This window comes from Pseudophryne corroboree, chromosome 6, assembly GCF_028390025.1.
Source record: "Pseudophryne corroboree isolate aPseCor3 chromosome 6, aPseCor3.hap2, whole genome shotgun sequence".
Taxonomy (NCBI): domain Eukaryota; kingdom Metazoa; phylum Chordata; class Amphibia; order Anura; family Myobatrachidae; genus Pseudophryne; species Pseudophryne corroboree.
In genome coordinates this window covers 136,335,853-136,407,941 of record NC_086449.1, presented here as the reverse complement: position 1 = coordinate 136,407,941, position 72,089 = coordinate 136,335,853, and the positions used below count along the sequence as shown (strand labels likewise).

Sequence of the window (72,089 nt, the reverse complement as noted above, 5' to 3'; positions counted from 1 at the left end):
GATGAAGTCCCCACTCTCCCGGGTGTAGGTCGTGTCTGCTGAGGAAGTCTGCTTCCCAGTTGTCCACTCCCGGAATGAACACTGCTGACAGTGCTAAGACGTGATTTTCCGCCCATCGGAGAATCCTTGTGGCTTCTGCCATCGCCATCCTGCTTCTTGTGCCGCCCTGTCGGTTTACATGGGCGACTGCCGTGATGTTGTCTGATTGGATCAGTACCGGCTGGTTTTGAAGCAGAGGCCTTGCCAGACTTAGGGCATTGTAAATGGCCCTCAGTTCCAGAATATTTATGTGTAGGGACGACTCCTGACTTGACCAAAGTCCTTGGAAATTTTTTCCCTGTGTGACTGCCCCCCAGACTCGAAGGCTGGCATCCGTGGTTACCAGGACCCAGTCCTGTATGCCGAATCTGCGGCCCTCTTGAAGATGAGCACTCTGCAGCCACCACAGTAGAGATACCCTGGTCCTTGGAGACAGGGTTATCAGCCGATGCATCTGAAGATGCGATCCCGACCACTTGTCCAAGAGGTCCCACAGAAAGGTTCTTGCATGGAACCTGCCGAATGGAATTTTGCTTCGTAAGAAGCTACCATTTTTCCCAGGACTCGTGTGCAGTGATGCACCGATACCTGTTTTGGTTTCAGGAGGTCTCTGACTAGAGATGACAGCTCCTCGGCTTTCTCCTGCGGGAGAAACACTTTTTTCTGTTCTGTGTCCAGAACCATCCCCAGGAACAGTAGGCGTGTGGTAGGAACCAGCTGTGACTTTGGAATGTATAGAATCCATCCGTGCTGTTGTAGCACTTCCCGAGATAGTGCTACTCCGACCAACAACTGCTCCTTGGACCTCGCCTTTATAAGGAGATCGTCCAAGTACGGGATAATTAAAACTCCCTTTTTCGAAGGAGTATCATCATTTCTGCCATTACCTTGGTAAAGACCCTCGGTGCCGTGGACAGTCCAAACGGCAGTGTTTGGAATTGGTGATGGCAATCCTGTACCACAAATCTGAGGTACTCCTGGTGAGGATGGTAAATGGGGACATGTAGGTAAGCCTCCTTGATGTCCAGGGATACCATGTAATCCCCCTCCTCCAGGCTTGCAATAACCGCCCTGAGCGATTCCATCTTGAACTTGAATTTTTTTATGTATGTTTTCAAGGATTTCAAATTTAAAATGGGTCTCACCGAACCGTCCGGTTTCGGTACCACAAACAGTGTGGAATAGTAACCCCGTCCTTGTTGAAGTAGGGGCACCTTGACTATCACCTGCTGGGAATACAGCTTGTGAATTGCCTCTAGCACAGCCTCCCTGCCTGAGGGAGTTGTCGGCAAGGCAGATTTGAAAAAACGGCGGGGGGGGGGAGACGCCTCGAATTCCAGCTTGTACCCCTGAGATATTACTTGAAGAATCCAGGGATCCACCTGTGAGCGAGCCCACTGATCGCTGAAATTTTTGAGGCGGCCCCCCACCGTACCTGGCTACGCCTGTGGAGCCCCCGCGTCATGCGGTAGACTCAGAGGAAGTGGGGGAAGAATTTTGATTCTGGGAACTGGCTGACTGGTGCAGCTTTTTCCCTCTTCCCTCGTCTCTGTGCAGAAAGGAAGCGCCTTTTACCCGCTTGCTTTTCTGAAGCCGAAAGGACTGTACCTGATAATACAGTGCTTTCTTAGGCTGTGAGGAAACCTGAGGTAAAAAAATTTTCTTCCCAGCTGTTGCTGTGGATACGAGGTCCCAGAGACCATCCCCAAACAATTCCTCACCCTTATAAGGCTCTATGTGCCTTTTAAAGTCAGCATCACCTGTCCAGTGTCGGGTCTCTAATACCCTCCTGACAGAATGGACATTGCATTAATTCTGGATGCCAGCCGGCAAAATATCCCTCTGTGCATCCCTCATATATAAGACGACGTCTTATGTTCGCAAAATAGTATCCCTGTTTGACAGGGTTACAGACCACGCTGCAGCAGCACTATCTGCAGGTCTCAGTCTAGTACCTGAGTGTGTAAATACAGACTTCAGGATAGCCTCCTGCTTTTTATCAGCAGGTACCTTCAAAGTGGCCGTATCCTAAGACGGCAGTGCCACCTTTTTTGACAAACGTGTGAGCGCCTTATCCACCCTAGGGGATATCTCCCAGCGTAACTTATCCTCTGGCGGGAAAGGGTACGCCATCAGTAACTTTTTAGAAATTACCAGTTTCTTATCGGGGGAACCCACGCTTTTTCACACTTCATTCACTCATTTGATGGGGGAACAAAACACTGCCTGCTTTTTCTCCCCAAACATAAAACCCTTTTTTAGTGGTACTTGGGTTAATGTCAGAAATGTGTAACACATTTTTTATTGCCGGGATCATGTAACGGATGTTCCTAGTGGATTGTGTATATGTCTCAACCTCGTCGACACTGGAGTCAGACTCCGTGTCGACATCTGTGTCTGCCATCTGAGGGAGCGGGCGTTTTTGAGCCCCTGATGGCCTTTGAGACGCCTGGGCAGGCGCGGGCTGAGAAGCCGGCTGTCCCATAGCTGTTACGTCATCCAGCCTTTTATGTAAGGAGTTGACACTGTCGGTTTATACCTTCCACCTATCCATCCACTCTGGTGTCGGCCCCACAGGGGGCAACATCACATTTATCGGCATCTGCTCTGCCATCACATAAGCCTCCTCATCAAACGTGTCGACACAGCCGTACCGACACACCGCACACACACAGGGAATGCTCTGACTGAGGACAGGACCCCACACAGCCCTTTGGGGGGACAGAGAGAGAGTATGCCAGCACACACCAGAGCGCTATATAATTTAGGGATTAACACTATATTGAGTGAATTTTTCCCAATAGCTGCTTGTATATACAATATTGCGCCTAAATTTAGTGCCCCCCCTCTCTTTTTAACCCTTTGAGCCTTGCAAACTACAGGGGAGAGCCTGGGGAGCTGTCTTCCAGCTGCACTGTGAAGAGAAAATGGCGCCAGTGTGCTGAGGGAGATAGCTCCGCCCCTTTTTCGCGGACTTTTCTCCCGCTTTTTTATGGATTCTGGCAGGGGTATTTATCACATATATAGCCTCTGGGGCTATATATTGTGATATATTTGCCAGCCAAGGTGTTTTTATTGCTGCTCAGGGCGCCCCCCCCCCCAGCGCCCTGCACCCTCAGTGACCGGAGTGTGAAGTGTGCATGAGGAGCAATGGCGCACAGCTGCAGTGCTGTGCGCTACCTTGGTGAAGACTGATGTCTTCTGCCGCCGATTTTCCGGACCTCTTCTTGCTTCTGGCTCTGTAAGGGGGAAGGCGGCGCGGCTCCGGGAACGAACACCAAGGCCAGTTCCATGCGGTCGATCCCTCTGGAGCTAATGGTGTCCAGTAGCCTAAGAAGCCCAAGCTAGCTGCAAGCAGGTAGGTTCGCTTCTTCTCCCCTTAGTCCCTCGATGCAGTGAGCCTGTTGCCAGCAGGTCTCACTGTAAAATAAAAAACCTAAAATAAACTTTCTTTCTAGGAGCTCAGGAGAGCCTTAGTGTGCATCCAGCTCGGCCGGGCACAGAAATCTAACTGGGGCTTGGAGGAGGGTCATAGTGGGAGGAGCCAGTGCACACCAGGTAGTCTAAAAGCTTTCTTTTAGTTGTGCCCAGTCTCCTGCGGAGCCGCTATTCCCCATGGTCCTTTCGGAGTTCCCAGCATCCACTAGGACGTTAGAGAAAAGGATTTACCGGTAGGTATTAAAATCCTATTTTCTCATATTTCCTAGAGGATGCTGGGGACACTTCAAGAACCATGGGGTTTATACCAAAGCTCTAGAACGGGCGGGAGAGTGCGGATGACTCTGCAGCACCTATTGACCAAACATGAGGTACTCAGCGGCCAGGGTATCAAACTTGCAAAACATTTCAAAAGTGCTTGAACCCGACCAAACCGCAGCTCGGCCAAGTTGTAATTGCGAGAACCCCTGGGCAGCAGCCCACGACAAGCCCACCTTTCTAGTAGAATGGGCCTTCACCGATTTCGGTTACGGCAATCCAGCCGTGGAATGAGCATGCTGAATCGCACTACAGATCCAGTGCGCAATGGTCTGCTTGGAAGCAGGACACCCAATGTTGTTGGGACATACAGGACAAACAGAGCCTCTGTTTCCCTAATCCGAGCAGTCCAGGCGACATAACTTTCAAAGCTCTAACCACATCCAGAGACTTAGACTCAGCAAAGACGTCAGTAGCCACAGGCACCTCAATAGGTCGGTTCCTGTAGAAGGAGGACATCCCCTTCGGTAGAAAACACTGACGTGTCCTCAATTCAGTTCTATCTTCATGGAAGATCAAATAAGGGCTCTTGTGAGATAAGGCCCCCAACTCAGACACCCGCCTAGCAGATGCCAAGGCCAACAGGATGACCACTTTTCAAGTGAGAAACAGCAACTTCACCTTCTGTAAAGGTTCAAACCCACGTGATTAAAGGAACTGCAACACCACATTAAGAACCCAAGGTGCCATTAGAGGCACAAATGGAAGGTAGATGCGCAACACACCTTTCACGAAAGACTGAACTTCCGGAAGGGAAGCCAATAGTTTTTCGAAAGAAAATTGCCAATGCAGAAAACTGGACCTTAATGGAGTCCAATTACATGCTGCATTCCCTCCAGCCCGTAGGAAATGGAGAAAACACCCTAACTGAAAACTCTGCCGTCGAAGCTTTCTTGAATTTACGCCAAGACACATATTTTCACAAAAGACGGTGGTAACGCTAGAATCCGGCGCTCAACAGTCATGCCTTCAAACGTAGCCACGGTAAATCCAGGTACACGCACGGCACCTACTGTAGTAGGTCCTCGCGAAGAGGAAGAGGTCCAGGGTCCTCTTTTTTTTTTTTTTTTTTAAATAATCAGGGCACCAAGCCCTCCTTGGCCAGTCTGGGCCATGAAATTTTGCCCGAAACCTCGCTCTTCCTATGATCCCGAGAACTTTTGGGAACAGTGGAAATGGAGGGAATACATATACTGACCGGACTAGCCACTGGGTCACCAGTGCATCTAACGCTATTGTCCAAGGGTCTTTTGACCAGGAACAATAATTCTGAAGCTCCTCGTTGAGACGAGATGACAACATGTCTATTTGAGAATCTCCACAAAGACTTGTCACCTCTGCGAAGCCTTCTTGGTGGAAGTTCCTCTCACGCGGCTGGAGATCGACTCCTGGAATGAAAATTACCGACAGAGCCCTTACATGTTTTTCTGCCCAGCGGAGAACCTTCGTCACCTCTGCCATCTCTGCTCTGCTTTCCATTCCGCCCTGCTATTACATTATCCAACTGGATCTGCACGGGATGATCTTGAAGAAGATGTACCGTTTGTTGAAGACCTTTGTAAATGGCTCTCAATACCAGCATGTTCATCTGAAGGCAGGCTTCCTGATTTAGCATTTTCCATGAAAGTTTTTCCTTGAGTGACAGCTCCTCAGCCTCGGAGACTTGTATCCGTGGTTACCAGGACCCAGTCCTGAATTCCAAACTTGCGTCCCTCTAATAGGTGCGAGTTGTGTAGCCACCACAGGAGTGAACTCCTGGCTTTCGACAACAAGACTATCTTCTGGTGCATGTGTAGGTGGGATCCACTTTACCAACAGGTCCCCCTGGAATACCCTGGCATGGAACCTGCCAACCTGTATGGCCTCGTAGGCCGTCACCATATTTGCACTGATGGATTGACACTGTTGATGGTTTCAAAACTAGTATTACCATTTTCTGGATTTCCAGAGCCTTTTCCACCGGAAGAAAAACTCTGAACTACCCTGTCCATAATCGTCCCGAAAGACAAAATAATGTTTCCTCGAAAATGTATAATCCAACCGTGTTATTGGAGTATGGACAGGGAGAGCGCGATGTTTTGTACCACGCGCTCACTGGATCTCGCCTTTATCAAGAGATCTTCTAGATACGGAATTATATTGACCCCTTCTTGAGGCGGGAGAACATCATCTCCACCAACACCTTGGTGAAAACCCTTGGCGCCGTGGAGAAACCGAAAGGTAACGTCTGGATTGGTAATGGCAATCCAGAACCGCGAATCTTAGATAAGCCTGGTAAGGAGGATAAATGGGAACATGCAGGTAAGCATCCTTTATGTCAACTGACCCCCTGTAATCCCCTCCTCTAGACTGGAAAACACTGCCCCCAGTGATTCCATCTTGAACTTGAAACTTTTCAAGTAGAGATTCAGATTTTAGGTTCAGGATCGGTCAGACTGAGCCGTCCGGTTTCGGAACTACAAAGAGGCTTGAATAAACCCCTCCCTTTGTTGTGACCCAGGCACCAGGACTATGTCCTGGTCCTGACATAAAATGTGAATTACCGTTATAAGTGTTTCTCTCTCTGAAAGAAACGTTGGCAAGGTCAATTTTAAAAATCGGCATGGGGAAACGTTTAGAAACCCCAGTTTGTATTCCTGGGACACTAATTTTAACACCCAGGGATCCAGGTCAGATTGACTCCAATCCTGACTGAGCAGTTTTTAGACGTGCCCCCACCCAAGCTACCTCCCACTGGCGAATCCCCAACGCCCGCCGAGCCGATACTGCTATGGTAGCGGCTTGTGAACTCAGTCCAATATCTGTCATTGCTTCTAGCATATAGGCGGCAGCGTCTTTGATATTCCCTAACTTAAGGAGCATCTCATCTTTATCAATCGTGTCAAATTCCGAGGACACACATTCTGACCATTTTTCAATAGCGCGACTCACCCACGCGCAGGCAATAGTGGGTCTGAGCAGTGTACCATTAGCAACATAAATGGATTTTAATGTAGTTTTCATCTTTCTGTCTGCCGGCTCTTTTAGTGAAGCCGTGCCAGGTGCAGGGAGAATTACCTTCTTTGTCAACCTGAACCGTGCACTGTCTAACACAGGGGGTGACTTCCGGGAAAGAATATATTACGCACGTGGGAGGGAGTTGATCTATTTTCCTGGAGTCCCCATCGTCGTACAGGACTCAGAGACCGTGTCGGTAGCAGTAGCCATAACATTTAAATGGACTTTGTGACCCAGAGAGGGTTTGCCTGCAGATGGAAGAACAGAATGCTGACCAACATATCTTCTACATATTCAGCATGCAGCATTAGATACAGCTTTATCCAATCTCTTATTGATATGATGCATACCACCACGTATTTCATGCACCCATGCAGGCTCTTGGTGTGCCGGTAGCGTCACCACCTTACAACTCTGTGCCCCCAAACGGTTTCCTCCGTGAAGGAACTCCCTGCCTCAGATATGTCACCCACGTGTATCACACACACCTACAGACACACTGGGACTGATAGGGGACAAACCTCTGTCAGAGGGACACAAAAAGGATCAGCCAGCTCACACCCCAGTGTAAACACACAAATCTGCGAAATATAACATAAACAGAACTGCAGCGTTTTATAATATAACATATACCTCCCCCCCCCCCTTTTTATATGTACCCTGATACAAATCAGTAGTGAAGGGAGGACCAGCGTTTCTCTTGAGGAGAAAATGACGCTGAGAAGTGTGCTGGCTTAGTGAGGAAGAAGCCCCGCCCCCATAATGGCGCGCTTCTCCCGCTCTTAATTAAATAATTTATTTCACTGGCGGGGGTAGGACAGAGTTTGTTTATGCCCCTTTTGCCAAAAACAAGTCTATTAACTGCCCAGGGCGCCCCCCCTGCGCCCTGCACCCTGCCTATGTCTAGCAGTGTATTGTGTGGCTGTGAGGAGGAAGCTCCGGTCCCTCAATGGTGCGCTTCATCCCGCTATTTTCTAATGAATATTTATACTGGCGGGGGTTAGGACAGTGCCTTGGCACTTATGTCCCCTCTTGCCAGTGCCTTTTTGAGGATTTATATGCTGCCCAGGGCTCCTCCCCTCCCTCCTCCGCGCCCTGCACTCTACAGTGCCGCTGTGTGTGGGAGCATGGCGCTGTGCGGTACCTTAGAAGCCGTCAATGAAGTCTTCTTTTCTTATTCTACTCACCTGTCTTCTGACTTCTGGCTCTGCAAGGGGGGTGACGGCGGGTTCTGGGAATTAACCCCTAGGCGTACCTAGTGTTCCAAACCCTCAGGAGCTAATGGTGTCCTGTAGCCAAAGAAGCAGAGCCTTTAAACTCACTAGAAGTAGGTCTGACTCCTCTCCCCTAAGTCCCACGAAGCAAGGAGACTGTTGCCAGCAGCCCCCCTGAAAATAAAAAACCTAACAAAGTCTTTTCAGAAAAATTCAGTAGAGCTCCTCAGAGTGCATCCAGTCTGCCTGGGCACAGATCTAAACTGGAGGAGGAGGAGGGGCATAGAGGGAGGAGCCAGGTCACACCATTTGAAAGTCTTAAAGTGCCCATGTCTCCTGCGGATCCTGTCTATACCCCATGGTTCTTGAAGTGTCCCCAGCATCCTCTAGGACGTATGAGAAATATAACTTTTAATATTTTCAATTAAAATGCCTTTCAATGTGAAAAAATATATATGTGACAAAAAATGTATACTAAATAAATTATATATCACAACTTGTTAAAACATGGTTCACTGTGTGTTGTCCTTTATTTTGATTCCAATCGTTTTATTTTGCTTTATGCTTGTAACTGGAACTTTCCTCAAGGGTCTATTAGTAATTTTTAACTATATTGTCGATTAGAATCAATGATGTTTACTTCCGAAATAGCCCATAATATATAGCATTGGTGAGGTTCTCAAAAAGATTTATCTATGAATGGTGCTGTTTTCAATATTCTTCATAAAACACTGAATGGTGAACAATGTATTGGCCTTAGATGGTGTATAAAGATTATTATGTATCCAATATCATAAGATAGACTCCTATTCCCATAAAATAATGCCTACACTGCGTCGCCTAAACTACGTCTATTATGCAGACTAATCCATACTTGCCTACTTTTGAAAACTAGTTTCAGGGAGATTCCAAGTGGGAGCAGATTGTGACGTTGAGGGGTGTGTCATGCTCCGCCCAAAAGGCGTGTCTAGCTCTACGTATGGGCATATTTATTGCCACTCAGGGGAGTGTCCTGCAATAGCAAATGAAAATTATACAGTAGTACTAAAAGCAGCAAAAAAAAAGAAAAAAGAAAAAAAGAGCACTAACATAGGTACACTATATACCGTGTACATTTGTGAGAAGAGACGAGAAATAGAAAATCTATATACACTGGTACAGGATTGTAGTGCCGTAACTAGGCATTTTAGCGCTGTGTGCAAGAAATGGCATTGGCGCCCCCCCCCTTCCACATGCAAGATAGGAGCAGTGCGCGCCGTAGGCGCGTCAAAAATATATAGGGGTGTGGCTTCATGGGGAAGGGGCATGGCCACAAAATAATACCAATTCATACTACGGTGCACAGTAGTCTCCATTATTCAAATTACGCTGCACAGTAGTGCCACTACACCAGGTAGTGCCCCTTTTACACATTACAGCAGACAGCGTCCCCTTTTTACACATTACGGCAGACAGCATCCCCTTTTTTACACATTACGGCAGACAGCGTCCCCTTTTTACACATTACGGCAGACAGCGTCCCCTTTTTTACACATTACGGCAACCAGCGTCCCCTTTTTTACACATTACGGCAAACAGCGTCCCCCTTTTTACACATTACGGCAAATAGCGTCCCCTTTTTTATACATTACGGCAAACAGCATCCCCTTTTTTACACATTACGGCAAATAGCGTCCCCTTTTTTTTTTTACACATTGCGGCAAACAGCATCCCCTTTTTTACACATTGCGGCAAACAGCGTCCCCTTTTTTACACATTGCAGCAAACAGCGTCCCATTTTTTACAGATTGCGGCAAACAGCGTCCCCTTTTTTACACATTACGGCAGACATCGTCCCCCTTTTTACACATTACGGCAAACAGCGTCCCCTTTTTTAAACAATACGGCAGACAGGATAGATAGATAGATAGATAGATAGATAGATAGATAGATAGATAGATAGATATACTTACTGTTTCTGCTGGCTCAGGCTCCTCGTGCAGCTTCTGGCAGGGGGGGAAGGAGGAGGAGGGAGGGGGACTCAGGAGCCGCAGCAGCGCTATGTAATTGGTGGAGGTGCTGCTGCTGCGTTCCCTCTCCTTTACCATAGGCTGCCCTCCGCCGCTGTGAATGTTGGGAAGCGCATCCCAGCATTCACAACGGCGGAAGACAGCCTATGGTAAAGGAGAGGGAACGCAGCAGCAGCACCTCCACCAATTACCAATTACATAGCGCTGCTGCGGCTCCCTCCTCCACCCCCTCCTCCTCCACTGGCATACAGTACGCAGCCCCCCACCCCCATATTACACCCAGTACATTAAATTAAACATAGCAGACACGGATACCCTCCCCCACAGTGGCAAACGCAGGATTTTGAAAGGGGGGTTTCCAAATACTTATACCACTTTTACACCACCAGCTAGTAACACGGGTTATTGCACATGAGCGCGCATAACCCGTGTTGCTGGCTGGTGTAAAAGGGTTGAGTTGGAATAGTCCGGGTCGAGTGACCAGGACATAACGTGCGCTAATACCACTACCTCCGCCATATCGTAGTTTCATACATTTACCCCATAGTGTGGTAAATAAAAGATATCCGTGTTCCCCTTTCTCAGTGGAACATGTCATAAAAAAACGAACACACACACCCAGTGGAACATGACACAAACACACCCCACCCCACCCCCAAAGTAAGTGAAACATGAAGCAGACTCCCAGTGAAACATAGACCCCCCCCCCCCCCCCGTGAACCACATACCCTCCAATATGACCCGCCCCACTAGGTACAAAATGCTCTGTTTCTGGACTTCCGTCTTAATTTATGATTGCTATCACCTGTGAAGAAACAGCTTTCTTATCATTTAACTAGTTCAACACAGGTGATGGAAATCATAAATTAAGAGGAAAGTCCAGGAACAGAGCATTTTGTACCTAGTGGGGCGGGTCATGTTGGAGGGTCTGGAACCATGACAGACGCACACCCTCCCCCCCACAGTGAAACGATACACGCAGATTCCCAGGGAAACATGACACACTCTCCCCCCACCCAGTAAAACATGACAAACACAGACCCCCATGTGAAACATGACACCCCACTCCCCGCCAGTGAGACATGACACAGACCCCAGTGAAACATACACCGCCCCTCTACCAATGAAACATGACAGACCCTCAGTAACCCCCCCCCCCCGTGAAACACACACACCCTCCCCACCAGTGAAACATGACAGACCCCCTCCCCACGAGTGAAGCACACACACACTCCCCACTTGTGAAACATGACAGACCCCGAGTAAAACACACACACACACACACCCTCCACCCCCAGTGAAACATGACAGACCCCTACTGAAACACCCCCACCAGTGAAACATGACAGACCCCCTCCCCACGAGTGAAACACACACATACACTCACACCCTCCCCACCAGTGAAACATGACAGACCCCCTCCCCACGAGTGAAACAATAAGATTTTACTCACCGGTAAATCTATTTCTCGTAGTCCGTAGTGGATGCTGGGAACTCCGAAAGGACCATGGGGAATAGCGGGCTCTGAAGGAGGCTGGGCACTCTAGAAAGATTTATGACCACCTGGTGTGCACTGGCTCCTCCCACTATGACCCTCCTCCAAGCCTCAGTTAGGACACTGTGCCCGGACGAGCTGACATAATAAGGAAGGATTTTGAATCCCGGGTAAGACTCATACCAGCCACACCAATCACACCGTACAACTCGTGATACTATATCCAGTTTGACAGTATGAAAACAACTGAGCCTCTCAACAGATGGCTCAACAATAACCCTTTAGTTAGCAATAACTATTTACAAGTATTGCAGACAATCCGCACTTGGGATGGGCGCCCAGCATCCACTACGGACTACGAGAAATAGATTTACCGGTGAGTAAAATCTTATTTTCTCTAACGTCCTAGTGGATGCTGGGAACTCCGAAAGGACCATGGGGATTATACCAAAGCTCCCAAACGGGCGGGAGAGTGCGGATGACTCTGCAGCACCGAATGAGAGAACTCAAGGTCCTCCTCAGCCAGGGTATCAAATTTGTAGAATTTTGCAAACGTGTTTGCCCCTGACCAAGTAACAGCTCGGCAAAGTTGTAAAGCCGAGACCTCTCGGGCAGCCGCCCAAGATGAGCCCACCTTCCCTGTGGAATGGGCTTTCACTGATTTAGGATGCGGCAGTCCAGCCGCAGAATGCGCCTGCTGAATCGTGTCACAGATCCAGCGAGCGATAGTCTGCTTAGAAGCAGGAGCACCCAGCCTGTTGGGTGCATACAGGATAAATAGCGAGTCAATTTTCTTGACTCTAGCCGTCCTGGAAACATAATTTTTCAAGGCCCTGACTACGTCCAGTAACTTGGAATCCTCCAAGTCCCTAGTAGCCGCAGGCACCACAATAGGTTGGTTCAAGTGAAAAACTGATACCACCTTAGGGAGAAACTGGGGACGAGTCCTCAATTCTGCCCTCTCCATATGGAAAATCAGATAAGGACTTTTATATGACAAATCCGCCAATTCTGATACACGCCTGGCCGAAGCCAAGGTCAATAACATGACCACTTTCCGCGTGAGATATTTTAGATCCACGGTTTTTAGTGGTTCAAACCAATGTGATTTTAAGAAACTCAACACCACGTTGAGATCCCAAGGTGCCACTGGAGGCACAACCGGGGGCTGAATATGCAGCACTCCTTTTAGAATGTCTGAACTTCAGGTACTGAAGTTAATTCTTTCTGGAAGAAAATCGACAGAGCCGAGATCTGTATCTTAATGGAGCCTTATTTTAGGCCCATAGACACTCCTGCTTGTAGGAAATGCAGAAATCGACCTAGTTGAAATTCCTCTGCTGGGGCCTTTTGTGGCCTCACACCAAGCAACATATTTCCGCCATATGCGGTGATAATGTTTTGCAGTTACATCTTTCCTGGCTTGAATCAGCGTAGGAATGACTTCCTCCGGAATGCCCTTTTCCTTTAGGATCCGGCGTTCAACCGCCATGCCATCAAAACGTAGCAGCGGTAAGTCTTGGAACAGACAGGGCCCCTGCTGCAGCAGGTCCTGTCTGAGCGGCAGAGGCCATGGGTCCTCTGATATAATTTTTTGAAGTTCTGGGTACCAGGCTCTCCTTGGCCAATCCGGAACCACAAGTATCGTTCTTACTCCTCGCCTTCTTATTATTCTCAGTACCTTTGGTATGAGAGGCAGAGGGGGGAACACATAAACCGACTGGTACACCCACGGTGTTACCAGAGCGTCCACAGCTATCGCCTGAAGGTCCCTTGACCTGGAGCAATATCTTTTATAGCTTTTTGTTGAGGCGGGACGCCTTCATGTCCACCTGTGGCCTTTCCCAATGGTGTACAATCCTTTGGAAGACTTCTGGATGAAGTCCCCACTCTCTCGGGTGGAAGTCATGTCTGCTGAGAAGATCTGCTTCCCAGTTGTCCACTCCGAGAATGAACACTGCTGACAGTGCTAACACATGATTTTCCGCCCATCGGAGAATCCTTGTGGCTTCTGCCATCGCCATCCTGCTTCTTGTGCCGCCCTGTTGGTTTACATGGGCGACTGCCGTGATGTTGTCTGATTGGATCAGGACCGGCCTTTTGAAGCAGAGGCCTTGCCTGACTCAGGGCATTGTAAATGGCCCTCAGTTCCAGAATATTTATGTAGGGAAGTCACCTGACTTGACCAAAGTCCCTGGAAGCTTCTTCCCTGTGTGACTGCCCCCCAGCCTCAAAGGCTGGCATCCATGGTCACTAGGACCTAGTCCTGTATGTCGAACCTGCGGCCCTCTTGAAGATGGGCACTCTGCAGCCACTACAGTAGAGATACCCTGGTCCTTGGAGACAGGGTTATCAGCCGATGCATCTGAAGATGTGATCTGGACCACTTGTCTAACAGGTCCCCCTGAAAAGTTCTTGCATGGAACCTGCCGAATGGGATTGCTTCGTAGGAAGCTATCATTTTTCCCAGGACTCGCGTGCAATGATGCACCGATAACTGTTTTGGCTTCAGGAGGTCTCTGACTAGAGATGACAGCTCCATGGCTTTCTCCTCCGGGAGAAACACTTATTTCTGGTCTGTGTCCAGAACCATCCCCAGGAACAGTAGACGTGTCGTAGGAAACAGCTGTGTCTTTGGACTGTTTAGAATCCAACCGTGCTGTTGTAGCACTTTCCAAAATAGTGCTACCCCGACTACCAACTGCTCCTTGGACCTCGCCCTTATAAGGAGATTGTCCAAGTACGGGATCATTAAAAACTCCCCTTTTTCGAAGGAGTATCATCATTCCGGCCATTACCTTGGTAACACCCTCGGTGCCATGTACAGTCCAAACGGCAGAGTCTGGACTTGGTAATGGTAATCCTGTACCACAAATCTGAGGTACTCCTGGCGAGGATAGTAAATGGGGACATGCAGGTAAGCATCCTTGATGTCCCGGGATACCATGTAATCCCCCTCGTCCAGGCTTGCAATAACCGCCCTGGGCGATTCCATCTTGAACTTGAATTTTTTTATGTATGTGTTCAAGGATTTTAAATATAAAAAAGGGTCACACCGAACCATGCGGTTTCGGTACCCCAAACCGTGTGGAATAGTAACCCCGTCCTTGTTGAAGTAGGGGCACCTTAAGTATTACCCGATGGGAATACAGCTTATTAATTGCCTCTAGCACAGCCTCCCTGCCTGAGGGAGTTGTCGGCAAGGCATATTTGAGGAAACGGCGAGGGGAAGACATCTCGAATTCCAGCTTGTACCCTTGAAATACTACTTGAATGAAACAGGGATCCACCTGTGAGCCCACTGATCGCTGAAATTTTTGAGACGGCCCCCCCACCGTACCTGGCTACACCTGTGGAGCCCCCGCGTCATGCTGTGGACTCAGAGGAAGCGAGAGAAGAATTATGATTCTGGGAACAGGCTGACTAGTGCAGCTTTTTCCCTCTTCCCTTGTCTCTGTACAGAAAGGAAGCGCCTTTGACCCGCTTGCTTTTCTGAAGCCGAAAGGACTGTACCTGATAATACAGTGCTTTCTTAGGCTGTGAGGAAAACTGAGGTAAAAATATTTCTTCCCAGCTGTTGCTGCGGATACGAGGTCCCAGAGACCATCCCCAAATAATTCCTCACCCTTATAAGGCAGAATCTCTATGCGCCTTTTAAAGTCAGCATCACCTGTCCAGTGACAGGTCTCTAATACCCTCCTGACAGAATGGACATCACATTCATTTTGGATGCCAGCCGGCAAAATATCCCTCTGTGCATCCCTCATATATAAGACGACGTCTTTAATATGTTCTCATGTTAGCAAACTAGTATGTTTGACAGGGTCACCGACCACGCTGCAGCAGCACGCTCTGCAGGTTTCAGTCTAGTACCTGAGTGTGTAAAAACAGACTTCAGGATAGCCTCCTGCTTTTTATCAACAGGTACCTTCAAAGTGGCCGTTCCTAAAACGGTAGTGCCACCTATTTTGACAACCGTGTGAGCGCCTTATCCACCCTAGGGGATATCTCCCAGCGTAACTTATCCTCTGGCGGGAAAAGGTACGCCATCAGTAACTTTTTTGAAATTACCAGTTTCTTATCAGGGGGAACCCACGCTTCTCACACACTTCATTCATTCATCTGATGGGGGAACAAAACCCTGCCTGCTTTTTCTCCCCAAACATAAAAACCCATTTTTAGAGGTTAATGTCAGAAATGTGTAACACATTTTTTATTGCCGGGATCAAGTCACGGATGTTCCTAGTGGATTGTGTATATGTCTCAACCTTGACGACACTGGAGTCAGACTCCGTGTCGACATCTGTGTCTGCCATCTGAATGAGCGGGCGTTTTTGAGCCCCTGATGGCCTTTGAGACGCCTGGGCAGGCGCGGGCTGAGAAGCCGGCTGTCCCACAGCTGTTACGTCATCCACCCTTTATGTAAGGAGTTGACACTGTCGGTTAATACCTTTCACCTAACCATCCACTCTGGTGTCGGCCCCACAGGGGGCGACATCACATTTATCGGCATCTGCTCCGTCACTATATAAGCCTCCTCCTCAAACATGTCGACACAGCTGTACCGACACACCGCACACACACAGGGAATGCTCTGACTGAGGACAGGACCCCACAAAGCCCTTCGGGGAGACAGAGAGAGAGTATGCCAGCACACACCAGAGCGCTATATAATGTGGGGATTAACACTATAACTGAGTGAATTTTCCCCAATAGCTGCTTGTATATACAATATTGCGCCTAAATTTAGTGCCCCCCCTCTCTTTTTAACCCTTTGAGCCTGAAAACTACAGGGGAGAGCCTGGGGAGCTTTCTTCCAGCTGCACTGTGAAGAGAAAATGGCGCCAGTGTGTCTGAGGGAGATAGCTCCGCCCCTTTTCCGCTGCCTATTCTCCCGCTTTTTTATGGATTCTGGCAGGGGTATTTATCACATATATAGCCTCTGGGGCTATATATTGTGATTGTTTTGCCAGCCAAGGTGTTTTTATTGCTGCTCAGGGCGCCCCCCCCCAGCGCCCTGCACCCTCAGTGACCGGAGTGTGAAGTGTGCATGAGGAGCAATGGCGCACAGCTGCAGTGCTGTGCGCTACCTTGGTGAAGACTGATGTCTTCTGCCGCCGATTTTCCGGACCTCTTCTTGCTTCTGGCTCTGTAAGGGGGACGGCGGCGCGGCTCCGGGACCGAACACCAAGGACTGGGCCTGCGGTCGATCCCTCTGGAGCTAATGGTGTCCAGTAGCCTAAGAAGCCCAATCCGGCTGCAAGCAGGCGAGTTCGCTTCTTCTCCCCTTAGTCCCTCGCTGCAGTGAGCCTGTTGCCAGCAGGTCTCACTGAAAATAAAAAACCTATTGCTATACTTTCTTTCTAGAGGCTCAGGAGAGCCCCTAGTGTGCATCCAACCTCGGCCGGGCACAAGATCTAACTGAGGCTTGGAGGAGGGTCATAGTGGGAGGAGCCAGTGCACACCAGGTGGTCATAAATCTTTCTAGAGTGCCCAGCCTCCTTCGGAGCCCGCTATTCCCCATGGTCCTTTCGGAGTTCCCAGCATCCACTAGGACGTTAGAGAAACACACATACACTCACACCCTCCCCACCAGTGAAACATGACAGACCCCCAGTAAAACACACACACACTCCTTCCCCCAGTGAAACATGACAGACCCCCAGTAAAACACACACACTCCTTCCCCCAGTGAAACACAAACACACACCATCCTCCCCTGCGTTAGACATTTCCCACACACACCACACACATCTCTCCCCACCACCAGTTAAACAAACAGCATTAGCACAGAGCCTCACCTGGCCAGCAGGAAAAGAAAGCCACCCGCACCTGACACACACCACGGACTAGGGATGGACATCGATGGTCGATGTTTCCGAACCATCGATGTTTTCGTTTCGATGGTAGTGTTTTTAGCATTTAATGGTGCCCTCCCGATGTTTTTCACCATCGAATGATAGTCATTCGATGTTCTTCCGATGCTGGCTTGTTTTTTTCTAATTCCAAATAGCTATGCCTCCTCTTGCTGCTGTGTCTATCAGGGAAACTTCCTAAGTCCATTGGAGGCTGTCCGTTTCAGACATGAGCCTGCTCAGCCAGACCCCTCACCCCCTCCCCTCTCTAGGCTGCTGCTAGGCAACAGGGCCCACTGCAAGCTCTGATTGGCTCTCACTGACTCAGAGAGCCAATCAGATCCCAGACCTTACCCTGCAGCAGCAGAAGCCACAGACACTCGGAGCTCAGGAGGATTCAGAGGAGACAGAGTGACCTCACTGATATTTATATCACTCCAGCTATACACCACCATTGATCAGATTCAGGGGGAATAATTTAGGAGGGCTATGGACAAAGTCCTTGCTTGAGTATGTTTTGGACTGTGGGAAAAACCAAGAGAAAACACAAAACCATGGAAAGAACATACAAACTCCACACCATAATCATCGGAATTGGTCCCATGTGAGACAGCAAAGCAAACCGTGCACTGAGCAAGTTGCCATCCACATTATTGTAAGAAATTCCCAGCCGGTACGCCGTACCACCGGGTCGTCCACAATACTGCATTCCGCTGGCTTCGTTCTGTGTGAGGGGAGGAGAGCGCAGCGCAGTGCCTCTCCTGCCCCTCAATTCTCTTGGATGCCCAGTCTCACTCTCCAACGGCGGCGGCGCGGTCAATCTGAATAAGGCACCGGTTTACTAGCCAATCAGAGCTTATGGACCGGCAGCCGCGGCTCCTGATTGGCTGCCGGTCCGCGAGCTCTGATTGGCTAACAAACCGGCGCATCATTTCAGATAGACCCCGCCGCCGTTGGAGAGTGAGACCGGGCATCAAAGAGAATTGAGGGGCAAGAGAGACACTATGCTACGCTCTCCTCCCCTCACATAGAAGAAACAGCCAGCGGTAAGGGGTGGGGGGCAATGAGCACACAGTGGGACAATGTATATCTGACACAGTGGGGGCATTGTATATCTGACACAGTGGGGGCAATGTATATCTGGCACTGTGGGGGCATTGCATATCTGGCACTGTGGGGGCATTGTATATCTGGCACTGTGGGGGCATTGTATATCTGGCACTGTGGGGGCATTGTATATCTGGCACTGTGGGGGCAATGTATATCTGGCACTGTGGGGTCATTGTATATCTGGCACTGTGGGGGCAATGTATATCTGGCACAGTGGGGGCATTGCATATCTGGCACAGTGGGGGCATTGTATATCTGGCACAGTGGGGGCAATGTATCTCTGGCACTGTGGGTGCATTGTATATCTGGCACCGTGGGGGCATTGCATATCTGGCACAGTGGGGGCATTGTATATCTGGCACAGTGGGGGCATTGTATCTCTGGCACTGTGGGGGCATTGTATATCTGGCACAGTGGGGGCAATGTATCTCTGGCACTGTGGGGGCATTGTATATCTGGCACAGTGGGGGCATTGTATATTTGGCACTGAGGGGGCAATGTTACTTCATCATTGGGCATTATCTGTGTGTATTATATATGTATATTATACACACAATGTCCAGTGATAAAGTAATATGTTGCTCAGAGTCTGGCCCTGCCCCCGATCCCAATTCCCACATTGCAAACGAAAATACAGGCTTTTGCGCATGAACTAGTCATATAAATAGTTTTCACCATCGAATACTTTTGATGTGATGGTTAGTAACCATTGCATCGAAAGTTTCAATGGTAGAACATTGCCATCATATGATGGTTTGCTTTCGATGTCCATCCCTACCACGGACATTTGTTCACCGGCACATGGTCCGGCCAGCTCTCTTGCAAACTGCAAAGCACCACTGGGAGATCTGCCTGGGAGGAGCTGCATGCTGCTTCTGCAGCTAGCTCCCCCTACTGTACGTTCAGCCAGCCTCTCTGCAATAGGAGGAGGCACTGCTGCTGGATGCTGCCGGCAGCCTCAGAGGCTTCGTGATAACATTTAAAAAAAAAAAATCGATGGATCGGCGGCCATAACATCACATTATTTATAGTATACAGCACATGGACACCCCCCCTCATATTACAGCTAGTACCACACTAACATACCTCCCAACTGTCCCGATTTTCGCAGGACAGTCCAGTTAGGAGGCTCCTGATCACTCACTGCTCTGCTCAGTTGAGAGCAGAGCAGCGTTGAATAGACGCTGTGCGCACGCGCACAGCGTCTATTCCAGTGAGTTAGAGGGAGAGGGGGCATGCCCCCTCAGTGACGAAAACGGGGGCGTGGCTGGCGATTGCGGCCCTCCCATGAAGCCACGCCTTTTATACACAGACCACGCCCCCTTTTCGGTCGCGGGCGCGACACGCGCCAAGATGTCCCTCCTTCCTCTACTTCAATGTTGGGAGGTATGCACTAATGTGAATTATACACAGGTTTCCCTCCTCTCCTCCCCCCAATTGGACCCATTACTAGATTACAGAGTACATCAGATAATAAATCACACAGCCTACATTCCCCCAGGATAACCCCAGCACCCACCTGGTTACCTTGATTCTTCCTGTAAAGGCTGACCCGGGACAGTGTGGGAGGCAGCACATGCAGAGACCCCCAGTGAGAGGCGAGGAGCAGGAAGAGGAAGCTACTGCTGCTGCTGCTGGGCTGATCCTCACACAGACGCTGCAGCCCTGAGAGTGGTGGGAGGGGCAGGCCACAGAGAAGCAGAGGCCTGCTGCAGTGTTCATGACGGCCGCTGCTACACACAACCCTGCGGTGGCCAGCTACTACAGCTAGGTATGAAGTCTCCTGTGCTGGCCCCGCCCCCCGACTGCTCCGGACTCGCGCATGCGCAATCCACATATTTATTCAAAGCCTTTAAAAACCGGGAGGGCTGTCAAGGATTCCGGGGCAGCGGGAGGCTCACCTAAAAATCGGGAGCCTCCCGCTGAATGCGGGAGGGTAGGCAAGCCTGGACTAATCATGGGAATGTGCCTCCATGTGAGGTTTGTTATTGCAGAAAAATGTAATAATATCATATAGTTATATTATTCAGATAATGTAGAGTGACTGCTGACAAATGGCCGCAAGATTCTTAGTTCTATAGCTGATTTCAGCTCTTATATATAATTAGGCCATGTATATTACGCAGGTCCAATCTGTATAGATGATCCAATATAGAGAATCATCTATACAGATTGGACCTGCATAATAGACATGGCCTAATTATATTTAAAAGCAGTAGAAGTCTCAGTCTCTCGCCTTTCTAAAAAGGCGGTGCTCCCTGCTCCGGGCTCTTTTACGGTAAAGGACCCGGGGGATAGAAAAATAGAAACCACTCTAAAATCTACATACACTGCTGCAGGTGTAGCTCAAAGGCTGGTCATTGCTGGTTACTGGATGACGCATGCCATTCATACATGTGCTACTCAGAATGATTCAGGAGGGCCTTTCAGGGGATATGTCCTTGGTTACTACTGTAACTTTCCTAATACACATTCAGGACACGGCAAGAGTCCTCTGTGACTCTCTTAAAGAGATTGGCAATATTAATGCTAGGACCACGGCTATGGCTGTGTCTGCATGCAGAGCCATATTGTTGCATCAGTGGATTGCAGATGCTGACTCCAAACGTAAAGTGTGGAATCTCTTCCCTTCACAGGTAAATGGCTCTTCAGAGGTGAATTGGACACATGGATCTCCAAAGCTACTGCTGGGAAATCCATGTTTCTCCCTTCAGGGGTTCCACCTGCTAGACATACCTACCCAGGATCCTCTACTCAATCCTTTCGGTCCTCCAGATTTCGATCTAGGGCCCCGGGGTGCCTCCAATGCGACTAGAGGCTCCAGGGGTAAGCCTAAGAAACCAGCCGTTGCCGGCTCTCAGGACCAGAGCACCAGTTCAGCTTCGGCTAAGACTTCAGCATGACAATGCCCACCCACCCCGAGGGAATCTCACAATGGGAGCTCGATTACATCACTACAGCCACATCTGGGATGGTTCCTGCCAAGATGCCTGGGTAATTCACCTTATCTCTCAGGGTTACAAGCTGGAGTTCGACAGTGCTCCTCCCCAACGATTTTTCAAATCAGGCTTGCCAGCTTTGGAAAATATGCATGTTACACTACTACTGGCCATCGACAAGTTCGTCCAGTCCCAAGTCATTGTTCCAGTACCCCTGCTACAACAAGGACAAGTCTGTTTGTAGTGCCAAAACCAGATGGGTCTGTGAGACCCATTTTGAATCTGAAGTCCTTGATTCCTTACCTGAAGGTTTTCAAATTCAAGATGGAATCTTTGAGAGTGGTGATCGCGGGCCTGGACAACAGGAATTCCTTGTGTCCCTGGATATCAAGGACGCCTACCTACATATCCCGATTTGGCCTCCTCATCAGGCCTATCTACGATTCGCCCTACTGAACGATCACTACCAGTTTCAGGTGTTGCCCTTCGGCCTGCCTACAGCTCCGAGGGTGTTCACGAAGGTGATGGCGGAAATGATGTTCCAGCTCAGAGTCCAGGGGGTCAACATTGTCCCTTACCTGGATGATCTCCTCATAAAAGCAAGTTCCAGGGAGCTTCTATTGCTTCATATAGATCGCACTATCCAACTTCTGTCTCACCACAGGTGGATCCTCAATCTACAGAAGTCTCAACTGGAACCGTCTCAACGGCTCATGTTTCTGGGTATGATATTGGAAACTGTAGCTCAAAGAGTGTTTCTCCCAGAAGACAAGGTGAGAACACTTCAATAGATGGTTCGCATGGTTCTCCGTCCTGCTCGAGTTTCCATTCATTTTTCCATAAAGTTGTTGGGAAAAATGGTGGCCTCGTATGAGGTGATACAGTTCGGCAGGTTCCATGCCAGATCTTTCTATTTAGACATCCTGAACAAGTGGTCCGGTTCACATCTCCAGATGCACCGAATGATTCATCTGTCACCGCAGGCCAGGATTTCACTCCTGTGGTGGTTGCAGTCTTCCAACCTGCTGAAAGGTCGAAGTTTCGGGATTCAGGATTGGACCCTCCTCACGACGGATGCCAGTCTATGAGGATGGGGAGCTGTCAACCAGCGCAGTTCCAGGGCAGGTGGTCTGCCCAAGAGGCCCTACTCCCAATCAACATTCTGGAACTACGGGTGATATACAGTGCTCTACTTCAGGCCTCCTCTCTGCTCAGGGATCGGGCGATCCAGGTTCAGTCGGAAAACGCCACGGCAGTGGCATACATCAATCGACAAGGAGGAACAAAAAGCAAGGCCTGCATGCGAGAAGTGTCAAAAATACTTCTCTGGGAGGAAAGAAATGCAAGAGCACTGTCCGCAATTTTCATTCCAGGAGTGGACAACTGGGAAGCAGACTTCCTGAGTCGAGATGGCCTCCTCCCGGGGGAGTGGGGATTACATCCTCAGGTGTTTCAAGAGATTGTCGACACATGGGGATATGATGACTGCGTCTCGCCTCAACAAGAAGCTTTGTTGCTACTGTTCGCGAGCCAGGGACCCTCGGGCGAGTGCAGTGGATGCACTGACGTCACCTTGGCCTTACCGGATGTTCTACCTATTCCCTCCGATCCTGTTGATCCCAAGGGTCCTCCAACGGATCAGACATCACAGAATCCAAGCAATCCTGATTGCGCCGGATTGGCCCCGAAGGGCGTGGTACACAACTCTTCTGGATATGTCCATAGAAGACCCTTGGCCTCTGCAGCTAAGAAAGGATCTTCTTCAGCAAGGACCGCTCATCTACCCGGACTTACGGCGGCTTCGTTTGACGGCATGGAAGTTGAGCAGAATATCCCAGCTCTCAAAAGGTTTTCCAAAAAGGTCATTACCACTATGGTGCTAGCCAGAAAACCTGTCACGTCAAAACATTATCATCATATCTGGAGGAGATATGTCGCTTGGTGCGAGGAACGCACGTACCCGTTTGCAGAGTTTCACTTGGAACATTTCCTACATTTCCTGCAGGCTGGTGTGGATAAAGGCTTACGTCTGGGTTCCGTTAAGGACCATATTTCAGCTATTTCAATTTTCTTTCAGAAGAAATTAGCTATGTTGCTGGAAGTTCAGACCTTCTTACAAGGGGTGCTCCACATACAACCTCCCTTTGTGCCGCCTACGGCACCCTGGGCTTTGGATGTAGTGTTGCAATATTTACAGTCCTGGTTTGAGCCTCTGATGACAGTAGAAGACAAGTACTTCACGTGGAAGAAAGTGATGTTGTCCCTGGCTTCTGCTAGACGCGTTTCAGAATTTGGGGCCTTATTATGTAAAAGTCCCTACTTGGTCTTTTATGAGGACAGAGCGGAGCTCCGGACTCGACAGCAGTTCCTGCCAATGGTTGTCTCCGCATTACATCTGAATCAACCTATTGTGGTTCCATCTTGTTCTGACGCTTCAGCTCTTCCGGAGTCTTTAGATGTGGTGCGCGCTTTGAAGATCTATGTCAAACGCACAGCTCGGGTCAGGAAGACGGATTCCTTGTTCGTGCTGTATGATGCACAGAAAAAGGGTTGCCCTGCTTCAAAGCAGTCCATTGCTCGTTGCATTAGACTTACTATCCAACAGGCCTATGTGTCGACAGCCTTACCTGTACCTCAGTCTATGAAGGCCCTCTCTACAAGGTCAGTGGGCTCTTCCTGGGCGGCTGCCCGTGGAGTCTCGGCCTTACAACTATGCCGAGCTGCTACCTGGTCTGGGAAGAACACTTTTGTGAAATTCTACAAATTTATTACCCTAGGTTATACCCAGTTTGGATAGGCGGTGCTGCAGCAGTCTCTGCACATTCCCGTCCATTCTGGAAGCTTTGGGATATCCCCATCCTACTAATTCTGTCCCCAATATCCCTTATGGATGCTAGAGAAAATAGGATTTTAAATACCTACCGGTAAATCCTTTTCTCATAGTCCATAAGGGATATTGGGGGTAATTCTGAGTTGATCGCAGCAGGAACTTTGTTAGCAGTTGGGCAAAACCATGGCCCTCATTCCGAGTTGTTCGCTCGCTAGCCGCTTTTCGCAGCAGTGCACACGCTAAGCCGCCGCCTACTGGGAGTGAATCTTAGCTTAGCAGAATTGCGAACGAAAGACTCGCAATATTGCGAAAAGATTTTTCAGTGCAGTTTCTGAGTAGCTCGAGACTTACTCTTCCAGTGCGATCAGTTCAGTGCTTGTCGTTCCTGGTTTGACGTCACAAACACACCCAGCGTTCGCCCAGACACTCTCCCGTTTCTCCAGCCACTCCCGCGTTTTTCCCAGAAACGGTAGCGTTTTTTCACACACACCCATAAAACGCCCAGTTTCCGCCCAGAAACACCCACTTCCTGTCAATCACATTACGATCACCAGAACGAAGAAAAAACCTCGTAATGCCGTGAGTAAAATACCAAACTTCTTAGCAAATTTACTCGGCGCAGCCGCAGTGCGAACATTGCGCATGCGCAGTTAGCGGAAAATCGCTGCGATGCGATGAAAATTAACGAGCGAACAACTCGGAATGAGGGCCCATGTGCACTGCAGGGGAGGCAGATATAACATGTGCAGAGAGCTAGATTTGGGTGGGGTGTGCTCAACGGCAATCTAAATTGCAGTGTAAAAATAAAGCAGCCATTATTTACCCTGCACAGAAACAAAATAACCCACCCAAATCTAACTCTCTCTGCACATGTTATATCTGATTCCCCTGCAGTGCACATGGGCCCTCATTCCGAGTTGTTCGCTCGGTAAAAATCTTCGCATTGCAGCGATTTTCCGCTTAATGCGCATGCGCAATGTCCGCACTGCGACTGCGCCAAGTAAATTTGCTATGTAGTTAGGAATTTTACTCACGGCTTTTTCATCGTTTTGGCGATCGTAATGTGATTGACAGGAAATGGGTGTTACTGGGCGGAAACAGGCCGTTTTATGGGCGTGTGGGAAAAAACGCTACCGTTTCCGGAAAAAACGCAGGAGTGGCCGGAGAAACGGAGGAGTGTCTGGCCGAACGCTGGGTGTGTTTGTGACGTCAAACCAGGAACGACAAGCACTGAACTGATCGCAGATGCCGAGTAAGTCTGGAGCTACTCAGAAACTGCTACGAGGTGTGTAATCGCAATATTGCGAATACATCGTTCGCAATTTTAAGATGCTAAGATTCACTCCCAGTAGGCGTAGGCTTAGCATGAGCAAATCTGCTAAAATCCGCTTGCGAGCGAACAACTCGGAATGAGGGCCATGGTTTTGCCCAACTGCTAACAAAGATCCTGCTGCGATCAACTCAGAATTACCCCCATTGGGCGGCCGTCTCTGTGCAGTGACTTTCTGCAGGTTCTCTGCTCTGTGTTACCTGTTTTCAGCTGTTGCTGTTACTGTTGCCAGACGTTGATGGCCTGGTTATGTTTTGGTGTGCTGGTGTATGATTCTCACCAACTTTATTGTTGTTATGTTCCTTCTCTCAATTATGTCATTCTCCTTCGGGCACTGTTTTATCTATAACTGACCTGTAGGAGGGGGCATAGAGGGGAGGAGCCAGAACACTCAGTTGAAGAAATTTAAAGTGCACTGGCTCCTTTGGACCTGTCTATACCCCATCGTACTAATTCTGTCCCCAATATCCCTTATGGACTACGAGAAAAGGATTTACCGGTAGGTATTTAAAATCCTATTTTCCTACCATCTCTCACCCTCAGTGAGGTGTGAACAGAAAAATGTGAGTTTACTCTGCCTGGTTCAGTGAGAGTGGTATCTGTTTGGCAGGTCGACCCTCGTTAGGTCGACAGTCACTAGGTCAACCACTATTGGTCGACATTGACATGGTCGACATGGACAAATGGTCGACACATGACAGGTGGACACATGAAAAGGTCGACATGGCTTTTTTAAAAAATAATAGGATTTTAATTACCTACCGGTAATTTTTTTTCTCGTAGTTCGTAGAGGACACTGGGGTTCCATGGGGTATAGACGGGTCCACTAGCAGCCATGTGCATTTTAAGAATTTGATAGTGTGGGCTGGCTCCTCCCTCTATGCCCCTCCTACCAGACTCAGTCTAGGAAACTGTGCCCGAGGAGACGGACATACTTTGAGAGAAGGATAGATATAGACAGTGGTGAGATTCCGAACCAGCACACACAAACAGAGGAAAGCCATGCTAACCCAACTTTAAATAGGAACAGCAACAGCTGAACCAACAATACTTGACCAAGTAACAGTGCAGGAAAAACGAAGCACCGGGCGGGCGCCCAGTATCCTATACGGACTACGAGAAAAGGATTTACTGGTAGATAATTAAAATCCTATTTTCTCTTACGTCCTAGAGGATACTGGGATTCCATTTAGTACCATGGGGATGTACCAAACCTCCCAAAGTATCAAACTTGTAAAACTTTGCAAACGTGTTCGAACCAGACCAAGTAGCCGCTCGGCAGAACTGTAAAGCCGAGACACCACGGGCAGCCGCCCAGGAAGAACCCACCAACCTAGTAGAGTGGGCCTGTACAGATTTTGGAACCGACAAACCTGACGTGGAATAAGCATGCTGGATAGTGAGCCTGATCCAGAGTGCAAATGTCTGCTTTTAAGCAGGACACCCAATTTTATTGGGATCATATAGAACGAACAGCGGTGAGTAGGATTTCCTGTGACGAGCTGTCCTCTTTACGTATACCTTCAAAGCCCTCACAACATCCAAAGACTTTGAAGTAGCGGAAGTGTCGGTGACAACCGGAACGACAATAGGTTGGTTGATGTGAAATGCAGATACCACTTTCGGAAGAAATTGCTGACGAGTTATGAGTTCAGCTTTATCCTCATGGAAAATTAAATAGGGGCTCTTGAGAGACAAAGCCTCCAGCTCCGACACACGTCTTGCTGAAGCCAAGGCCAACAGTGTGACGGTCTTCCACATAAAATATTTTTTGTCCACTTCCTGTAATGGTTCAAACCAGTCTGATTGAAGGAACTGCAGCACCAAATTGAGATCCCAAGATGCCGTGGGAGCCACAAAGGGAGGTTGGATGCGCAGAACACCTTTCAAAAACGTTTGGACCTCTGGGAGAGAAGCCAATTGTTTTTGAAAGAAAATGGACAAGGCCGAAATCTGGACTGTTATGGAGCCCAGACTTATGCCCACATCCACACCTGCCTGCAGAAAAAGCAGGAAACGTCCCAGGTGAAATTCCACTGCAGAATAAGTTCTGCTCTCACACCAAGAGACGGAGACGTATTTCTTCCAAATACGGTGGTAATGATTAGACGTTACCCCCTTCCTGGCTTGGATCATAGGGGGTAATTCTGAGTTGATCGCAGCAGCAAGTTTGTTAGCAATTGGGCAAAACCATGTGCACTGCAGGGGGGGCAGATATAACATTTGCAGAGAGAGTTAGATTTGGGTGGGTTATTTTGTTTCTGTGCAGGGTAAATACTGGCTGCTTTATTTTTACACTGCAATTTAGATTTCAGTTTGAATACACCCCATCCAAATCTAACTCTCTCTGCACATGTTATATCTGCCCCTCCTACAGTGCACATGGTTTTGCCCAACAGCTAACAAATTTGCTGCTGCGATCAACTCAGAATTAGGCCCATAGTCGGGATAACTTTGTTAGGGATCCCTCTTCTGGCTAGAATCAGCCGTTCAACTTCCATGCGGTCAAACGTAGCCGCGGTAAGTCCTGATAGACGAACGGGCCCTGTTGCAGAAGTTCCTCGCAAAGAGGTAGAGGCCACAGATCTTCGAGGAGCATCTCCAGAAGGTCCGCGTACGAGGCCCTTCTTGGCCAGTCTGGAGCAATGAGTATTGCTTGAACCTTTTCCCTTTTTATTCTTTTGAGAATTCTTGGGATCAGAGGAAGTGGAGGAAACACATACACCATCTGATAGACCCATGGAGTCGTCAGAGCGTCTATCGCCACTGCCTTTGGGTCTCTTGACCTGGAACAATACCGCTTGAGCTTCTTGTTGAGACCATCACGTCGATTTGTGGATATCCCCACCGATGTGTCAAGCACCTGAACACTTCCAGGTGAAGGCCAAACTCCCCCGGGTGCAGGTTGTGTCTGCTGAGGAAGTCTGCTTCCCAGTTGCCTACTCCCGGAATGAAGACCGCTTAAAACGCCACAGTTTTTTTTTCTGCCCAGAGGAGAATTCTAGACACCTCTGACATTGCTGATCTGCTTTTCATTCCGCCCTGTCGGTTTACGTACGTCACTGCCATCACATTGTCCGAATGGACCTGAATGGCCCAATCGTGAAGAAGATAAGAGGCCTGCAGAAGGGCGTTGTATACGGCCCTGAGTTCCAGAATGTTGATTGGAAGAATGGCTTCCTGACTTGACCATCTTCATTAAAACTACACCCCCTGGGTGACTGCTACCCAACCTCTGAGGCTTGCGTCGTGGTTAACAGGATCCAGTCCTGAATTCCGAACCTCCGACCCTCGACGAGGTGAGAAATCTGTAACCACCACAGAAGGGGGTTCCTGGCTTTTGCCGAAAGACGGATCCTCTGGTGCATGTGAAGATGCGATCCAGACCATTTGTCCAACAGATCGAGCTCGAAGGGTCTTGTGTGAAACCTTCCGTATTGAAGCGCCTAGTAAGAGGCCATCATTTTCCCCAGAAGGCGAATGCATAGATGCACCAATATCCGGGTTGGCTTCAGGACATCCCAAACCATCGACTGGATTACCAATGCCTTTTCCAACGGAAGGAACACTTCCTGCGACTCCGTGTCCAGTATCGTTCCCAGGAATGGGAGCCTCCGTGTTGGCTCTGAGATTTTGGAAGGTTCAGAATCCACCCGTGATCCTGGAGAAGTTTGGTTGAGAGACCAATGCTGTCCAGCAACCTCTCCCTGGATGGCGCCTTTATTAGAAGATCGTCCAGGTATGGAATTATGTTCACTCCCTGCGGAGTAGAAACATCATCTCTGCCATCACTTTGGTGAACACCCTCGGTGCCGTGGAGAGACCAAATGGCAGAGCCTTGAACTGGTAGTGACAGTCCTGCAGTGCAAACCGTAGATAAGCCTGATGAGGCGGCCAGATCAGAATGTGAAGGTACACATCCTTAAAATCCAGAGATACTTGGAATTTCCCTTATTCCATACTTGAGATCACCGCTCTCAAAGACTCCATCTTGAACTTGAACACTCTTAAGAACGGGTTCAAGGACTTGCGGTTTCGGTACTATAAACAACTTGTTGTGCAGATGAGGTGGAACTGGAACAATGACTTGAGTCTGTACCAGTTTTTGGATGGCCTGCTGCAAAGTTATACTTGCCTCTTGTGAAGCTGGCAAACCTGATTTTAAATATCTGTGAGGTGGGAGCTCTTGGAACTCCAGTCTGTAGCCCTGGTAAATAATTTACCGTCCACGTGGACTACGACTGGGAATAGTAACCTGTGCCGAGCGCATCGTTAGCAGAGCGAGGCACCTCGCAAGCCATGCAAGGGGACGTGGTACACTGATTGGGGTTCCTGGTCATGTTACGGAAAAAATGACACCAAAAACAGTTCAGAAATCCATGTCAATCTTTTCATGTGTTGGCTATTTGTCCATGTCGACCATGTTAATGTCGACCAATAGTGACTGTCAACCTAATGACTGTTGACCTTAACACATACTTACCTACTTTTAATGTCTCCTCTCTGGGAGAAGCCTGAAGAGGAGACGCTGCAGGAGACTTCAGGGGGCGGGCTGTGACGTCATCAAGCCCCGCCCCCACATCCGGAAAATGCCACGATTTGTGGGTTCGCTGGAAAGAGGCGGGGCTAAAATGACTCGATTCGCGCCATTTTAACCCCTTCCCCACTCCACGGACCCGCGAACTCAGGAGAGTATCTCTCCATCCTACCCGCATCATTCGGAAGAGTAGGCAAGTCTTTTGCATCCTGAGGTGCGGGGGGCTACCCCAAAAAACGGGAGCCTCCCGCAGCTTCCGGGAGAGTAGGCAAGTATGCCTTAACATGGATTGACCATTCATACCAGAACCAGTGAGAGTTTCTAATTGGAATAGAAAATGGAAATTTGCAGAGAAAAACTGCAACTTGCACCTCATTCGCAGCTAATAGGGCTGACCCCATACAGTTCATACAGTGTAACATACCCTCCAACTGTACCTTTTTGGCAGGTACAGTACCTTTTTTTTTGGTCTGTACTGATTTTTGGCTCTCCAAACTTCCATTGAAAGTATCCCCTTTCCTAATTTGTACCGATTTTTAGGTGTAAAATGTTGGAGGGTATGGTGTAACAGGCTGCACGGCAGTGGTGGGCTGGGGCTGGATCATGTTATGCTGATCAGGCAGGTGATGTAATAAAATAGTAGCTACAAAACGATTTTAATCTATAGCCAAAATGGCAGATTACATAGCAGCCTACAAAGCAGATCAGTGGCGTAACTAGAAATTTTTCCCCAAGCCCAAAAATTCTCTGCCCCCCCCCCCCCCCCATAATTGTCACTAGTAAAGTGGTGAATCTGCGTGCGCCAAAGGGGTGTGGCTTTGCATAAAGGGGCGTGCATTGCCGTAAAAGACTATACTCCAGTTTTGCAACCTGCACGCCCAGACGTTGGCCACCACAGGAAAAAAAAGAATCCCGATTTATGCATTATTTGTCATTTTTCCTCCGTATAATAATGCCCAGTATACATTATGCCACATACTGCAATGGCCCTTAGACATTATGCCACATACCACAATGCCCGTGATATAGTATGCCACACACCGTAATGCCTGTGACACATTATGATACACACCGCAATGTCCGTGATACATTATGACACAAACCGCAATGTCCGTGATACATTATGCCACACACCGCAATGCCAATTACACATTAAGTTCTACAGTAAGGCTTCTAATTACTTTTAAATTACCTGCCCGTAACCAGGGGGTTCATGCTCTTGGTTCCATGCACGGTGCCAGGGGTTTTCATGCTCAGGGTGTCATGCTCGTTGCCAGGAGTTTCATGCGGTAGGTGTTATGCTTGTTGTCAGAGGTATCATGTGCTGGGTTTCAAGCTTGTTGCCAATTGGTAATATTCGCTGCCAGGGGTTTCATGCACTGGGTGTCATGCTCGTTGCTAGGGGGTAATGCTTGTTGCCAGGGATTTCATGAGCTGGGTGTTGTGCTTGTAACCAGGGGGTAATGCTTGTTGCTAGGGCTGTGCTCCCAGTGCCAGATATTCCCCCACAGTGCCAGGTACACATATGCCCCCAGTGCCATTTATGACCCCCCCCCCCCCCCCCCCGGTGCCAGGTACACATATACCCCCAGTGCCAACTATGCCCCCTCCAGTGCCAAATATGCTCCCCCAGAGCCAAATATGCCCCCCCAGTGCCAAATATTCTCCCCCACAGTGCCAGGTACACCCCCGTCCCTCCCCTCCGGGCTCCCCCGCTGCTGTGCTGTGAGTTTTGTGAAGGAGGGACACGGAGGCAGCAGCGGCGTGTCTGTTTAATGAAGTGCCCATTCGTGATCTCCGATTGGCTCACGAACGGGCACTTCATTAAATAGACATGCCGCTGCCGCCGGAGACCCAGGAGGGACACACAGGAGAGGCGCACGCTGTGCCCTCCGTGTCCCTCCTTCCCAAAACAGAATCAGTGGCGGCCCTGCGTGCCTCCAAGCGCTCGCAGTGGCTGCGGACCCCTAGTTACGCCACTGAAGCAGATCAACTCAATTTCAGAACATGGGACCCCCTGGGTTAGCATAGCTAAGCTTCCTCAGAACACTATCTACGTGGATATCTGTCGGGAGTAGATCAAAGCAAGCCAACGTGCCCAAAGCGTAGGGAGGGAAGCGAGCCAACGAAGGGAGGCGTTTTGATATTCTGAACAAGTTTAATGCATACCCTCCCAACATGACCCTCTCCAGGAGGGACAGAATGCTCTGCTTCTGCACTTTTCTCTTAATTTATGATTGCCCTCATCTGTGCTGAAACACCTTTCTTATCCATTAAGCTGTTCAACAAAGGTGCTGGCAATCATAAATTAAGAGAAAAGTCCAGAAGCATAGCAGTGTGTCCCTCCTGGAGAGGGTCGTGTTGGGAGGTATGCCCTCCAACATGACCCGCCCCACTAGGTATAAAATGCTGTTTCTGGACTTCCCTCTTAATTTATTATTGCCATCACCTGTGAAGAAACAGCTTTCTTATCATTTAACTAGTTCAACACAGGTGATGGAAATCATAAATTAAGAGGGAAGTCCAGAAACAGAGCATTTTATACCTAGTGGGGAGGGTCATGTTGGAGGGTCTGTTAATGATGTTCTGAGGCAGTTTAGCTATCCCAGTGGGTCCCATGTTCTGACCTTGAGTCAGGCAGATTATATGTCAGGCTACATGGCAGCAGATTACATAGCAGGTTATATGACAGGACCAGGTTAGCCCATATAGACTTCCAGGAACTGTATTATTTCTATACAGAAGGATACACATACCACCGTGCGCATGCGAGTCGCTGGTGGATCACGTGATTATTCTGATCACGTGTCTCTCGTCGCTCGCTTTACGGCTGCCGCAAAGCACCGCTGGGGCCTCGGTTTACGGAAGCAGTGGGTGAGTCCGGAATGTGGGTTCCCCCCCCCCCCCCGTGATAGCCGTATGCCGGCCACCGTCCGTGTGCTCCTCACTGTACATCTGCGTTACCCTACACGGAGACCCCCTGTCACAGCTCCGTGCCTCGCTCTGTAGCATCTAACACACGGCTGACCCGCACTAATACTAATACTACCCCTACTGATACAATCACCCCCACCCGCACTACCACTGCTAATAACTTGTCATCACAGGGCTGTACAGTGGGGCAGGGCACCGTCTGGAGCTCAACAGTGTGCGTGTGTTTATTTTTATATATATATATATATATATATATATATATATATATACACACACACACACACACAGTCCATATTAGGGAGACACGAATTATGTCACTGGTGGCAAGGTGTGCTTAGATTTGTAGTTACACAGGTTTCCTGGGAGATGAGTGTTTGCTCCTCTCATAGAAAATATAGTCAGTCAGTATTGCCACTTGGCCAAAATCGGACAAAGTCGGTATTGCAAACACAGTCATTATATGCATCGGGGTTAGCCCGAATCTCACGGTGTGTATGCACCTTTATTCTAGGTTGTCAGACAATTTGGACAAGTGGAAGACCCTCCCTTAGTTTTCCTACTGGCAGGAAATGTGAGCAGAGGATAAATATTCCACCCTGCAGCCGCCATGTTGCGGGGTCCCCCCCCCCCACAGTTGCCATGTTTTCAAGTAACGTGATTTCATGCCCCCAGCTGTGCAGCTAGTGGAGCTGCGTGCTGGGACGTGTATGCATAAACAAAGAACCCCCTTTGTTTTTGAAACTGTAGCTCCCAGAAATATCTTTAGTTCCCCACTATAGTATGTCTGTGCAGTGGGGTGTGAGTGGGAGAACCTATCGGGAGCTGCAGTCTTGGTGATTTCTCACTAGTCAGCGTGGTAACCCAGTGACCACAGCGGCAAGTGCTGCCGGGGCTGGGAACCCACAGGATAGCAGCTGTGTGGAGTCGCCTATGAGAGTGGGTATGGTGATGCTTTCTCCTTAGCCGGGGATGCTGGTGTTTCTCTTCCTTCTGGTAGCATTTTAGTTTTTTCATCCGTGCTGTGGACTGTTGGAGCTTTAATATAATACAGCAATAATGCATGTATAAAATATGTATAGTAAGCATGGCTGGTGTGTGTAATGAGCATTGTGTGGGTCCTATGCTAATGTATAAGATCAAATACCACACAACTAACTGATCTTCCTTTGGGCACACGTTCCTGGCTCATCTTTTCCTTAGATTTGCACATCTCTCGGTCTGGCGTGCTGTGTTTTTAAGGCTGAACTCTTCCAAGCTTGTCTGGCTAAATGCATATTACCCTTGGCTTATATGTGCCCATCTTTTGATATATTTGGAAGGTGTGGTTTTCAGTATGCCGCCGGCGACCAGCATACCGGCGCCGGCATGCTGACACATTCTCCCTCTTGTGGATCCACGATCCCCCTGGAGGGAGAATAAACCGTGCCCGCAGCGTGGTGAGCGCAGAGAGCCCGCAAGGGGCTCATTAGCGCTCGGCCAGCTGTCGGGATCCCGGCGCCGGTATGCTGGCCCCCGGGATGCCGGCCACCGGCCACCCATACTACACCCATTTGGAAGATGTGTAATCCTACATGCCCTGCCTAGAACATGAGATGTGCATAGCACAGTGGCTCTCAAACTGTGTGCCGCAGCACCCTGGGGTGCCTCAGGATACTTGCAGTGGTGCCTTGGATTGGTGGTCCAGGGTTAATTAAAATTATTTGTGGTCAATGTAATTGGTAAAACCAGTGCTGGTGGCTGCCAATCATAAAATATGTGGACAAACAGAAGTGAATCTTGTCCCTTACCACATAACGGAACCTAATGGGCCCTACACACTGGCCGACATGACTGCACGATATGAACGATCTCGTTCATAAATGAACGAGCTAACGTTCATATCGTGCAGTGTGGAGGCTCCAGCGATGAACGCTGCGCGGCCCCGCGCTCGTTCATCGCTGGTCCTCTGTCAGCTGTACATGCAGGCCAATATGGACGATCTCGTCCATATTTGCCTGCAGTTCTATGGAGCCGTGTGACGGGGGGAGTGAAGAAACTTCACTCCTCCCGTCACTGCCACCGGGTCGCCCGTCGGCCGTATCCTACGTCGGGCAGCTCGGCGGCGGATCGGTCAGTGTGTAGGGCCTATAAGGATGACATTCAAACACAATTTGCTTAATTTTAATATTTTTTTTTAATTTCTTAAGTAACTTTTAGTCTAGGGGTGGTGTGAAAACAATTCTGATACTCTAGGGTGCCGTGACTCAAAAAAGTTTGGGAACCACTGGCCTAGTATATGCAGCCCCACAATGCTGTTTGTAGATCCACTCACAATCTAGGATCAGCAGCCTGTGATCCGAGCAGTCAGGATGCTGGGGTGTGAGTACTCCCATCATTGGTAAATATTCTATATTGAGAGCTCCACTTTTATAATTGAGTTTGTTTTTGAAATTACATTTTATGTAAAAATATATTCTGTTAATACTTCTAGAACAATAATTAAGAAAAACCCTAAAAACATATATAATTACTAAACCCTTCCTACTTCTGCCACCGCACATAATGTATAGGAAATTTGAGATCTAAATTATACTGAAAATGCCATTTTACTATTCACTAATTAGTGTAATAACTTTGATTACTATGAAATACGAGATTGATAAATACAGTATATATATATCTTTTAAAAATGATCTTTTACCCATGAGATGGATGATTTAGACAATAGAGGAGCAATAATTATAAAGTATATCCCTATATTAAGGTTGTATTTTTAATCAGATTTGCTGCAGAGATGTGTAATTCTATAACAAAGTAGGAAGTGAACTTGTAAACTTTGTTATTGTGGGGCTTGTTAAGTGTATCATTAATTACTGTGTTCCTGAACACTTCCTATAAACTGATGTGTCACCAAAGTTAAATGTGGACTGATTGATGGCATCTGTCACTGTTTCACCAAGGCTGAATTTAGACTCCCATGTACAGTTTAGTGCCTGCGTCCATCAGTATTGCATGTTTGTGTACACTGACAAATATAGGTTAACAGATTTATTCTGTGTTTCTGCCCTTTAGATTGTGCCTCCCGTGGCCATGAGACCGCAGGCAGCTGTGGCTGGTAAAGTCTTCATCCAGAGAGACTACACCAATGGCACTTTGTGTCAGTTCCAGACAAAGTTCCCCTCCGAGCTGGAGACCCGGGTAAGTGTAGCTATGTAAACTACCTGGTCTGGATGTCATCCAGCTTATAAACTATAGGAAAACCTGTATATCAGGATGGCTGTGTTCTGTATCACAGTTCTGTTTATTTTATATTTGTATTTCGTAGCGCTGTTCAATGTTATCTGTGCGCTTTCTTCAGTCTTTTACATGGCACAAGGAGCTTAAAGTGCGATTTGTGAAATTGCGTTTGCTCTGCAAAATCGTGGGGAGAATGGATCATATGAGCATAATATACTAAATGTGCTAAATAAATGGGGTATGGGTCGACCCAACTTTGGTCGAGATGGGCGTTGGGTCAACGGGTAAAAAGGTTGACATGAGTTTTGTTTTTTTTTAGTTTTTGGTGTCGTTTTCTCCGTAAAGTGACGGGGAACCCCAAATAGTGTACCGTATCTCCTTGCAGCTTCGAGCAAGGTGCCTCACTACGCTTGGCACAGGTTACCGTTCCAATCGTAGTCAACGTGGATCGTGAAGTATGAAATAAATCCAAAAATTGAAGGGAAAAAAAGTGAAAGACTCACGTCGACCTTTTTACCTGTCGACCTAGTACATGTCGACCTAACAGCAATGTCGACCTAATGACTGTTGACCTAAGTTGGGTCGACCTAACGACCGTATCCCATATAAATGTTACACAAACTCTGATAACCACCTCTAGATCTCGCTGCACAGGTTCTATGCCGGCTGCTAAGCAGGTGGCAGTTTGGTCTGCATTTCCTTCTGGAAAATGACTACTGGAACCAATCGTGACATTAGTAATGACGTACACTACAGCCATGTCTGTCTTTTATCACTGATCTGTCCGCACAGGGGTTGCAAGTTTCAGCAACAGCTGTAGGTGACCGGCTGTGTTTCTCTCCTTGTACCTTTTGTCACTTATGAAAGCGTAATAATCTTTCTATTTTTATGCTTATGGGGGTCGTGTGACAGAGTAAAGACAAGTAAAAGTTTACATTTTATAAGACTTCTGTAAATGTGACTACATAAATCTCACTACTTACTGCTCTTTCTCTTCAGTTAGTTTCCTATCTGCACGCCCTCAGTCTTGACCACTTATAAACACGCTATCATTTCCACACTTCGCCAACCCTCAGCAGGACCACCTAATGGGTTGTATTGGTGGCTTGCAGTCACTACACTTGTCATTGCTTCACTATCCATGTGAGGTGTAATTCTAATGATGTATGCCCATCATGTGCATTCAGAATCTGTCAGTGCACGTTTCAGCAGTGTGTGCAGTGAAGTATATACTTAAAAACTGCTTAACCGTAATCAGACGCAAATACAAGAAGTATGCCTTAACATTGAAAACATGTATAGCAAGGGGTAGGGAAATCCCAGCATCCAAGTAGCCAATGCAGCTAAACAGTTTCTGCTGGTTTCTAACTTTTGTCTGTCCTTATTATTTGGCTGGTAGGTGCACACCTTCACTGGCTCCTTTAAAAGATCAGCTGGATCATTATTAGACTGACTGCCTTCTGAATTCTGCATTTTCTATTTATATGCAGAGTTTACTCTTTTCCGATTAGCAGAGCTATCCAGAGTTACTGCATATGTACGCGCAGCAACCCGGAATTTTGGTTAGTTTGATACCGCTTTGACATGTGACCCTGGAATTTGGCAGGTCTAGCAAGCCAGTAAATTCCCAGGGTTTGGCTCTGTGACCCTGGTCGGGAGCATGGTCGTGGATTCAGGGCTTTCACACACAAATCCCAGGTTGATGCGCGTTCGTGTCCAAAATCCTGGGATTTCCATGTATGTGTGAAAGGTGCATGATAGGGGACTGTAAAAATAATGTGGGTCGAGTGACCTGGCATTTCTACCCAGGTACGTACAACGGTTGAACCCGGGATTTACCTGGGCTGCGAATGTGAACAGGTAAGCTAGGTCGTTGGGACTCATTTTCAAGCATAGAAAGGGCTGGTCCTAGTAGATGATCTCATCCCCAAGCGTTGGCACTGCACAGGCGAGCAGTGATGTCGCTGACCCGGCAAAAAACTGTGTCCTGCCGCAAGTCTAAAAGGGCTCTTGGGCCGGGTCGCATCCGAGTTGGAGCTGTCTAAAAAATCCCAGATGTGGCCCGGCATTTCAGTCTGAAAGGTGTAGAAGTCTTTCACCTCTGGGGCAAGCTGCCATGTTAGGCGGGAGTGGCTTGTAGGATGATGATAGCACAGAGTTTCCCAAACGTGGTTGTCGAGGCACCCCAACGGACCAGGTTTTAACTGTATCCACGCTTGGCCACAGGTGACTTAATTAGCACCTCAGTTAATTTGATGTAACCATCTGTGCTGAGACATGGATATACCTTAATCCCGGACTGTTGGGGTGCCTTGAGGACCGTGTTTGGGAACCTCTGTAATAGCTTATAGCCAGGCAGGCTAGTCTGCCTCGCACGGCGGGGATGCTTTTGTACCTGACAAGTAGCTTCCTGCCAGTGCAGCTCCTGTGCGTGCTGGCAGGGAGCTACTGACCGCGTCCCGGGTCGCAGCTGCTGTGTGTGATGTCATGCAGCCGCCACGGTCCGGACACGCCTCCGTTGTCCGTGCCGTGCCCCACCAACGGCGTTCTGACGCCGTTGGCATGCCCTCTCCCGCCCCGCGACCTCCTCTGCCTGTCTACCAGGCAGCGGTGATCGCAGTCTAGAGATGCTGATAGCATCTTACTGGGCTCCCGGGGTGCGCACGCGCAGTGTGGCCGCTGCGTGTGCGCACTCCACAAAAATGATTCAGACTGCGAACGCTGCCGCGATCCAGTCTGAATTACTCCCTTAATCCTCAGCTTTTTGACCAGCTGAGTTGGGTGGGGAAGTGGTACTTTAGTTTTTAATAACCGTCTGTGTAGCACCAAACAATGTATTATATTATTAGTCATATCTGAATATTTACATTTTGAGGATTTTGTTAGTGAAAATTGATTTCTAAATCATTGCTGGCAGTCGTGTGAATGTCTGGCTGGTGTATTTAACTTGAGTGGGTGATAGTAACGGGTATGTACAGTTTCCTAAGAGTTTGCCCATTTTTCTGCAGTGTCAGGTGATCTTTTAAAAATAAGTGCTGACTTGGATCCAACACTTAGGAGCTTTTTGTTCACGATGGGATTTGCAGGGTTTATTTTCCCCCGGTAACATTGCAGGGCTGCTTATTTCGTTTGGGAGGGTTTGAAGCGTTGAGTTGTGTGTTATCATCTTTGTGCCTCTGCGGAAGGATTACGCTGTCATGCAATCCTCACAGAGCTCCTATTCATCAGCCGGGGATTGTTCTGAAGTAATCCGTAGCATGTGAGCAGGGCTGATATGAAGGTGGAGTCCATGAATGTAATGCAGTGTACTTACAGAGCATGATACCACTCCAGATCGCCCATGTTTTAACTTTCTATCTACAACACTGTTTTGGAAAGAGAATTACCCAGAGTAGAACTTTTTAATTCTAGATGTGAAAAGTACGAATATAAAATGAATGGATTGTAAAGGACTAAACGGACTGTGTGTCCAAAATGTTTACCTGCCATTACTGCATGTCCCATAATAAATTCTACTAGATGGATGTTTTTATTCCATTTATAAATTCTGGGAGCACTGGTCACTACCTGCTGGCCCAGTATTGCTAGCCTTCACCTCCGTGCCAAAGGGGTTATTCAGTCCACATCACTAAGCCATGCAACAGCAATTTCCCCTCTGGTAGCGTCGGTGCACACGCGCAGGTCCCGTCTTGCGCGTGCACACTCGGGCAATGCGATTGGGTCACATTGGCTTCAAACGCCTGTGCCTGATAGGCAGCGTGGGGGTGATGGGAGGGCGACAACGGCAGAAAAATGGGAATTCAGTGGCGGTTTCGCTGCCTCCCCAAAAACTCCACCGAACTGCTCCCATTTTCGAGGGCAGGGGGTCGTCCACAGTTGCTGCGACTGCAGTTAAATTACGGTCGCAGCCACTGGGCGGCCCCCAGCATGCGAAATAATGAATTGTAGATTCTGCAATCCAACCTGAATAACGCCCCAAGTTCTTATGCTTTCAGCATGAAATGAAGAATTATTATTGTTTCTCTTACGCCCTAGAGGATGCTGGGGTCCATATTAGTACCATGGGGTATAGACAGGTCCACCAGGAACCATTGGCACTTTAAGAGTTTAATAGTGTGGTCTGGCTCCTCCCTCTATGCCCCTCCTACCAGACTCAGTTTAGAAAATGTGCCCGGAGGAGCCGGTCACAGCTAGGGGAGCTCTACAGAGCTTTTCTAGTAAAGTGTATTTTCAGAGTTTATTTTTTTACAGGAGGCTGTTGGCAACAGCCTGCCTGCAACGAGGGACTGAGGGTGGGAGCAGTGTCCGCCCTGCGGGGTCTGAGCTACTGTCTCCGCTGACTGGACATTGAGCTCTAGAGGGGATAGATCGCGCCCCGCCACAGGGGAACGCTCACCCCAGCAGCATGCCACCACCCCCTTGCAGAGCTGAAGTGTGGCGAGTGAGTCACCGCCCCCCCCCCCCCAACAAGCGGGGGGTCGGTGTGAAGATGGCGGCTACAGGGTAGGAGCGCAGTATTAACTGCGCTCCTGGACGGCTCAACGGTACATAAGTGCGGCGCTGTGAGGGGCGCCCTGAGCCAGCGTCTGACTCTACACTGACCAGTCCAGCCTGTCGGGGTCTGCGGATCTCAGCCAGCACAAAATTACCTCAGGCCAGATTAATCTTGAAGAGCGGGATGACAGCGCCATTAAAGAGGCGGAGCTTCTCAGAGCGGACCCAGCAGCGTTTCAGTACCATTTTCCTGCCTGCAGTCGGATGCAAGTGGAAGATCAGTCCCTCCAGTGCATCTCCAGCTATCTGTACGGTACCAGGGGGTTGTAGAAGGGAGGGGAGGCTGTGTAAAGGCTATGTCACCTATTAAGGGACACAGTCAGGGCTGGTTTGGGGTCTCCCTATACCTATAAATAGCGCTGTATGTATGTATGTGTGTGTGTGAGTTGGCTCCAATCTCTGTGTGTCTCTGCCATTCTGGGGGGGGGGGGGGGGGGGGGAACTCTGCCCAGTACCCTGTGTGTATGTGGGGTGTATTTGCAAACATGTCTAGAGACTCTGTTTCATATGCTCCAGAGGATTTATCTTCTCAGGAAGATCCCATCCCATGTAATGAGGATTGCACTGTTGTAGCGCAGATCCCAGCTAGAGAACCGGAGTGGGTTAGCCCAGTGGTTTCCAAACTTTTTTTAATCGCGGCGCCCCAGAGTATCGGAATTTTTTTCATGGCACCCCTAGGCCAAAAATTTCTTATTGAGAAATTTAGAATGTGTTTATATGTCATCCTTACAGTCAGTTGTGTGGTGAGGGACAAGATTTGCTTCTGTTTGTCCCCATATTTTATGACTGACAGCTACTAGCACTAGTTTTGCCTATTATATTGACCATGAATAATTTGAATTGGTCCTGGACCACCAATCCAAGGCACCCCTGCAAATGTCCCGAGGCACTCCAGGGAGCCACGGCACACAGTTTGGGAACCACTGGGTTAGCCTCTCTCAGGGGAACTATTTCTCAGATTTCTGAAAGGGTTACAAGAACTGAGCATGCAACTCAAGTATTACAATCCTCTATGGTTGTGTGGTGTGATACTGCTCCCTCAGGGTCCCCTGCGGTACATTCTCACAAATGTGCACTTGCCAAAATTATGCAGGATGACACGGACACCGATTCTGAAACTGGTGTCGGGGATGTGTCGAGGGGACGGTATCACTTGCTAAGGGGGTGCAGATGATGATTGAGGCCGTAAGGGATGTGTTGCACAGTTCTGACACAACTCCTGAGCAGGTTGAGGAGGCCTTTTTCACGGACAGTAAAAAGACCCCCTCACCTTCCCAGCATCTAAAGAATTAAATGCTATCTTTGAAAAAGCCTGGGAAAATCCGGAGAAAAAATTCCAGATCCCTAAGAGAGTCTTGGTTGCTTTCCCCTTCCCAGAGGAAGATAGAAGTGGGAGTCTCCGCCGATAGTTGACGCCACTGTCTCCAGGCTGTCAAAACAGATGGTTTTACCAGTCCCGGGATCTACCGCGTTGAAGGACCCGGCAGATCGCAAGGTGGATGCTACGCTAAAATCCATTTACACGGCTGCAGGGGCTATACTGCTGCCTACTGTTGCCTGTGCTTGGATTTCTAAAGCTTTTGCCAGGTGATCAATCACTCTGCAGGAGGAATCGACTACAATGGATAAAGGGGACGTTGATTTATTTTTACGTAATATTCAGGATTCTGCAGGGTTCCTGGTAGATTCCATGAAGGACCTGGGTTCCATGGCTGCGGGGATCTCCTCCATGTCCGTCTCGGCTCGCAATGGTCTGCGGACGGGGAATCCAGAAAGAGTGTGGAGGGCCTACCATATTCAGGTCAGGCTCTCTTTGGGGAGTCGCTGGATGCGTGGATTGCCACGGCTACCGCGGGTAAGTCTCCTTTTCTCCCCTCAGCTGCACCGGCTACAAAGAAGCCTTTAACACCAGCCACGTCACTGTACTTTCGGCCCGCGAGGCCTAGAAAGAACAAGCCCTCGAACACCTTCTTCAGAGGTGGTCGTGCTAAAGCAAAGAAGCCTGCTCCCGCAGGTTCCCAAAACCAGAAGCCTGCATCTGGTACCCCAAAGTCCTCCGCATGACGGTGGACAGCTCAGCCTTGAGGAAGGTCAGGTGGGGGCAAGACTCTGGCATTTCAGCCACATCTGGATGTCGTCTGGCCTGGACCCTTGGGTACAGGATATAGTGTCCAGGGGGTACAGGCTGGAGTTTCAAACTCTCCCACCTCAGTTTCTTCAAATCAGGCTTGCCAGCTCTGCCTGCTGACAGGACAATTCTTCTGGAGGCTATCCGAAAATTGGTGGTGTCCGAGGTCATTGTTCCAGTTCTGGCTCATCAGTTGAACAAAGGTTACTATTCAAACCTTTTCGTGGTACCGAAGCCGGATGGTTCGGTATGGCCTATTCTGAACTTAAAATCTTTGAACCCTTATCTCAGGGAGTTCAAATTCAGGATGGAGTCTCTGAGAGCTGTCATCTCAGGACTGACGGATGGGGAGTTCCTGGTGTCCCTGGACATCAAGGATGCGTACCTCCACATTCCCATTTGGTCGCCGCATCAGGCATATCTCAGGTTTGCACTGTTAGACGACCACTATTAGTTTCAGGCGCTGCCGTTTGGCCTCTCCAGAGCACCGAGGGTCTTCACCAAGGTGATGGTGGAGATGATGGTTCTCCTCCGCACGCAGGGGGTGAACATAATTCCGTATCTGGACGATCTCCTGATCAAGGCGTCGTCCAGGGAGAAGTTGTTAAGATCCATTGCGCTCACGACACAACTGCTCAAGGAGCACGGTTGGATCCTGAACCTTCCAAAGTCTCATCTGGAGCAGACAAGGAGGCTGTCTTTCCTGGGGATGATCCTAGACACGGAAGTGCAGAGGGTGTTTCTACCAGTGGAGAAAGCATTGGTGATCCAAACAATGGTCCGGGATGTCTTGAAGCCTGCCTGGGTATCGGTTCATCAGTGCATCCACCTTCTGGGGAAGATGGTTGCCTCTTTCGAGGCTCTGCAGTACGGAAGGTTTCATGCTCGATCCTTTCAGCTGGAACTCTTGGACCAGTGGTCGGGATCTCACCTACATATGCACCAGAGGATACGTCTGTCACCGAAAGCCAGGATTTCGCTCCTCTGGTGGCTACAACTACCACACCTTCTGGAAGGCCTTGGAGCTCAGGACTGGATCCTTCTAACCACAGATGCAAGTCTAAGAGGTTGGGGAGCAGTCGCTCAGAGGGAAACCTTACAAGGAAGGTGGTCGAATCAAGAATCCCTTCTACCGATAAACATCCTGGAGCTAAGAGCCATGTACAACTGCCTTCTGCAAGCAGCACACCTTCTTCTACAGGATCGGGCTGTTCAGTCGGACAACGTGACCACAGTGGCCTACATAAACTGACAAGGCGGAACGAAGAGCAGGGCTGTAATGTCAGAGGTGTCAAGAATTCTCCTCTGGGCAGAAAGACACGCGGTGGCGATGTCCGCAATCTTCATTCCGGGAGTAGACAACTGGGAAGCAGACTTCCTCAGCAGACACTATCTCCATCCAGGAGAGTGGGGCCTCCACCCGGAGGTGTTTGAGAAGGTAACCGGTTGGTGGGGAGTTCCTCACATAGGCATGATGGCCTCCCGCCTCAACAAGAAGCTGCGGAGGTACTGTTCCAGGTCGAGAGACCCGCAGGCAGTGCGGTGGACGCACTGGTGACACCGTGGGTGTTCACGTCAATGTATGTGTTCCCTCCACTTCCTCTGATACCAAAGGTTAACGAAGGTTCTGTCAATCCTCATTGCACCGGACTGGCCAAGTAGGGCTTGGTACGCGGATCTGCTGGATCTTCTGCTGGAAGACCCAAGGCCCTTGCCTCTTTGGGAGGATCTGCCACTGCAGGGGCCGTTCGCCTATCAAGACTTACCACGGCTATGTTTGACGGCATGGCGGTTGAATGCCAGATCTTAGTTCGGAAGGGTATCCCAAGTGAGGTTATTCCTACCCTGATACAGGCTAGGAAGGGGGTAACGTCTAAGCATTACCATCGAATTTGGAAAAAATATGTTTCTTGGTCTGAGTCCAAGAAATTTCTTGCGGTGGAGTTTCAACTTGGACGTTTTTTCCTTTTTCCTGCAAGCAGGTGTGGATATGGGCCTGAGATTGGGCTCCATCAAGGTCCAGATCTCTGCTTTGTCCATCTTCTTCCAAAAACAATTTGCTGTCCTCCCTGAGGTTCAGACCTTTATGAAAGGGGTTCTGCACATCCAGCCTCCCTTTGTGGTGCCAACGGCACCCTGGGATCTTGATGTGGTGTTGCAGTTCCTGCAATCAGCTTGGTTTGAGCCTCTACTGGAGGCTGATATCAAGTTTCTCACGTGGAAGGCGGTCACTTTGTTGGCCTTAGCTTCTGCTCAACGCGTGTCTGAATTGGGAGCTTTATCTTGTAAAAGTCCCTATCTGATCTTCCATGAAGATAGGGCGGAACTTAGGACTCGTCCGCAGTTCCTGCCTAAGGTTGTATCGGCTTTCCATATCAATAAACCTATTGTGGTGCCACTGACTGCTCAATTGCTTCAAAGGCCTTGGATGTTGTGAGGGCTTTGAAGATTTATGTGAAGAGGACGGCTCGTCATAGAAAATCTGACTCTGTCCTCTATGATCCCAAGAAAATTGGGTGTCCTGCTTCTAAGCAGTCGATTTCACGCTGGATCAGGTTCACCATCCAGCATGCATATTCTACGGCAGGATTGCCGTGTCCAAAATCTGTAAAGGCACACTCTACTCGTAAGGTGGGCTCTTCCTGGCCGGCTGCCCGGGGTGTCTTGGCTGAACAGCTTTGCCAAGCAGCTACTTGGTCTGGGTCGAACACGTTTGCTAAGTTTTACAAGTTCGATACTTTGGCCTCTGATGACCTCAAGTTTGGTCAAGCAGTCTTGCAGGAGCCTCTGCACTCTCCCTCCCGTTCTGGGAGCTTTGGTACATCCCCATGGTACTAATATGGACCCCAGCATCCTCTAGGACGCAAGAGAAAATAGGATTTTAATTACCTACCGGTAAATCCTTTTCTTGTAGTCCGTAGAGGATGCTGGGCGCCCGCCCAGCGCTTCGTTTTCCTGCATTGGTTTTATAGTTCAGTACTGCCTGGTTCCTAGGTAAGTTCTGCGTTCTTTACTGTTTCAGCTGTTGCTGAGTTTTCCGGCATGTTTGCTGGATTTGCCTGTTGTGTGAGCTGGTATGAATCTCGCCACTATCTGTGTAATTCCTCGGGCACAGTTTCTAGACTGAGCCTGGTAGGAGGGGCATAGAGATAGGAGCCAGCCCACACTATTAAACTCTTAAAGTGCCAATGGCTCCTGGTGGACCTGTCTATACCCCATGGTACTAATATGGACTCCAGCATCCTCTACGGACTGCGAGAAAAGGATTTACCGGTAGGTAATTAAAATCCAATTTATGCAAAAAGATTTGATACCTTGTTCGTGACTAAAGGCGGGTACACACTACCCGATTGTGGAATGCCGGCGATGGACGGCTATATTGTTGAATGATGTTTCGTTCAACGATATAGTGCATACACACTGAACATTATATTTCAACAATAGTGTTCAGTGACATCACCGCCGGCATTCCCAAACATGCAGCTTAGCCCGACATTGATGGGTGGAGCTGCCTGTCGGCTAAGTATTGGTGATCAAACATCCCACGGCAGACTCGGGCGCAGTTTGGAAGTGTTTAAACCTTTTTGTTTACTGTATTGCAATATTGGTGATTGTTGAACGGTGTGCGGGAGTGCCCATCGTTAATCGGTCACCAATATTGCCGCCATACACACTGGACGATTTCAGCATAAAAATAAACGATCACGACATTTATGTTGTGAACGTTTATTTTTTAGGCTGAAATCGCCTAGTGTGTACCCCCTTTTAGTTTCAGCCGTGACTGGTAATCATCAAGGAGAACCCTGCTTATAACTGTGTAAGTTTCTACTTGTATGTATGATCTCTTTAAGGAAACGTCTGATCTTCCCATTAAGGTCCAAATTGGAAGTAATAGTGTAAAGTTTAAAGATCTAAGAAGTTCTGTGTTCCATGAATGTTCATGGAATACCAAAGGGAGGTTGTATAGTCTACAATAAGAAAGTATATACTCATAGAAAACATACAGTAAGTCGTCCCTTTTGTTGATTTGATCATCAGTGTAAAAATATGACTGATCGTTCTTTAAAGTATTACCGGCGAGAACGATTGTATGCAAAAATTAAGGCCTCCTTGGTAAGTTGCTTGTCTTACTTAGTTTCTAAGTGACCATGGCATTTAAACATGACATCTCTGTACACTCTGAGCACAATAACAAATTGTTGAAATTTGGGGATAGTGGCATTGTAGCAAGTGCCTAAGCTTGGACTCTTAAGGCTAGGTACACAGCTGGCAGATTAGAAAAACTATTAACTGCCCCTCCGTCACTTACACACCTGAGAGCTGATCTTATATCCCGTGGGTATACACTGTGCAGTAATTGGACTGGGAAACTAAGAATTGGCTGATCTACTGGATAATGACATGCTGTTTACCTAGCCATTGTTGTATCTACAATGGGTGCAGAGTGTGCAGTGCACATGGGCCTAGGGAGGCCCACACCACACACCCTCCACCTGTATAATTACAGTATACTCTCTTCTGGTACCGCGGTGCAGCAGAAATGACTGGGAATCCGACATGGTGGCATTTGCACAGATATTTATGCAGGCACAGTAGGAAAGTCTGAAAAATGGTTTGTTAGTTCCGCACTAGTTGTGTACTGTAAAGCCACATTTGAATATAAAGATATCTGAAAAAAAACAATATAAATGGTGCCACTGTTCAAATCCTCTGGGACACCTATCTATTGGTGGTGCTCCCAAAAAACTTTTGTAGATCAACTACAAGCAAAAACAACGAAAGACAAGACAAAAGAAATCCTTTTCGGGAGCACTCTTATTTGAAAATAATAATAATGATTACGCAATGTATAGTGAAATGATGTGATGATAGTTCTAAAACTTAGCTTTTATTCTATTCCATTAAAATATCGACCTAAATGGTCCAAACGTATTTAAATATCTATTCAACATAGAAATAGAGAAGAGAAAGGTGAAATATAGATGAATAGAAGTGAGCAGATTAGAACTGCCCCACCAGTGTATTCACATAAAGATATAGGTGATCATCTTAGTGATATCCACAGTGCCTGGTATTCCTAAGCGGTCCCCCTTCAAAGTACTAACCAGGTCTATCCTATCAGCTTCCGAGATAGAAGATCGGGCTACTCTCAGGATAGTACGACCTTGAATGATAAGGATGACATATGAAGGAAGAGAGAACCCACTTCTGCTGTCTGTACTCTGCCTGTTATACGTCTCTGGATCAATTGGCACCAGGCTTTTCCAGATGAGAGAGTGTTGGAAGGAAGAACCATCACCAGTTTTGATTGGGAGGGATCATGAATTATTTGGTCTACTTCCACTCAGAATTAGGGCAGAAGGAAGAAGAGAGCACTTCTGCTTTCTGTTGTGACAGCCAAATGTACGCTGGGGAGGGCAGAACCCTTGCCAGCACAGCTATCAGCCAGATGAGAGAGTGCTGAGAGAGAATGAGGTTCTGATGAGTAATCAGACATGTATGATTTGTATTCATTCAATTTTCTTTATATCTTTATGTGAGAGATTGGGAACTCCCTGCCAATAAGTATTCCTTCTAGATACTCTAGATATTCACGATTTTGTGAAAACTGGTGATGGTTCTTCCTTCCAACACACTCTCATCTGGAAAAGCCTGGTGCCAATTGATCCAGAGACGTATAACAGGCAGAGTACAGACAGCAGAAGTGGGTTCTCTCTTCCTTCATATGTCATCCTTATCATTCAAGGTCGTACTATCCTGAGAGTAGCCCGATCTTCTATCTCGGAAGCTGATAGGATAGACCTGGTTAGTACTTTGAAGGGGGACCGCTTAGGAATACCAGGCACTGTGGATATCACTAAGATGATCACCTATATCTTTATGTGAATACACTGGTGGGGCAGTTCTAATCTGCTCACTTCTATTCATCTATATTTCACCTTTCTCTTCTCTATTTCTATGTTGAATAGATATTTAAATACGTTTGGACCATTTAGGTCGATATTTTAATGGAATAGAATAAAAGCTAAGTTTTAGAACTATCATCACATCATTTCACTATACATTGCGTAATCATTATTATTATTTTCAAATAAGAGAGCTCCCGAAAAGGATTTCTTTTGTCTTGTCTTTCGTTGTTTTTGCTTACAGTAGGAAAGTCACCAGCAACATGGCATAGATGCCATGTTCCCGGATACCTGCACAAGCGAAGTAGACTCTAGTTAGGTACAATGTCAGTGTCTACTGCTGGTGTACATGGGCACCCTTCTCCCTTAAACTGCCCCTGTACTTTGCATTACATTAAGCCAGATAAATTCTCTAACCCTTCTAACCTGTCAGGATGTAGGACTGTTGTCTGACAGGGGATGCAATAACCGTATATCAAAACCCAGTCATCAGGTGAGGAAAGATAATGGGAATTGATGATGTCACTGCAAGACCTGGAACAGCTATTCTCACTATATGTACTAAGTACCAATTACTGAGGAGGAAGGGGATCTAGGAGTCACTATTTCAGGTGACAGGAAGGCAGGTAAGCAATGTAATAAAGCAGTACGATGCTTGGTTGCATTGGGAGAGGAATTGGTAGCAGAAAGAAAGAAGTAATAATGCTACTGTGTAGGTCATTGGTATGGCCTCATCTCTTCAGAAGGATTATTTATTAAGTTTCTTATATAGCGCAGCATATTCCGTTGCGCTTTAATTTATATTAATACATTAGAGACTGTAGAATGAAGGGCAAGTAAAATAGTGCATGGCCTACATCACAGAACATACCCAGAAAGACTAAAAAAATCTCAATATGTATAGTTTGGAGCAGAGAAGGGAAAGGGGGACATATATCAAGGGATTTAACAAGGTACGTGAGAGAAACATTCTTCAAAGGAAGAGAAATATTAGAACACGAGGACATGCACTTACACTGGCGGGAGGTAGGTTCAGGGGATACTTGAGGAAAATTACTTCACAGATAGGGTAGTGGACAAGTACATTAGCCTCCCAGCAGAGGTGGTAGAGGTTACAGTAGAGCAATTTAGACATATAGACCTAAGGATAGCCGGAAAAAGAAACGAGGATCAAATAGGGTCTGAGGTAACACTATGGTTAAAAATGGAGCAGACGAGATGGGCCAAGTGGTTCCGTCGAATTCTGTGTTTAAGTGTAAAGGTTTGTCACGGTTTGCATTACTTTAAGATAAAGGGGTACTTTTTATCCTCTACACCAGTGTTTTTCAACCACTGTGCCGTGGCACACTAGTGTGCCCTGAGCAGTCTCCAGGTGTGCCGCCATAGAAGCAGAGCCAGGCCCGTCAGTGTTTTGCCGCTACTGAGGCCCTGGAATGATCAATACTGGTGGGTTTAGTGGTTGCAGAGTCAGTTCTAATTTTGGGCCCGGGCAGTGTTGGGCTCTTCTGGCTTTCTCAGATGTGGCTCAGGCGTTGCCTATGGAGAAGCTGCGACATGACATCCTAGGACACGCAACTGCACCATATGTCACCATTATATTTGAGTGTGCCTTGGCAATATTTAAATCTTGTTCAGTGTGCCAAGAGTTGTAAAAGGTTGAAAATCTCTGCTCTACACCAAAACTTCCCAAAAGTTATTTTATTTAAAGAATGCTGCAAGGAGTCCTTTGGGTGACAACATAGAGTAATAAGATTACTACAGTAATACATTTGTCACTCTGCTGTGACAAATGTAAATAAAATGTCGGTTATCTCAAGTTTTGTCTCTTGGTTGGGGGGCGGAGGAATACCTCTTCTTTTATATAGATTTAATGTTTATTAATAGTTTCCGTTGTTTCGGGATCCTATCTCTGTATATGCTGTTAGCTGTTTAGTAAAAATGATGCAGTTAATGTGATCCTCGGCAGAATTCTATGTACAATGGGGACAGTGACCGATATAGGCTGAGGGGTAATCTAGACGGTATCGGATCTCCCGCCATTCGTTTGCTGTGTTGTTTCTCCACATTCCACAACATCTCTTTGCCGCCTCAGGGCGTCTCAATATCCCATGCATAAAACTAATATTTTTCTGTACAAAATCCTAGGCTGATTTGATTTTGTTGGCTCTGGTTTGAGCTGAAAATGAAATGGCCCAGCCCCTGTCTTCTCTGGGTCAGGTCTCCAGTCCAAATCTCTTTGGTATATGTCCTACCACACAGAGAGTTGTGTCCTGTGCCTGTGTGGGAGTGTTTATGTAGGAATGTATATGCATGCACACAGTGATCAAAGGTTATCTGCACAGATAGATGGGTGTGTGGGTTCATCTTAAAGGGAAGTATTGTTGAAATGTAATTTTGTGTTAGTGATAATGATTCATCCTGCTATGAGGAGATACAGCACAAAACATTTGCAGATGATCCGTAAAAGTACATGTGAGTGATTAGCAGGTAATTATGGCTTGTACCCAAAAGTGTATCAATATACAGAAAGGAGTGTATTACTCCTGTATGGTGCATGCAGCGAGTCTGCCCCTCACAAGTCTTGCTGAACTTTTTAAGAAAAAAAGAAATAGTGACTTGGCAGATGGGGTTTTTGGTTCAGCTCAATTTATCTTGTCCGGGATAATGCAGGTATTTATATAGCTATGAGGGAATCTGGGACACAAGTTGGATCCAAACATGCTTTGTGGTTTCTGCAATAAATTGTGCTGATCCATCAGTATGAATATATATATTTTTTGGGTGTATTACAAAGGGTTTGTTTTAGAACCTCTACCCTGATTTTTAGAACGGGCCAAAAGGCCCTTTGGTGCAGAAAGTCTAATGACTGTGGCTGATTGGGAGTTGATGCATGGCTTTCCATGGATGCAAATTGCCCATTTTAGCATAGAGTACATGTGCAGAAGTAGATTTACGCCTTTTTGTATATCTGTGGCTGAAGCTAAGGGTCTTCGCGTGACATGGGCGTTCTGAGTTGGGAAGTAGGCTGTTGTGGCCATGTGATTGCACGGAACTGTCCGTCTTGTACAATGTCCTGGGTATGTAGCTAGAGGTCTCTGCTATTGTGCATGCAGAGAAGGAAAGTCTGATTCAGACATATCTCTTGCCCATAACATAGGGTTTGTGTGAGCGTCCATACAAAGTATGACGGATGGCAAAACAGTAGGCAGAAAGGCTTCCTGCTTGTAGTCGCAGGGATTCTCGCATAAGAAACTAATGGGCAAAAAGAGGCGAGCATTCAAAAATATAAATCGGATGGGAAAGCTGAGTCATTCCTGTACTATAAGGATTGTAAAAAAATATGCAAAAAAGAAATAAGTGTGGCTAAAATAAAAACTGAAAAGCTAGTAGCGAAGGAAAGTAAATCAAACCCCAAAAAGTTTTCTTTAAACGCATCAACAGCAAAAGATTAAAGAAGTAGAGTATAGGCCCTTTAAAGGACAAGTTGGGCGTCTTAATCAAAGACGATAATGACATAGCAGAAAAAGTAAATACGTCTTTCTCATCTATATTCACAAGAGAGGACCGGATGGCGGGATTAACACACAACCTCAGCAACGATAATATCCCACTGCTAAGTGCTTATTTAAGTGAGGAAGTGGGCTGGGACTGATTTAAAAAATAAGATTAATAAATCACCTGGTCCCGACTGAATTCACCCAATGGTTCTCATGGAACTACATTTCGAACTACAAAGTCCGCTATTTTTGATTTTCAAGGACTCTCTTACATCAGGCATGATTCCCAAAGACTGGCGTATAGCGGAAGTTGTGTCAATATTCAAAAAGGGCACTAAATATGGACCGGATAATTATAGACCAGTAAGTCTTACATCTATAGTGGGGAAAGTACTGAAAGGTATTTTAAGGGATAGAATACAGAAGTTCCTTGACGCCAATAAGGTTATTAATGGGAACCAACATGGATTTGTGAAGTATAGCTCATGTCAAACAAACTTATTAGGCTTTTATGAAACGGTTAGCGCAAACCTAGATAAAGGTAAGGAGGTGGATGTAATCTTTTCAGATTTTGCTAAAGCTTTTGATACAGCACCACACATGAGATTTATCTATAAGTTACAAGAACTGGGGCTAGGAAGCACAATATGCACTTGGGTTACAAAGTGGTTGGATGATAGGGAGCAGCGAGTTGTGGTAAATTCAACTTTTTCAAATTGGACTGAAGTACCAAGTGGCGTGCCACAAGGGTCTGCACATGTACTACTATTGTTCAAGTTTTTCATTAATGATCTAGAAGAAGGCCTAGAGAGCATTGGGGGGGGGGGGGGGGGGATGATTTGGGGAGATGCTGAGTATCTTCAGAACAACTTACTTAAACTGGAAGCATGGGCAGCAAAATGGAGAATGAGGTTCAATATAGACAAGTGTAAGGTAATGCACTTTGGCAGCAAGAACAAAAATACTACCTACATACTTAAACAAGTGGAAAAGCTAGGGGATTCTGTACTGGAAAAAGATTTAGGTGTTCACATAGATAAACTCAGCGGTAGTATCCAAAGTATGATTGCAGCAAACAAGATATTAGCATGCATAAAGCAGGGAATTGATGCAAGGGACGAGTGTGTTCTACTCCCATTATATAAATCACTTGTGAGGCCATATCTCGAATACTGTGCACAATTTTGGGCATCATACTACAAAAAGGATATCCTGGAACTAGAAAAGGTTCAGAGACAGGCGACCAAATGGATTAAGGGGATGGAGACGCTAGAATACGAGGAAAGGCTTGTTAAGGTAGGCATGTCTACACTGGAAAAGAGGAGATTAAGAGGGGGACATGATTAACATTTTCAAATATATAAAGGGACAATACACAGAGTTTGCGGGGTATTTGTTTTTGGTAAGATCAACACAGGGGACACGTGGACATCCACTTAGGTTAGAGGAGAGGAGGTTTTGCACACAGAGATAAAAAGGTTTCTTCACAGTAAGTTCAATACGTATTTGGAATTCCCTGCCAGAGAGAGTAGTAATGGCGGACTCTGTCATTACTTTTAAGAATGGGATAGATAAATTCCTAATGGATTAGGATATACCGTGTTATGATGGTAGATTGTGCACTATAGTTAAAAAAAAAAAAAAAGGAATAAACATGATGGCCAACAGTCACAACAGATAAAACTAGTCCTAAAAATAATAGTGTAAGAGACCACTAGTAGGTTGAACTTGATGAACAAATTGTCTTTTTTTCAATCTCAAACTGTAATGCGACATATTAAGTTCTAGACTCAATTATAATTTATTTTCTCTGACGTCCTAAGTGGATGCTGGGACTCCGTAAGGACCATGGGGAATAGCGGCTCCGCAGGAGACTGGGCACAACTAAAGAAAGCTTTAGGACTACCTGGTGTGCCCTGGCTCCTCCCTCTGACCCTCCTCCAGACCTCAGTTAGAATTTTGTGCCCGGCTGAGCTTGATGCACACTAGGGGCTCTCCTGAGCTCCTAGAAAAAGAAAGTTTATTTTAGGTTTTTTATTTTCAGTGAGATCTGCTGGCAACAGACTCACTGCTACGAGGGACTAAGGGGAGAGAAGCGAACCTACCTGCTTGCAGCTAGCTTGGGCTTCTAAGGCTACTGGACACCATTAGCTCCAGAGGGATCGAACACAGGGCCCGATCTCGATCGTCCGTTCCCGGAGCCGCGCCGCCGTCCCCCTTACAGAGCCAGAAGCAAGAAGAGTCCTGGAAATCGGCGGCAGAAGACTTCGGTCTTCAAACAAGGTAGCGCACAGCACTGCAGCTGTGCGCCATTGCTTCCCATGCACACCTCACACTCCGGTCACTGATGGGTGCAGGGTGCTGGGGGGGGGGGGCGCCCTGGGCTGCAATATTAAGTACCTTGGCTGGCAAAAAAACACATAATATAGTCATAGAGACTATATATGTGTAAAATACCCCTGCCAGATATACATAGAAAAAAGCGGGAGAAGTCAGCCGAAAAAGGGGCGGGGCTATCTCCCTCAGCACACTGGCGCAATTTTCCCTCACAGCTCCGCTGGAAGGATCGCTCCCAGGCTCTCCCCTGCAGTTTCCAGACTACATAGGGTAAAAAAGAGAGGGGGGGCACTAAATTTAGGCGCAATATTGTGTATACAAGCAGCTATTGGGAAAAATCACTCAGTTATAGTGTTAATCCCTGTGTTATATAGCGCTGTTGGTGTGTGCTGGCATACTCTCTCTCTCCCCAAAGGGCTTTGTGGGGTCCTGTCCTCAGTCAGAGCATTCCCTGTGTGTGTGCGGTGTGTCGGTACGGCTGTGTCGACATGTTTGATGAGGAGGCTTATGTGGAGGCGGAGCAAGTGCCGATAAATGTGATGTCACCCCCTGCGGGGCCGACACCTGAGTGGATGGACTTGTGGAAGGAATTACGTGAAAGTGTCAACTCCTTACATAAAAGGTTTGACGACATATCAGATGTGGGACAGCTGGCTTCTCAGCTTGTGCCTGCCCAGCTGTCTCAAAAGCCATCAGGGGCTCTGAAACGCCCGCTACCTCAGATGGCAGACACAGATGTCGACACGGATACTGAATCCAGTGTCGACGACGATGAGACAAATGTACATTCCAATAGGGCCACACGTTACATGATTGAGGCAATGAAAAATGTGTTGCACATTTCTGATATTACCCCAGGAACCACAAAAAAGGGTATTATGTTTGGGGAGAAAAAACTACCAGTGGTTTTTCCCCCATCTGAGGAATTAAATGAGGTGTGTGAAGAAGCGTGAGCTTCCCCCGATAAGAAACTGGTAATTTCTAAAAGGTTACTAATTGCGTACCCTTTCCTGCCAGAGGATAGGTCACGTTGGGAAACATCCCCTAGGGTGGATAAAGCGCTCACACGTCTGTCAAAAAAGGTGGCACTACCGTCTCAGGATACGGCCGCCCTAAAGAGCCTACTGATAGGAGGCAGGAGGCTATCCTGAAGTCTGTATATACACACTCAGGTATTATACTGAGACCAGCTATTGCTTCAGCATGGATGTGCAGTGCTGCAGCTGCGTGGTCAGATTCCCTGTCGGAAAATATTGATACCCTAGACAGGGACACTATATTGCTATCCATAGAGCATATAAAAGACGCAGTCTTATACATGAGAGATGCACAGAGGGATATTTGCCGGCTGGCATCTAAAATAAGTGCAATGTCCATTTCTGCCAGGAGAGAATTATGGACTCGGCAGTGGACGGGTGATGCAGATTCTAAAAGGCACATGGAAGTTTTGCCTTATAAGGGTGAGGAGTTGTTCGGTGATGGTCTCTCGGACCTCGTTGCCACAGCAACAGCTGGGAAGTCAGCATTTTTACCCCTTGTTCCCTCACAGCCAAAGAAAGCACCGTATTATCAGGTACAGTCCTTTCGGCCCCATAAAGGCAAGCGGGTTAAAGGCGCGTCCTTTCTGCCCAGAGGCAGAGGTAGAGGGAAAAAGCTGCAGCATACAGCCAGTTCCCAGGAGCAAAAGTCCTCCCCCGCTTCCTCCAAGTCCACCGCATGACGCTGGGGCTCCACAGGCGGAGCCAGGTACGGTGGGGGCCCGTCTCAAAAACTTCAGCAATCAGTGGGCTCGCTCACGGGTGGATCCCTGGATCCTTCAAGTAGTATCTCAGGGGTACAAGCTGGAATTCGAGACGTCTCCCCCCCGCCGTTTCCTCAAATCTGCCTTGCCAACAACTCCCTCAGGCAGGGAGGCAGTGCTAGAGGCAATTCACAAGCTGTATTCCCAGCAGGTGATAGTCAAGGTGCCCCTCCTTCAACAAGGACGGGGTTACTATTCCACAATGTTTGTGGTACCGAAACCGGACGGTTCGGTGAGACCCATTTTAAATTTGAAATCCTTGAACACATATATAAAAAAATTCAAGTTCAAGATGGAATAGCTCAGGGCGGTTATTTCAAGCCTGGACGAGGGGGATTACATGGTATCACTGGACATCAAGGATGCTTACCTGCATGTCCCCATTTACCATCATCACCAGGAGTACCTCAGATTTGTGGTACAGGATTGTCATTACCAATTCCAGACGTTGCCGTTTGGTCTGTCCACGGCACCGAGGGTATTTACCAAGGTAATGGCCGAAATGATGATACTCCTTCGAAAAAAGGGAGTTTTAATTATCCCGTACTTGGACGATCTCCTGATAAAGGCGAGGTCCAGGGAGCAGTTGTTGGTCGGGGTAGCACTATCTCGGGAGGTGCTACAACAGCACGGTTGGATTCTAAATATTCCAAAGTCACAGCTGGTTCCTGGGGATGGTTCTGGACACAGAACAGAAAAAAGTGTTTCTCCCGGAGGAGAAAGCCAAGGGGCTGTCATCTCTAGTCAGAGGCCTTCTGAAACCAAAACAGGTGTCGGTGCATCACTGCACGCGAGTCCTGGGAAAAATGGTAGCTTCCTACGAAGCAATTCCATTCGGCAGGTTCCATGCAAGGACTTTTCAGTGGGACCTGTTGGACAAGTGGTCCGGATCGCATCTTCAGATGCATCGGCTGATAACCCTGTCTCCAAGGACCAGGGTGTCTCTGCTGTGGTGGCTGCAAAGTGCTCATCTTCAAGAGGGCCGCAGATTCGGCATACAGGACTGGGTCCTCGTGACCACGGATGCCAGCCTTCGAGGCTGGGGGGCAGTCACACAGGGAAGAAACTTCCAAGGACTATGGTCAAGTCAGGAGACTTCCCTACACATAAATATTCTGGAACTGATGGCCATTTACAATGCCCTAAGTCAGGCAAAACCCCTGCTTCAAAACCAGCCGGTACTGATCCAGTCAGACAACATCACGGCAGTCGCCCATGTAAACCGGCAGGGCGGCACAAGAAGCAGGACGGCGATGGCAGAAGCCACAAGGATTCTCCGATGGGCGGAAAATCACGTATTAGCACTGTCAGCAGTGTTCATTCCGGGAGTGGACAACTGGGAAGCAGACTTCCTCAGCAGGCACGACCTCCACCCGGGAGAGTGGGGACTTCATCCAGAAGTCTTCCAACTGATTGTAAACCGTTGGGAAAGGCCACAGGTGGACATGATGGTGTCCCGCCTAAACAAAAAGCTAGAAAGATATTGCGCCAGGTCAAGAGACCCTCAGGCGATAGCTGTGGACGCTCTAGTGACACCGTGGGTGTACCGGTCGGTTTATGTGTTCCCTCCTCTTCCTCTCATACCCAAGGTACTGAGGATAATAAGGAGAAGAGGAGTAAGAACTATACTCATTGTTCCGGATTGGCCAAGAAGAGCTTGGTACCCGGAACTTCAAGAAATGATCTCAGAGGACCCATGGCCTCTGCCGCTCAGACAGGACCTGCTGCAGCAGGGGCCCTGTCTATTCCAAAACTTACCGCGGCTGCGTTTGACGGCATGGCGGTTGAACACCGGATCCTTAAGGAAAAGGGCATTCCGGAGGAAGTCATTCCTACGCTGATTAAAGCTAGGAAAAAAGTGACCGCAAACCATTATCACCGCATTTGGCGAAAATATGTTGCGTGGTGTGAGGCCAGGAAGGCCCCAACGGAGGAATTTCAGCTGGGCCGTTTTCTGCACTTCCTACAGTCAGGGGTGACTATGGGCCTAAAATTGGGTTCCATTAAGGTCCAGATTTCGGCTCTGTCGATTTTCTTCCAGAGAGAACTGGGTTCACTACCTGAAGTTCAGACATTTGTTAAGGGAGTGCTGCATATTCAGCCCCCTTTTGTGCCTCCAGTGGCACCTTGGGATCTCAACGTGGTGTTGGATTTCCTAAAGTCACATTGGTTTGAGCCACTTAAAACCGTGGAATTAAAATATCTCACGTGGAAAGTGGTCATGCTGTTGGCCTTGGCTTCGGCCAGGCGTGTGTCAGAATTGGCGGCTTTGTCATGTAAAAGCCCTTATCTGATTTTCCATATGGATAGGGCAGAATTGAGGACTCGTCCCCAGTTTATCCCTAAGGTGGTATCAGCCTTTCATTTGAACCAACCAATCGTGGTGCCTGCGGCTACTAAAGACTTGGAGGCTTTCAAGTTGTTGGACGTAGTCAGGGCCCTGAGAATTTATGTTTCCAGGACAGCTAGTGTCAGGAAAACTGACTCGTTGTTTATCCTGTATGCACCCAACAAGCTGGGTGCTCCTGCTTCAAAGCAGACTATTGCTCGCTGGATCTGTAGTACGATTCAGCTTGCACATTCTGCGGCTGGACTGACTCATCCTAAATCAGTGAAAGCCCATTCCACGAGGAAGGTGGGCTCTTCTTGGGCGGCTGCCCGAGGGGTCTCTGCTTTACAACTTTGCCGAGCAGCTACTTGGTCGGGGTCAAACACATTTGCTAAATTCTACAAGTTTGACACCCTGGCTGAGGAGGACCTAGAGTTTGCCCATTCGGTGCTGCAGAGTCATCCGCACTCTCCCGCCCGTTTGGGAGCTTTGGTATAATCCCCATGGTCCTTACGGAGTCCCAGCATCCACTTAGGACGTCAGAGAAAATAAGATTTTACTCACCGGTAAATCTATTTCTCGTAGTCCGTAGTGGATGCTGGGCGCCCATCCCAAGTGCGGATTGTCTGCAATACTTGTATATAGTTATTGTTTAACTAAAGGGTTATTGTTGAGCCATCTGTTGAGAGGCTCAGTTATTGTTCATACTGTTAACTGGGTATAGTATCACGAGTTATACGGTGTGATTGGTGTGGCTGGTATGAGTCTTACCCGGGATTCAAAATCCTTCCTTATTGTGTCAGCTCTTCCGGGCACAGTATCCTAACTGAGGTCTGGAGGAGGGTCATAGAGGGAGGAGCCAGTGCACACCAGGTAGTCCTAAAGCTTTCTTTAGTTGTGCCCAGTCTCCTGCGGAGCCGCTATTCCCCATGGTCCTTACGGAGTCCCAGCATCCACTACGGACTATGAGAAATCTAATTATTGCGGTGATAAGAAATCTAATTATTGGTGAGTAAAATCTAATTATTGCGGTGATAAGAAATTTAGGATCCGTCTGAATGTATCTTAAACACATGCAGGGACAGGACCTCCGAAAAGCTTGTTGCTGTGATGTGTTAGAAGTGACTCCATGTGTGTGGGGTTCAGTATGATTGACCATCGGACGGGATGCCTGCGGTCACTATACCAATGCCGGAATCCCGATCTGTGAAATTACTACAGGGGCGAGTGAAGTACGTGTCGTGTCCCTCCCCCCAAGCCTCAGCCTAACCCTAAAGCTGGCCATATGCCTGCAGATTGATTGATTGTCCGATCTGGCTGGTTGGAACGAAAATCTGGTAATGTATGGGAACAAATGTCAATTGACCATTTGCTCCCAAACACTGAAAAGAAGCCAAAAATAGTCAATCAGACAAATTGGTTAAATCCATTTGATTTGACCAATTTGTCTGACCGTTTTTGTTAGTTTTCCGCTATTTCGGAGCAAATGGTTAATTGTCATTTGCTCCCATACATTACCAGGTCTTCATTTCAACCAGCCAGATTTGACAATCTTCAGATGTATGGCCAGTCTAACCACCCCCCCGTCGGTGCACAATCCCTAAGAACACCCCCCCACCCGATCCCTGTTGCCGGGATATCCGAGGAAATAGTGTAGAAAGTAGCCCAAAGATTTCAAGGGCTAAAGGTCCGTACACACTGGTTGATATATCGGCCGTTCTCTTGAATGTCCGATATATCGCGGGACCATCGGCCAGTGTGTACAGCCGATACGTCTGTGAACTCCTTCGTTCACAGACGTATCGCGTCAGCCGCGCAGCACAGCCGACGGCCAATATATCTACCGATATATTGGCGCATCGCTGTGTGTGTACGGCGGTCGGCCGACCGCCGGTACACATGCTGCAGTGGCCGGCGGTGATTGACAGCTGAACTGGGCGGGCGTGTGTACACGCCCGCCCAGTTCATGACGTCAGTCCCCGACGGATCGAGCAGTGTGTATGCTCAACACACTGCCCGATCCGTCCATAGATATATCTATTAGTGTGTACCCACCTTAACACCATCTGAAGATGAAGCTGGCTACTGAGGCCAAGCTCTGGAATTGCTTGGTAAACAAAGTAACCCCCAAAGAAACCTACATATTTTACAGTTGGGAGATACTTAATATTTGCAGGCAACCCAAAGAAAGCTAGTGTTTTGGGGAGATATTCTCCACTGTTAATAAATAATCCCTTAAATAAGAAAATCTGGGTTCCTACATCCGATAAGGAGTCTGATCCTCTGTTGCTGGGTGGCGATATAAAGTTAAAGGTTGGATTTTTGTACCGGACGTTCCAAACAGCACTCATCTGGTGCACAGGAAGTCCTTTACATATTGGTGGATGACCATTTCCTTTGGAATGGTCAGCTGGTCTACCTGTTCTGTTTGCTGTAGTGTCATGCCGATGCCTGCCCTGCGGGCTGTAATGTTTTATGACAATAATTGCTTTCCATACCTTTTTTAAGAAAAATAAGTTATTTTGAGAATGTGTATGTATTCTGCTCATTATCTTGTTTCATTCTTTAGGTGGACAGACAGCAGTTTGAGGAGACTGTGCGGACACTGAACAATCTGTTTGCAGAGGCAGAGAAGCTAGGGGGCCAGTCCTATCTGGAGGGCTGCCTGGCCTGCCTCACCGCCTACACCATATTCCTGTGCATGGAGACACACTATGAGAAGGTGGGTGTGCCTGCTGTTCTTTATCATGTCCTGCCGCAAAGCCAGTATGGATTATGTCGTGTGACTAGTCCAATCTCCGCTAAAGGAAGCATTCTCAAGCTGCCTTCTTGACTTCTTTTAAATTCATCCAGATTAGTTTATTCTCCAGAAGAATTACAGCTTAGTGCGGATATAAAATGAGCCGTTTTTATTCCCGGTCAACTGTGTTTAAATTAGGTTTTTTGGAGAATGAATCGAGACCTTTCAGCAGCTCCTAGATGAAATAGTTTGCCACGTACAGACAGATCCTGGATTTATTTATTCAGCCAGGGCTGCCCAGACTCTGGTAAACCCCATCCCTGCCTTTAAGTATAAGGAGACCGTGCTCCCATCTACACCCACTTCGCCGCCCGACAGCAAAGTGGTTAATAGGCGGCAGTCTGTGTTCTCAACCTGACCGTAAATATTGGGTCTTTGGACAGCTCTTCCTAAGTGCTATGAGAAAGCAGCTGACTTGGATGAATTCACCTCTGTGAGAGGTATATAGTGCAAGCATACAAGTGTGTTCCTAGGAAGAGGGTTTATGTATTTATCCTTCTCCCAATTCCTGTGGATTAACCCATGTGCTGCCAAAACTAAAGGACCCAAACATACAAAGTTGGGACATGTAGATAAATATAAAAGTTACCCCACCATAGTTGCGTGTTGGCGTATTACAAGCCATTGTCTTCGCTAATGCCTGGTCGGTAGCTTCCTTCTGTGTACCTCCACAGTTGTTCTGATCAGCAATCCCTCTTATCTCCTACCAGTCAGGCGCTGTAGGTGGTGGCTTCTTTGTAGTTACAATGCCCCTTCACTGATACGGGATTAGTAAGCATGCACCTGTTGCCCACATGTGGGAATGAGCCACTTTGTGAATCTGGCAGTCTCTGAATTGTTCAGGACCTTACTGAGGCACTTTGTCTATTCTTATACATGTTTGGGAATCCCTCCTACCCCAAAATAACTGTGTGTGCAGTTTGTGTGTGGAAATCTCTACTTCTATGTAGGATGCAACAAATATTTTAGTTATTTCCTTTTTAATCTTTCTTCCTAACCAGCGTTGGTCGGAATCTTCTTTTCTCATTTACTCTCTAATGCCAGTGGCATTTTATATATAGTAAGGGGTGTAGATGGATTCTGCACCATGCTGTGTACAAGGAGGGATGTTCGCCATTAATGTTCTTTCATTTGTCCATTCTATCTGCGTGCCTGTCCTCTCTGGTTCCTGTTGTTTTATCACTTACTGACATTTATATAGTGTGTACTTACCTCCCTCCCCTTATCTTCCCAGGTTCTGAAGAAAATTGCTAAGTACATTCAGGAGCAGAATGAGAAGATTTATGCTCCCCAAGGTCTGCTGCTGACTGACCCCATAGAGAGGGGTCTCCGAGTGGTATCCTTTGCTGCATTTTGGTAGCTGTGGCTTCTATGGAGCCATTTAAAGGGCAAGTGAGCTGAAAAGATAGTTATGTCCATTGAACATTGTTAAACAATTGTTTAATCCATTTAAGCAGCCTGTTGCCGGGTTCTCTAGCATTTCTTTTCTATGTTGTGTATTAAAATGTTAGCAAAATAATAAATGAGGTTCCCCTGGGACCCCATTCTCTTGTCAGAGAGCGTTTTATATCCGTGTATTATGCCCTGTGACAGGCGAGCTCTCTAAAGCCCCCACAGATGTTGAGCTATGATGTGTGGAGGCCCTATCCCAGGAATGAGTACTCAATGTACGTTGTGCAGTATACTTTAATGATCAGTGTATCATACCAGCCTGTAGCCCTCTTTAGGAGTCTGTGCTCTCCTCCGGCTTTTCCCACCTCGGCAGTACTTCTGCAAGGAACCGTAACAAACTCTCTCCTGTAGTGACCCAACTGTGGTAATTGGACTTGCCTACAAATATGGGGCCGTAGGCTCTAACTGCATTGTAGATGGGGTTATCACTACAGGAAGGAGGAACACATAGTGCGCCAGAAGTGGGAACATGGTATGGTGGCTACATGTGATCTTTTTTTTTTTTTTCCATCTTAGAAACTGGGAATTATCCAGCCCTGTGTTAATACTATCCTAGGCAACTTGTGCCTCTGTAGGTTTTATGAAACTACAAGCCGCGGCATGCTCTGAGATAGCTGGAGGCCATTGGTTATCTAGGCCTGCTCCAATATTTTAATTTCTTATAAGGAGCCTGGCCTTAACTGCGTAGTTGGGAATGCCACCTATGAGTAGGATCGTTATCTGGCATGTTTGTAGATGTGGTCAGAAGGTAAGCGCTGTCAGTCTATATAGTCCTCCGACTGCGTTAAGAGGCTAATGGTGCTGGAAACTATTCAGCCGGGATGTAAAGATCTCATTAAAACTGGACAAAATGGATGCTGATCCTGTAGGTCGTCGGGCAGGATCCAGCCTGTTTGTTTTGTCTATTACATTGACCATCAGAAGTGCATGCTCACTGATGGATCTGCCCAAGGTGGCACTCAGCAGTAGGTTCTTTCTCACTAAGCTAAAGGCCCCAACACAAACCAGATGCAACCTCTGCACTTTGTTTTACATTATAATCTGTCTGTTTCTTTGTGCCGACTCCCCTCTATCTGTACTACTTTCGTCATCATCCCCGTCAAATTTTTATTAGAGGCGCTCTTCAGATAAATTTACATGACTTGTGTTCTACTGTAGGTCATGTTCCTTGACATAATTTGTAGATTGAGATCACAATTTATGAGGACAGAAGCCTGACCGGCAGATAGGACAGGTATGTTATATGCCATGTCTTCATAGGATCTGTATATCCGTTTTCACTGAAGGTCAAATGATATGAAACTGGTCAGCTGAGAACTATTTATTTAGCATGAAGGATTTCCATTATACAACGAGCCACCAAGTTTCAGTTGGTTACGTTGATGGCTTGTTTGGAGGTGATGAGGATATGTTGATACTTAAGGGAAAGTGATAAAAAGTAAATATGTTTGGACAAGATACTGTTCCCATGGCAGGGACTTAGTAGCTGATTGGTTGGTACTTTATCCCTCAGCAAGCTTTGATACATAGGCTCCTAATTTCCATGCTACAGGCTGTGGTGGTCTATGTGCTAAGCCTTGGGGAGAGATAAAGTAGGCAAAGATAAACTACCAACCAACCAGCTCCTAGATGCTATTTTTCAAACACAGCCTAAAATGTGGCAGTTGGGAGCTGATTGGCTGGTACTTTACCTCCGTCCACTTTATCTCTCTCCAAGGCTTAGTACATAGACCCCTGTGTTTTGAAAAATGTAAGGAGCTGATTGGTTGGTGCTTTATTTCTCTCCAAGTTTTGATGCTTGTGCTCCAGGACTGCTGCTCCCAGCATTGACCAGGTGCGGGACCTCAAGTCCAAACAGAGCTATACTAGACTACAACAAGTGTGTCTGTTTCCTAATGAGACATTTAGTGATCACTCAGAAAGAAAGCCAGATGTTCCATCTCTCATTTGTTTACACAGAGATAATTATGTCTACAGTGATCTGAATGTGGCCAGTCACAAGCACTCGCTTTAATGAGCCCTTAGGGCTGATCAGTACTAGCAGTTGGTGTGAACTTAGAGCTAGATGTACTCTCTGCGGTTAGTAGATGCAGCAGGTAAGTGAAAGCTTAGATGAATTGCCCACCCAGTTAGTGCACTTATTCTGATCACTAAAATGTTGTGCAGGATTATATTATACTGGAGAATTGTGCATGGGTCTATCCTTGAGATATGATGAGCCGTCTTTTGGGAAGTTGATAGTGTTTAGTACAGTTTCCCAAACTCTGCTATTACAGTCCAGGTTTTACGGATATCCTTGCTTGATTGCGCACAGGAGACTTAATTAGTACCTCAATCAGATTGATGGAACCATCTGGTCTCATGGATATACTTAAAACCTGGACTGTGAGGGCTGTAACACACGCTCCGGTTTTCCCCGGATAGCAAAAAGCCGGACGGGGTCTTTCACACACAACGGCTTTGAGCAGTGTGTAATGCTATGCGCATGCGCAGCAGCGACGTGTGAATGGACACATTGCGCTGCATGTGTCTCTGCAGCACGGCAGCGTTAAAAAGCTGTCCAGGATTTAGCCGGACGGCGGGAGCCGGCGCGTGTGTTACAGCCCTAATAGCGGAGTTTGGAGAAACTCTCTGGTTGAATTGCCAGAAGTAATACATGCAAACTTTAGATCGGTCTCATCATATTATTAGCTGAACATACTTTAATAGTACATGCTTATCTTGTACAGATATTGTCCGTTTGCGCTCTGAACCATATCCGTGTAATAGTTTAATTTGCATTATGTCCATTTTGTACCTAGGTGATCGATCGTTGTGCTGTAAATTCTCTCCACCGCAAAGACCGTCCTCCCTGACATTCCTTCAGTTGCCATTCCTATGTCTGCAGCACACCCTTCATGATTTCTCCAAACTCTACCCCATGGACGCTGTGCCAATCTGTGACCCTGCCAGCTTTCTCTCTCCCTCTCTCTCTGTGGCTGTTCATTTGCTCGGCCAGTATATCAGGGGAGACTGGTGAATATGGCTCTGCAGAAAGGGCGTCCGGGGAGAATCTCTGCATAGTGCCAATGTTGTGAAAGCTGTACGGATCTCATTATGCTGTGGCATCTTCCTTGGCAGACACTTTTATTCTAGTAGCTGTAGAGTGGACGTGGTAGATCGTAAGGATGGAAAAAGACAATAGTATGAAGAAATGCATTTCATGAGCCAGGACTTGGTGTAAAGCGTTGTAATGGATGCAGGGTGGTGTGGGGATGGAACTGACTTTCCTTACAGCCGAATGTCAATCAGTCATATAAGGGCTGAATGCATTGCTCAGCAAAGATGACACCTTCCCCTTATATATAATTTATATTTAATTATACTATTGTCATTACCTCTTATTGCCCAACTGAATTATGTGCGTTTTCGTTACTTTTTAATAGCTGCTCCCCAATTTTTGGATATTTGAGGTTTATATTGTACCTGTTTTATATTGTACCAAAAGAGGATATCTGATTTGTGACTTTTTTTCTTTCTTCCTTTGCTCTGCTTGAAACTCAGAAATGCCGTCTTCATAACTATCATGTTGATCTAAATAACCATTTTATTTTTTTTTCTTCACATTTCGGATCACAGTATTGACTGCTGCCCACATATGGATTATGAATGACGGCCTACACCTGTGTAGGAGCATATGCACATTATTGTGAATCATGGTAGCCCACAGCATCTGAAACCAGATAGTGCAGTGCTTGTGGGCAGCGGCAATTATTAATCCTGCTCAACCACCCTGGGTTCTCTGACACAATCGGTGCAGCTGCTGGTAGCGGAACCGCTCATTCATCGGCTATGTGGGGTATCTGGTTGTCACTAGTACCCCATTGCTCATGCTATTGGAATCTTCCATCTTGTGTACATTAAGTCACTGTAACAGACAATGTGCTTTTATGTATTGGATTTATTATAAATAAACATTTAATTTATAGAGATATCGTGGAATCTGTCCTTTACTTGTAATTTCATGGTTTAAGAGGGTTGTGTTGTTTTTTTGTTTGTTTTTTACAGACACATTTGAAGTAATTGCATGAGCCAGTGACCCCTGAACACAATAACCCAGTCTCTTTCATTATATTTATGTAGTGATTTGTGTTTTGTCTGATTAAGCCTGCTTATATACACTGCTCAAAAAAATAAAGGGAACACAAACACAATGTAACTCCAAATCAATCACACTTCTGTGAAATCAAACTGTCCACTCAGGAAGCAACACTGATTGACAATCAATTTCACATGATGTTGTGCAAATGGAATAGACAACAGGTGGGAATTATAGGCAATTAGCAAGACACCCCCAATAAAGGAGTTGTTCTGCAGGTGGTGACCACAGACCACTTCTCAGCTCCTATGCTTTCTGGCTGATGTTTTGGTCACTTTTGAAAGCTGGCAGTGCTTTCACTCTAGTGGTAGCATGAGACGGAGTCTACAACCCACACAAGTGGCTCAGGTAGTGCTGCTCATCCAGGATGGCACATCAATGCGAGCTGTGGCAAGAAGGTTTGCTGTGTCTGTCAGCGTAGTGTCCAGAGCATGGAGGCGCTACCAGGAGACAGGCCAGTACATCAGGAGACGTGGAGGAGGCCGTAGGAGGGCAACAACCCAGCAGCAGGACCGCTACCTCCGCCTTTGTGCAAGGAGGAACAGGAGGAGCACTGCCAGAGCCCTGCAAAATGACCTCCAGCAAGCCACAAATGTGCATGTGTCTACTCAAACGATCAGAAACAGACTCCATGAGGGCCGACGTCCACAGGTGGGGGTTGTGCTTACAGCCCAACACCGTGCAGGACGTTTGGCATTTGCCAGAGAACACCAAGATTGGCAAAATCGCCACTGGCGCCCTGTGCTCTTCACAGATGAAAGCAGGTTCTCACTGAGCACATGTGACAGACGTGACAGAGTCTGGAGACACCAAGGAGAACGTTCTGCTGCCTGCAACATCCTCCAGCATGACCGGTTTGGCAGTGGGTCAGTAATGGTGTGGGGTGGCATTTCTTTGGGGGGCCGCACAGCCCTCTATGTGCTCGCCAGAGGTAGCCTGACTGCCATTAGGTACCGAGATGAGATCCTCAGACCCCTTGTGAGACCATATGCTGGTGTGGTTGGCCCTGGGTTCCTCCTAATGCAAGACAATGCTAGACCTCATGTGGCTGGAGTGTGTCAGCAGTTCCTGCAAGACGAAGGCATTGATGCTATGGACTGGCCCGCCCGTTCCCCAGACCTGAATCCAATTGAGCACATCTGGGACATCATGTCTCGCTCCATCCACCAACGCCACGTTGCACCACAGACTGTCCAGGAGTTGGCGGATGCTTTAGTCCAGGTCTGGGAGGAGATCCCTCAGGAGACCATCCGCCACCTCAACAGGAGCATGCCCAGGCGTTGTAGGGAGGGCACGTGGAGGCCACACACACACTACTGAACCTCATTTTGACTTGTTTAAAGGACATTACATCAAAGTTGGATCAGCCTGTAGTGTGTTTTTCCACTTTAATTTTGAGTGTGACTCCAAATCCAGACCTCCATGGGTTAATAAATTTGATTTCCATTGATAATTTTTGTGTGATTTTGTTGTCAGCACATTCAACTATGTAAAGAACAAAGTATTTAATAAGAATATTTCATTCATTCAGATCTAGGATGTGTTTTTTTAGTGTTCCCTTTATTTTTTTGAGCAGTGTATGTACTGTCAGTTGACCAGAACGTCCGTCCTTCAGCTAGTCCTAAATACAATTGCATTTATTTACCGTTCTTCTGTTTGTCAACACACACAGGGAAATAATTTTGTTGCTCCGTACTTGCATTTAACACTGAGGAACATTTTACTGTTACTTTTAATTATAATAATATGTATATAGTGCACACACATTCCGTAGTGCTTTACAGAGCATATTTAGTTGTTCCCATTGGTCCCTGCCCTAGTGGAGTTTACAGTCTATGTTCCCTACCCAGGGTTTTACGATTTAACTCAAAACGATTTAAATCAAATGATTAAATCATGATTTAAATCAAAACGTTAAACTACAACTTTTGCTTAGAAATAGATAGACGTGTAGGTGGGGGCAGTCTTCTTTTTTTTATTATTTTTTTTATAGCTCGGTTGGGGGAGAATAATGGATGGTGAATAGGAGATTCTACCAAGTCTATACTACCAAGTGACTTACGCTGGAGTACTATGGCAGACTGGAGTCCTTTCTGAAAAACTGGCCCATTCTTGTTAGAGTATGTGATAAAAACAAAGATGATATCCCACAAGACATTATTAACAAAGTTATTAACTTTGGTATTAAGCGGAGTGCTGAAGATTATTTGGCTCGACTGAAAGCTGTAGCCCTGGATCGTGCACAATCAGTAAGGTCGTACAAGTGTTGAAGAAGCTGTTATATGATCTTGAAGAGATTGGATACCACAGCAATGTAGTCAAGATGGCAAAGGCAAGATCTAAAAAGGCACTCGCAGATGCCCACTTGCTTGCTAATCTACTTGATCCTAGGTACAGGGGAAAAAAAGCTTAGTCCTGCTGAAATTGAGACTGCTATAGAGTTTGCTCATGTCAATAGTCGGCAAATTATCCCGGCCATCTTCAACTTGCATGCATCCATGAAACCATTTGCACCATACATGTTTGAAGTGGACACTTTACGCTAAGTATGTCCTCTAGCCTGGTGGGTGTCCTATGCGGCTCAACTTCAGTTAGACACTTCTGTAGTAAATCTTCTGAAGCAGATGTCTGCCGCAGTTTCATCAAATGCAGGAATTGAAAAGATTTTTTCAACGTATGGTTTTGTACAATCCAAAACACGCAACAGATTGGGAAATGAAAAAGCAGCTAAGCTGGTTGCATGCTACAGAGCCTTTTCTGTTGAGGACAAACGTGAGGACGTGGACAAAGACATGTACATGTTTGGCTCAAACAACTGAGTGAAATTCAGAGCCTAAATGTACTGCTTGATGCAACTGTTTAGTGTGTATTTATTCTATTATGGTGTTCATTTTTGTTACTGTTCTCACTTCAAGAATTGTTCATGTATTACTAAAACAAGGTGTAAACCTCTAAAATTAAACAGTTTACTAAAAAAAAAAAAAAAAAAGTTAATAAAAAATCCTATTTCTCTAACGTCCTTGAGGATGCTGTGACTCCGTAAGGACCATGGGGAATAGACTGGCTCCGCAGGAGATAGGGCACTTTAAGAAAGCTTTGGACTCTGGGTGTGCACTGGCTCCTCCCTCTATGCCCCTCCTCCAGACCTCAGTTTTACACTGTGCCCAGAGCAAGATGGGTGCACTGCAGAGAGCTCTCCAGAGTTCTCTGCCTAGAAGCATTTTTGTTTGGATTTTTTTTGTCTACCTTTTACTACTTTTTCACCGGGAGCACTGCTGGCAACAGGCTCCCTGCATCGAGGGAGAGAGGAGCAGACCTTCTTGTCAAAGATAGGCTCTGCTTCCTCGGCTACTGGACACCATTAGCTCCAGAGGGGGTGAACACAGGTTCTTACTGGGCGTCCACCCCCGGAGCCGCGCCGCCGTTCTCCTCACAGAGCTAGAAGTACAGAAGACAGAAGTCGTCAGGCGGCAGAAGCCTTCAGCTTCACTGAGGTAACGCACAGCACTGCAGCTGTGCGTCATTGCTCCCATACACCTCACATACTCCGGTCACTGTAAGAATGCAGGGCGCAGGGGGGGGGCGCCCTGGGCAGCAATATAAACCTCTGCACGGCAAAAAGACTATATACATGTACAGGTGGGCTCTGTACATGTATATAAAAGATCCCCCGCCATATTTTACGAAGTTTGAGCGGGACAGAAGCCCGCCGCCGAGGGGGTGGGGCTTCTCCCTCAGCACTCACCAGCGCCATTTTCTCTCCACAGCACTGCTGAGAGGAAGTTCCCCGGACTCTCCCCTGCTTACACACGGTGAAAGGGTGCTTAAAAGAGAGGGGTGGGGGGGGCACATAATTGGCGGTTTACATATTATACAGCGCTGCTGGGGAAAAACATTTTGTGTTGGTCTCCAGGGTTATTGCGCTGGGGTGTGTGCTGGCATACTCTCTGTCTCTCCAAAGGGCCTTGACAGGGATACTGTCTTCAGGAAAGGGGTTCCCTGTGTGGGTGTGTGAAGTGTGTCAGTACGCGCGTCGACATGTTTGACGAGGAAGGCTCGCTTAATGTGGAGGGGGAGTGCTTGAATGTCAGGTCGGCAACGCCGACACCGGAATGGGTGGATATGCTAAATGTCTTGAATGGAAATGTCAATCTATTGCATAAAAGATTAGACAAGGCAGAAGCTAGGGATCAGTCAGGTAGCCAGTCCATGCCTGTCCCTGCGGCGCCAGGTCCTTCGGGGTCTCAGAAGCGCACCATATCCCAGATCGATGACACAGATACTGACTCTAGTGTCGACTATGAAGATGCAAAATTACAGCCGAAGGTGGCTAAGGGTATACGGTACATGATTATTGCCATTAAAGAGGTTTTGCATATTACTGAGGAATATGTCCCTGACACGAGGGTACACATGTATAAAGGGAAAAAGCCTGAAGTCACTTTTCCATCCTCATTTGAATTAAGTGACTTGTGCGAAAAGGCTTGGGAATCTCCGGATAGGAGACCACAAGTTCCCAAAAGGATTCTCATGGCGTATCCTTTTCCACAAACTGATAGGATACGCTGAGAATCTTCGCCAAAAGTTGACAAGGCGCTGACACGTTTGTCCAAAAAGGTGGCACTGCCTTCTCAGGATACGGCTTCCCTCAAGGAACCTGCTGATCGCAGGCAGGAAATTACCTTAAAGCACATTAACAATCATTCCGGTACTATTGCTCGACCGGCTATGGCGTCGGCCTGGGTTTGTAGTGCGGTTGTGGCATGGGCAGATTCCTTATCTACGGAAATTGACACCTTAGATAGGGACGCCATTCAAATGACCATAGAGCATATCAGAGATTCTGCCTTGTATATGAGGGATGCTCAGAGAGACATTTGTTTATT

The 72,089-nt window shown here is 47.4% G+C and overlaps 1 protein-coding gene across 1 annotated transcript; it reads left to right on the top strand.

Annotated features, from left to right (window-relative positions):
• Positions 1–32,690: 32,690 nt before the first annotated feature.
• Positions 32,691–67,036, top strand: GOLGA7 (golgin A7). The gene is made up of 6 exons (XM_063931879.1): positions 32,691–32,985; positions 36,097–36,222; positions 61,383–61,535; positions 62,848–62,949; positions 64,250–64,299; positions 65,867–67,036. The coding sequence occupies exons 1-5, from the start codon at positions 32,878–32,880 to the stop codon at positions 64,292–64,294; spliced, it is 534 nt and encodes a 177-aa protein (XP_063787949.1). The 5' UTR covers positions 32,691–32,877; the 3' UTR covers positions 64,295–64,299; positions 65,867–67,036.
• The last annotated feature ends 5,053 nt before the right edge of the window (positions 67,037–72,089 follow it).

Coding starts and splice junctions, on each gene's coding strand:
- GOLGA7 (XM_063931879.1), top strand. CDS start 32,878: ATGCGAGTCGCTGGTGGATCACGTGATTATTCTGATCACGTGTCTCTC. Junction 36,223..61,382: donor CCTCCGAGCTGGAGACCCGG/GTAAGTGTAGCT, acceptor TTCATTCTTTAG/GTGGACAGACAGCAGTTTGA. Junction 62,950..64,249: donor TAGAGAGGGGTCTCCGAGTG/GTATCCTTTGCT, acceptor CATAATTTGTAG/ATTGAGATCACAATTTATGA.